General features: G+C 36.9%; 1 protein-coding gene across 1 annotated transcript; it reads left to right on the top strand.

Moving 5' to 3' along the window:
- The first annotated feature begins 48,368 nt into the window (after window positions 1–48,368).
- Window positions 48,369–49,376, top strand: LOC145977834 (uncharacterized). The gene has a single exon (XM_083110152.1). It carries the CDS (start codon window positions 48,369–48,371, stop codon window positions 49,374–49,376), a length of 1,008 nt encoding a protein of 335 aa, XP_082966278.1.
- Window positions 49,377–72,089: the final 22,713 nt, after the last annotated feature.

Below are 72,089 nucleotides of genomic sequence, written 5' to 3'. Positions count from 1 at the left end.
GAAGTAAAGTAGACGAGGGAAAATGATGGGCACCAGGTAAAATTTGTTGTAATTGTTCGCGAACTTTACGTCGTTGGTTTAATGGCACTCACAAATAAATGCCCTCTAATATTGTCAGAACAGAAAGATCATACTACGGATTGTTACATCTGTTTAACAAACATAGTGGGATTTAGTTTTAAATCAAAACATTCTATATTTTATCCTGATGTTCCTTCAACCAAGAAACCTATGAGTCATGATTTTATACCAATTCCTATGCCTCCTAAAGAATGGACAGTGGATGAAACAGAACCAAGCACTGCTTCTCCAGATGACGAAACTGGACCCTCATATTCAAACACCGATCCAAACATACCTCACTTTATTTCCCAATCCGAACTAAATGAATTAGTCAGACACTTCAATCCTTTCTAAAGTTCAATTGTTAAGTTCTCGTCTCCGAGTGTGGAATTGATTACAAGATGGTGTTAAGGTGCCATATCGGAAACGCCAACAATCACTGGCACTTTTTTTTGTGTTAGTAATGAGTTAACGTACTGCAATGATGTAGAAGGCATTCTTCAAGAACTTGGAAGGAGTCACAACACTAACGAGTGGAGACCATTTTTAGATTCATTATTCAAGAAAGAAATTTTGAGAATATGAGTAAATATGTGATTTTCCTTTTTTTTGCATTCAATTTCTTCATTGCACACTCAAAATCGGTCATATATATATATATTTGTAATTTTTTTATATTTCATAGTTATTTAAATCTTATTTCATGAGCAAACAAACAAAAATAATTACAAATTTCGATGTATTATTACAAAGGTAATTAATTTTTTATTGAAAACGACAGATAAAAATCCAGGGAAAACGATAGGTGATACAGCATTTCTACTTTCAGATTTGGATTCAGCGTGGTAGAATTATAAATAATCACCTACTTTCGTTCAAAGGAGCAATAAACTGTTTGAATTTGTTAATCAGTGTTATTAGCATTTAACGCAAATTTCTTGAAAATTCCAGTTTTGATCCTATAGGCGAAATGCAATATTTATGACGCCTTTCTTGCTCTGAAAAGCATAATAATTGAACATTTTAAAGAAAATCATCTATGTGTTGTTCTGTAGAAAAAAAAGTTTCAAACGAGTGCTGACATTGAACGTGAATTTCTCGAAACGTCAAGTTTTGATCCCATAGTCGGAATGTAATAATTAAAATTCTTTTCAGGAGATTTGGTACTCCTCCGCGGAACCAGTTAAGGACGGAACACAGAAAAACCTTTGACGTATCCATAAAAGTTGCTAGTCTGATCAGGGATCTATATGTGCCGGAATTTGTAACTTCCAGACAAATTAGAATTAAACCTAGATCTCATTTGTGCATTCCTGTCAAATTGACAAATTCTCGTAATCAGAATTTAACATATTTGGAACCAGATTTACAGTTTCAAATGGACACAGGCTTAATGGTGCCTCGAGCCATTGTAAATCCGAAGTCATTTTTAATTTGGATGACGAACCCAAATTCTTACAAAATTAAAATTAGGAAAGGGGCACGCTTAGGTACCGCAGAGGCATGGCAAAATCCAGTACCAGCTTCACGTCATATTGCAGATGACGAAGGACCTAACGTTATGGTGACCAAGGAGACTGGCACCGTGACAAAACCAGTGCACGATATTACTAAATTTGACATTAATCCAGCATTAGAACCCGATCAGAAGTTGCAACTTAGACAATTATTAGAGAAGTATGTAGATGTGTTTTCTTGGTCTGAGCAAGACATTGGTTGTGCCACTAATTATACGTATCGTATAAAGTTAAAGGACGATTCGGAATTTCACGTCCCAGCTTACCCTATACCAGTTCACCTGAGTAAGGAAATTAATCAGCAAATTGACAACTTGCTAGAAGCAGGGGTCATCAGTCCTACAACATCACCCTACAATTCACCAGTTTTTCTTGTTAAGAAGAAATCAGGAGCTTATCGCATGGTGCAAGATTTTCGATTGCTTAATGCCAGGTCCGTTTTCGCAGCAGTTTCAATTGGAAACATTTCAGAGATATTGCACAATATGGTAAGAGCTACTACTGTAGTGCTGATTTGAAACAAGGATTTTTTCAAATTCCATTAGCGGAAGAATCGAAAAAATATACTGCCTTTACTATACCAGCCAGGGGACAATTTGCGATGAATTTTACACCTACGGGACATGTGACTTCTCCTACGGCGATGACCCGATGTGTTCAGCTCGCTACAGCGGGTATGAATGACAATAACTTTGCCTTTTATATCGATGACATGTTTGTTTTTGGCAATACATTTAAGGATATGTTGGTGAATTTATAGAAATATTTCAATGTTTACGATCTGCCGGATTGAAATTGGCTGTACCTAAATGTTCATTTGGATACTATGAGATAATTGCCTTGGGCCACAATGTGGGCTAATATCTTATAAGCGATAGAATACTGTCATCCTTAAGAATTATAAGGTTCCCACCACCACGAAGAAGGTTAAAATGATTTTAGGTCTTTGCACCTATATGTCAATATATGTCAATATATGTCAAGAATTTTTCTCATATTGCATCACCATTACAGGGTTTAATTCGTAAGGGCAAGAAATTTACATGGGGTGCTGAACAACAATCAGCATTTGAGAAATTAAAGGAAGCTCTAATTACTGCACCTGTTTTGTTACCCTACGATCCAGCGAAGAACACCAAGGTTTTCACCGATGCTTCATCTCATGCGGCCAGTGGCGTATTAATGCAGCCCAATGCAGAAGGAGAGTACTTGCAATGTGCGTACTGCAGTAGAACATTGACGGACACTGAAAAAAGTTTGAGTGTTATTGAGCAAGAGTTAACAGCAATTTTATATGCTTTCAAATCATTTAGATTCTTTCTTGTTGGGCGCCATTTTGATTTATATACGGACAACAAAGCAATTACGTATATTAGGACATCCCGTAATTTGAGCTCAAAGCTTCTTCGATGGAGCAACCTTTTGGAGGATTTTTCATTCATTCCTATCCATGTTAAAACTACGGTGAACATCGCCGATCCCCTCAGCAGAGAATGTGGAGGAAACGTAGAGGATGGCAACACTGAAGAGGACATTCCCGAACCCAGGACACTTACTTTATTTGATGCAACCACAGATGTCGCTGAACATCAGAGACAGGATTCATTTTTTGGCCCAATTATTAAAGTTTTGGAAGATCCAGACAGGGACGATGGAACATTACCTTTATACATCCAGAGGCAGGTCTGTCATCATGAGTTGGAAGATGGATTATTATATAGACAGCAGAAATTAGGAGCTACTACCAAGAAATTATTATGCATTCCAATGACGTTACGTGATTCTGTGATTGAGACACTCCACGCCTCACCCATAGGAGGTTCTCATCTTGGATTTACCAAATGTTACAACGTTGCATTACCACGAATTTATTTTCCAAATATGAAGTTATTTATACAGAGGAAAATTAGGGAATGTATTACATGCCTTCAGAATAAACGCCGTCCAGGTCTACCAGCAGGAGAACTGTGCACAGAAGCCATTTCAGCGGATTTGCCTGGACTTTTCAGGTCCATATCTTCCCTCATACAATCTTCGTCATCGATACATAATCGCTGCAACAGATTTTGGAACGCGGTATTTAATAGCCAAACCAGTTGCAGATTGCACGGCCAGTACAGCAGCTGAATTTGTGTATGAGGAAATAGTATTACGCTACGGAACCCCACAGGATATTTACACCGATCGCGGATCTGCATTCAAATCTAAGCTTTTCCAGGAACTTTGCAATAAATTGGGAATAACAATCAAGTTTTCGCCAGTCGGCTTACATAACTCCATAGGTCTTTCTTAACGTAACCACGGGGTATTACAGAGTATCATGAAGTGTTATGTTAATTCAAAACACACTGATTGGGTCCAGTATTTACAGCCAAGTGTATTTAGTTATAACACTACAAGGAATCAGAATTTGAGGTATAGCCCATTCTTTTTAGTACATGGATTCCAACCTACTTTGCCCTGGGAACTTGCATTACACACACCAAGCTGTGAAAATGTGGAGAATGATGTACGGTTCCGAGTATTGGAGAAAGCAAGAACCAATGCTACGGATAATTTAGCAAAACGACATGTTGAAGTAAAGAAGTATTATGATCGAAAGAGGAAGCAGATCAAATTTCAACCAGGTGATAAAGTATTAATTTTTGACAGCACCCAGAAAATTGGAACCGCACGGTGCTTTTCAGGTATTTATAAAGGCCCAGCCACAGTTATTCGAGAAGAGATTCCTAATACATACCTGGTGGAATTTCAAAACAAGCGCGGAAAGACATTAGTGGACTCTATTGCCTTCAAGAGACTCAAAAAATATTATGCGCCTGATGACGGTGAAGGCGAGGAAAACTTGGCAGGTCAAGATGAAGATGAAGATCATCAAGAGGACAACGCGGACTCACGCATGGATAATGGTCACTAAAAATGAAAATTCATATAAGTAACAGGTTTAATATATTAATTTCACTTGCATGATATAATAATAATTTATAATAAAATAGCACTAATAATATTAAAGATTAAAAGCAGACTTATTACTTAATAATATGCTGTAGGCACAAAAGTTTTTTTTTTGCAGTATGTAATAATACTAGCTCAGCGAATACATCACTAGAATTTTATAGTTACTCTTCAGACGAAGGTATATGATTATATTAGCAAAGTTTATTTTAAGCACCAGTTATGAGAATATTTATATTATATGAATATGTAGACGTCGACGTCAAGATTTTTTGCGCTCCAGTTACAAGTATTTCCCTTCGGATTTGGATCTAGACCAAAATCCTGGAAATCCATTCTGCCATCGCAGAATGATTATGAGTAAACCACAACGGTGAAAACTGGAAAAACTGGTGAATTGTAGGGTGATGTTGTAGGACTGATGACCCCTGCTTCTAGCAAGTTGTCAATTTGCTGATTAATTTCCTTACTCAGGTGAACTGGTATAGGGTAAGCTGGGACGTGAAATTCCGAATCGTCCTTTAACTTTATACGATACGTATAATTAGTGGCACAACCAATGTCTTGCTCAGACCAAGAAAACACATCTACATACTTCTCTAATAATTGTCTAAGTTGCAACTTCTGATCGGGTTCTAATGCTGGATTAATGTCAAATTTAGTAATATCGTGCACTGGTTTTGTCACGGTGCCAGTCTCCTTGGTCACCATAACGTTAGGTCCTTCGTCATCTGCAATATGACGTGAAGCTGGTACTGGATTTTGCCATGCCTCTGCGGTACCTAAGCGTGCCCCTTTCCTAATTTTAATTTTGTAAGAATTTGGGTTCGTCATCCAAATTAAAAATGACTTCGGATTTACAATGGCTCGAGGCACCATTAAGCCTGTGTCCATTTGAAACTGTAAATCTGGTTCCAAATATGTTAAATTCTGATTACGAGAATTTGTCAATTTGACAGGAATGCACAAATGAGATCTAGGTTTAATTCTAATTTGTCTGGAAGTTACAAATTCCGGCACATATAGATCCCTGATCAGACTAGCAACTTTTATGGATACGTCAAAGGTTTTTCTGTGTTCCGTCCTTAACTGGTTCCGCGGAGGAGTACCAAATCTCCTCAATGTGAGTCGATTTTGATCAAAATCCAAATTTGCCTTATGAGCTCTTAAAAAATCATTTCCTAGGATTGTCCCATGTTCAAAATTTGGAATCATCCGAAAAGGATGGGTAAGATGTTAACAAGACAATCTCTTTAATTTCAATTTGTTCTTTTGCTACTCCCCTTATGGCCGTATGAATTTTAAAACGTTTGGCGGTTGAAGGAATGCCTCGATCACTGGTAACTGATACTTGGCTTCCGGAATCCACAAGAAACCTCTGACGTTGTCCCCCTAACACTGCTTTAATGTAAATTAATTCCTCATAGGGGAAAGTAGAGACTGATATTTGTTTGCCAACGAAATCTGCGCATACGTCTCTTCTATGGGCAGTCACTGTTCGTTTAAAGCCTCAGTGTTCTGAAAACAAGTGGCTGCTGTGTGATTAGGGTAATTACAAATCGAGCAGCGTAGTCTCCCCCGTTGCTCTTCCCTGTTTTCCTGGCTTCGCCCTGCTGAAGACGAGGAACCCCGCGAGTTCTGTCCACGGAAGTTTCCACGTCCTCGCCATTGTTGGGTATTGCCATATCGCCTATTGTGATCTGAGTTGTTACCATTATAATTGCGTCCATTCCTGTACCCCCTATTGTACTGTCGTCTATTATTGTTACCCCGATAGGAGCCTCTATAATTATTACCTGACTGATAGCTATCCCTATAATAAGATTCTCTAAATTGTTTTGGAGTAGATGAGTCGGTGCCAGGGTTCTGTTTTTGATCCTCCATGCTATCCAATCTCAAAGTGAGACTGGCTAATCTCGCTTCCAGACCAGTTTCCTGAGCCTGGACTTGAGGTTTGGTATTGTGAGGATTATTAGATAATTTTAATTGCTCAACCTCCTTTTGCAAGGCTTTGAATTTTTCCTCAATGTCTGAAGTGGGTCGCGATTGCGCAGACTCAGCAGCAGCCAGATTGTTACTCTGCAGTAAAATCTGCTGCTGTTGCGGAAAAGTTGGTGTATTATGCAAAGGAGAGAATAAGCTATCCCTTTGATCTTCGTACCTCAGTTCTTTCAGCTTGCGCTGCCTCATCAAGAACTGAAGGTTTTCAAAGGATTTTAAATCCTTAAGTAACCCATGCACGGACTCATACTCTTTATGGTGGATATCTTTCATGTAATCCACCTGTAATCCTAATATGATCTGTTTGATCTGTTGTTGAACACTCATTTTGGGGTCTGCCTTAAGTAGAAGTAATTGTTTGTCCCGAACATAATTCGTAACTGGCTGAGTTTCCGTGTGTAATCTATATCGAATTTGTTCCTCGATCTGGAGTTGATCCAAGGACCCTGTAAATTCCTCCTTAAATTTTTGCCGTATCTCCTCGTAAGAAACGTCTTGATTGTCTGTACAATCTTTCCAACTCTGGTACCATCGTAACGCTGGTCCGGCCAGAAGGGCTGGAAATAATTCCTGCTTACGGGCACTGTTCCATCCATTTAGTATGGCAAGGCTATCCACTTTATCTAAGAATTTTGATATATCCTCCCCGGCTATCCCCTGAAATGGGATACCCTCTAAAATAGTTGGGGGAACAAACTGCGACTGAGCCATCGTTGCGAATTGTGTTTGGTCTAAATCTCTAATATCCTGATCTTGTTGCTCTAATTGTGGTTCACATTTCTGTTTTTCCAATAATTGTCGCTGAAGGCGTCTAGTTAAGATTGGGCTACGTTTAAACTTGGGGGTGGAACTTGCAGCTGGACCGCTGACATCTAAATTAAAACTTGTAGTCCCTCGTGCTATATCTAATAATTGATCTAATGTTTCGTCGAGTTCATCAGCAAGGTGAAAGCTCGACATCTATCATGGCACAAGTAAATTCTTCTCCCCCCATTAATGCAAAAAGCTTTAAGCCCTATGTATTTTCAAAATTAATTTTGGCAAAACTACACAAGTGAACAAAATTTTTGGGGTGGGGTTGAATTTAAAACTGATTGTTGAAACCTCTACTAGATAACATTCTATTTTCTCATCGCATTTCCGAGGCAATGGATGAGAAGCCCAAATCTCCACCACGTAACGAGCTATTGGGGTGGGTTTAAATTTAAACTGGCTAACAAACTCTTTTCATTCCTGTAAGAAATGAAAAGGCCCACGTATCTCCACCACGTAACGAGCTATTGGGGTGGGTTTAAATTTAAACTAGCTAACAAACTCTTTTCATTCCTGTAAGAAATGAAAAGGCCTATGTATCTCCACCACGTAACGAAAGTTGGGGTGGTGTTAAATTTTAAACCGGTTAACAATTTCTTTTCATTTCTAAAAAAATAAATAAATGAAAAGGCCCGCTAATCTCCACCACGTAACGAACCTTAAAGTTCGTGGGATCTTAAGAGCACCTAGAAGGTTAACCAGTTAATTGATGGGGTGATGTAAACTACTCATCATTCATCCTCTTGATGAGACCACTCGTCATTGACATGACGAGTTATCGCTTGGCATGCGAAAGGTACAAATTGCACAAAGGAATTAAAATACTGAAAAGAAAATGGTCAATCGTTGGGTTTTGCGAACCGTTGAACCTGTATCATGGCTGGGTGTAGGATAATTACCTGTCTATCTGAAGTCTTTAGCTTAATGAAAATAGCGAAGTCCTCTGTAAGCTTCTCTCCTATTTGTCGACCAGAGCGTTGTTCTACTCCTAACCTACTGCCTTGCTGACCACCTTCTCCCTCTCCACTCAATCTCCAAAGTCAGTCACTTCCCAGCTTGTCTCACCTCTATATTCCCTGGCAATCGAGCTCTTCCTCGATGCCGAATCGCCGAATCGTGTGATTATAATAATTGCTACCATGCAAACCGCTGACACCATAACCAGAAGTATTACCTGTTTCCTGAATGCTCAGGAGGTTTGCATGGAACAACACAATGCATTGTAAACATGCCTAAGAGGCTTGAGACAGCTGAGAAAAACAAGTGAATGCCCTGGTCAACATGAAGCGTTCAGAGAGAGTTAATAAAATAAACATACAATCTTAGGGATTGTTACGATAATTAAGACGCTTTTAAGGATCTGAAGAGCATAATATTTCAACATCTTAATAAAAATCATCTCTGGCTTGGTCTGTAGAGAAAATAAGTTTCAAACGAAAATTAGCATTTAACGCTAATTTCTCGAAAAAAATGTTTTGATCCTATAGGCGATATGTAATAAATAAACTGCTCTTCAGACTCTGAAAAGCATAATAATTCAACATTTTAATAAAAATATTCCTTGGCTTGGTTTGTAGAGACAATGAGTTTCAAACGAATATTAGCATATAACGCGATGTTATCGAAAAATCAAGTTTTGATCCTAAAGGCGATTTGTAATAATAAAAACGCTTTTCAGCCTCTGAAAAGCATAATAATTTAACATTTAGAAAAAAATCATCTCTCGCATCTCTGTATGGAAAGTCAGTCTCAATTGATTACACTGATAAACAATAAGACTAAGTGATCTTTGTGTAATCAGATTTGCTGATAACGAATATCGCAACCGTTTTCCTGTATCACCTAAATTTTTTGCGAAACACCAACATTTTATAGTTTTATGGTTTCAAGTCTCCGCACACTGCTCCGCATGTGACTTAACGTTTGGTTCCTAGCAAATGGATAAGTACCTTTTAGCGATCTTGTGTTTTTATGACTGGCTCTTAATATTTCGTGGAGGAAACATCTGGCATTAGAGTAATTTCCTGTTTCTCTGTTAAAATTTGTTCTTTTGTGGGTTAGTCGAGTCTTAACTTATTTTCCGATTACTTCGCAAGTAGAATTCGCGAGTAGCCGTATTTTATGTTTGTGTATGTTCGTGAAATTGTGAATGTAATATTGTGTATAGTGAAGTGTAAGTTGTATTTTAACAAAACGATCAGAGCATTCATAATTATTATTTTAAATAAATATATTATAACAGAGTTAATGAGTTCACCATGTCACGCAATTATGTGAATAACCCGAACTTGTTTTGTTATGTTTGCGGGGAATTTACTCCGAAGTCATTCCTATAGTGAGAAAAGCATATGAGTTTTATTTTGGAAGTAAAGTAGACGAGGGAAAAAGCTGGGCACTTGGTAAAATTTCTTGTAATTGTTCGCGAAATTTACGTGGGTGGCTTAATAGCACTCACAAATAAATGGATTTCGGAAACCCTGTAATATGGACAGAACAGAAAGATCATACTACTGATTGTTACGTCTGTTTAACACACATAGTGGGATTTAGTTCTAAATCAAAACATTCTATATTTTATCCTGATGTTCCTTCAACCAAGAAACCTATGATTCATGATTTTATACCAATTCCTAAGCCTCCTAAAGAATGGACAGTGGATGAAACAGAACCAAGCAGTGCTTCTCCAGATGACGAACATGGACCCTCATATTCAAACACCGATCCAAATTTTCCTGATCCATATATACCTCACTTTATTTCCCAATCCGAAATAAATGATCTAGAAAGAGACCTCAACCTTTCTAAAGTTCAAGCGGAATTATTAGGTTCTCGTCTCCGAGGGTGGAATTTATTACAAGATGGTGTTAAGGTGTCATATCGGAAACGCCAACAATCACTGACACATTTTTTTTCTGTTAGTAATGAGTTAACTTACTGCAATGATGTAGAACTTGGAAGGAGTCACAACCCAAACGAGTGGAGACTATTTTTAGATTCATCTAAGATTAGTTTAAAAGTAGTATTGTTGCATAATGGGAATATATACCCATCTGTACCCCTTGCATATTCCTCCACCTTGATTGAAACGTATGAAAATATGGATACAATATTAAAACTGATAAATCATGAAAAATATGGTTGCCAGATATGCGGAGACCTCAAAATGATTGGTATACTGTTAGGCATGCAGTCTGGGTTTACAAAATTTTGATGCTTTCTTTGCGAATGGGACAACCGGGCAATAGATAAACATTACAACATTGTAGATTGGCCCTTACGAAGAAACTAAATTCCTGGAGAGAAGAGTGTTAGGAATCCTCTATTTGAGAAAGGCAATATTTTGTTACCACCGATGCATATAAAGTTAGGGCTGATGAAAAATTTTGTTAAGGCTTTGGATAAACACGGTGAGGGTTTTGGGTAATTGAGAAAAACAATTCCTAAACTCAGTGATAGTAAGTTAAAAGAAGGCATATTTATTGGGCCGCAAATCCGTGAGATCATTCATGATGACAACTTTGTGGAATTGCTATCAGAAAAAGTGAAATGCGCATGGTTAGCTTTCAGACAAGTATGCTGTAATTGTCTTGGAAATGTGAAAGCTGACAACTACAAGGAACTTGTTAAGAACTTGTTGAAGTGTTATCAGCGCATGGGGTGCAATATGTCCTTGAAAATTTACTTTTTAAATTCGCATTTGGACTTTTTGCCCCCTAACTTGAGCACGGTTAGTGACGAATGCGACGAGAGATTTCACCAGGATATTTCTGTCGTGGAGAAATGATATGCAGGAAAATCGGTACAGAACATGTTAGCAGACTACTGTTGGAACCTCAAGGAAGAGGTCTCTGGTGGCAGTTACAAACGGCATTGTTCAAGAAAGAAATTTTGATAATATGAGTAAAAATGTTTTTTTTTTTTTTCGTTTTTTTGCATGCAATTTCTTCATTGCACAGTCAAAATCGGTCCTATATATATATACTTTTATTTTTTTAATATTTCATAGTAATTCACTTCAATATTTAAATCTTATTTCATGAGCAAACAAGCAAAAATAATTTCAAATTACGATGCATTTTTAGAAACGGCATTAAATTTTTATTGAAAACAAAATATGAAAATCCAGGAAAAACGATAGGTGATACAGCATTTCTACTTTCAGATTTGGATTCAGAGTGGTAGAATTATAAATAATCACCTATTTTCGTTAAAAGGAGCAAAAAAAGTTTGAAATTGTTCATCTGTGTTATTAGCATTGAACGCGAATTTCTCGAAAAATCATTTTTGATCCTATAGTCGAATGTCGGAATTAAAACGCTTTTGAGGCTCTGAGAAGCATAATGATTCAACATTTTAAAGAAAATCATCTATGGTTTGGTCTGTATAGAAAATGAGTCTCAAGTGAGTATTAGCATTGAACGCGAATTTCTCGAAAAATCAAGTTATGATCCTAAAGTCAAATGTCAGAAATAAAACTCTTTTAAGGCTCTGAAGAGCATAATAATTGAACATTTTAAAGAAAATCTTCTATCATTAGGTCTGTAAAGAAAATAAGTTTCAAACGAGTGCTGACATTGAGCGTGAGTTTCTCGAAAAATCAAGTTTTAATGCTATAGTCGAAATTGTGACCATTTTTCAGGCTTCGAAATGCATAATAATTCATCATTTTAATGAACATCATCTCTGGCTAGATTTGTAGAGAAGATGAGCTTTAAACGAGTACTAACATTAAAAGTGAATTTCTCGAAAAATCAATTTTTGATCCTGTAGCTGAAATGTGATAATTAAAACGCTTTTCAGTCTCTGAAGAGCATAATAATTCATAATTTTAATGAAAATCATCTCTGGCTTAGTCTGTAGAATAAATGAGTTTCGAGTGAGTATTAGCATTGAACGTTATTTTCCCTAAAAATCAAGTTTTGATGCTATAGTCGAAATGTCAAAATTAAAACGTTCCTCACACTCTCAAAAATATAATAATACTATATTTTTATGAAAAGCATTTCTTGCTTGGTCTGCATAGAAAATGAGTTTCAAACGAGTAATAGCATTAGTCTTGAATTTCTCGGAAAATCAAGTCTTGATCCTATAATCGAAATGTTATAATTAAAACGTCTTTCGTACACTGAAAAGCATAATAATTCAACATTTTAATGAACGTCATCTCTGGCTTGCTTTGTAGAGAAGATGAGCTTCAAACGAGTACTAACAAGAAAAGTAAATTTCTCGAAAAATCAACTTTAGATGCTATAGTCGAAATGTAATAAATAAAAAAACATTTAAGATTCTGAAAAACATAATAATTCAACATTTATAGACAATCATCTTTGGATTGGACTGTAGAGAAAATAAATTACAAACGAAAATAAACATTTAACTTGAATTTCTCGAAAAATCAAGTTTAGACGCTATATTCGAAATGTGATAAATAAAAAAACATTTAAGACTCTGAAAAACATAATAATTCAATTTTAAAGAAAATCATCTTTGGCTTGGACTGTAGAGAAAATGAGATTCAAACGAAAATTAGCATTTATCGCTAATTTCTCGAAATATCATATTTTCATTATATAGGCGAAATTTAATAATTAAAACGCTTTTCAGGCTCTGAAAAGCATAATAATTCAATATTTTAATGAAAGACATTTCTGGTTTGGTCTCTAGAGAAGAAGAGTTTCAAGCGAATATTAGCATTCAACGCGAATTACTCGAAAATCAAGTAGAGATCCTATAGTAGAAATACAAGAATTAAAACGTCTCTCAGTATCTGAACTGCATAATAATAGAACATTTTATTGAAAATCAACTCTGGCTTCGTCTGTAGAGAAAATGAATTTCAAACGAGTACTAGCTCTAAACGTGAATTTCTCGAAATATCAAGTTGAAATGTGTTAATTAAAACACTTTTCAGACTCTGAAAACCACAATAATTTAACATTTTAATGAAAATCATCTTTCGCTTGGACTGTAGAGAAAATGAGTTTGAAACGAAAATAAGCATTTAACGAGAATTTCTCGAAAAATCTAGTTTTGACCCTGTAGTCGAAATGTTAGAATTAAAATGCTTTTGAGGCTCTCAAAAGCATAATAATTTAACATTTTAATGAAAATCAACTATAGCTTGGTCTGCAGAGAAAGTGAGTTTCAAACGAATATTAGCATTAACCGAGAATTTCTCGAAAAATCAAGTTTTGTTCCTATAGGCGAAAAGAAATAATTAAAACGGTTTTGAGGTTCTGCAAAGAATAATAATTCAACAATTTTGAGAAAATCATCACTGGCTTGGTCTGTAGAGAAATGAGTCACCATTGAGTATTAGCATATAACTCGAATTTCTTGAAAAATCAATTTTTGATCCTATTTGTCGAAATAACAGAATTAAAACGCTTTTCAGGCTCAGAAAAATATAATAATGCAACATTTTTATGAAATGATTTCTTGCTTCGTCTGTACAAAAATGAGTTTCAAGTGGGTATTGGCATAGAACGGGAATTTCTCGAAAAATCAAGTTTTCATCGTATAATCGAAATGTGATAATTAAAACGCCTCTCAAGCTCTGGAAAGCATAATAATACAACTTTTTAATGAAAATCATCTCTGTCTTCGTCTGTAGAGATAATGCATTTCAAACCATTACTAGCATTAAACATGAATATCTTGAAAAATCAAGTTTTGATGCTATAGTCGAAATGTCAAAATTAAAAGCTTTTCAGTCTCTGAAAAGTATAAACATACAAATTTTAATGAAAATCATCTCTTGCTTGATGTGCATATAAAATGAGTCTTGATCCTATAGTCGAAATGTTATAATTAAAACGTCTTTGATGCTCTGAAGAGCATAATAATTCAACATATTAATGGACATCATCTCTGGCTTGCTTTGTAGAGAAGATGAGCTTCAAACGTGTACTAACATGAAAAGTAAATTTCTCGAAAAATCAATTTTTGATGTTTAAAACTATAACGCTTCTTAGGTTCTGAAAGCATAATAATTCAATATTTTAATGAAAGTCATATCTGGTTAGGTCTTTATTGAAAGTCAGTCTCAAGACATTATTAGCATTGAACGCGAATTTTTCGAAAAATCGAGTTTTTTTCCTGTAGTCGAATGTCAGAACTAAAACGCTTTTCAGGTTCAGAAAAAGCATAATAATTCAACATTTATTATGAAAATGATCTGGTCTTGGCTTGGTCTGTAGAGAAAATGATTTTCAAACCAGTACTAACATTAAACGTGTATTTTCTTGAAAAATCGAGTTTTGATCCTATAGTAAAAATGTGATAATTAAAAAGCTTTTCAGGCTTTGAAGAGCATAATAATTCAACATTTTAATGAAAACCACCTTTTGCTTCGTCTGTAGAGAAAATAAGTTTCAAGTGAGTATTAGCATTGAACGTGAATTTCCCCAAATATCAAGTTTTGATGCTATAGTCGAAATGTCAAAATTAAAAAAGCTTTTCATTCTCTGAAAAGCATAATTATTTAATATTTTAATGAAAATCATCTCTTGCTTGGTCTGCATATAAAATGAGTTTCAAACGAGTAATAGCATTAGACGTGATTTTCTCGAAAAATCAAGTCCTGATCCTATAGTCGGAATGTGATAATTAAGATGCTTTTTAGGATCTGTAAATCATAATATTTTTTTTCCTATAGTCGAATGTCAGAACTAAAACGCTTCTCAAGCTCTGAAAAGCATAATAATTTAACATTTTAATAAAAATCATCTCTGGCTTGGTTTGTAGACATTATATGTTTCAAACCAATATTAGCATTTAACGCGAAGATATCGAAAAATCAAGTTTAGATCCTATAGGCGATATGTAGTAATAAAATCGCTTTTCAGGCTCTGAGAAGCGTAATGATTCAACATTTTAAAGAAAATCATCTATGGTTTGGTCTGTATAGAAAATGAGTCTCAAGTGAGTATTAGCATTGAACGCCAATTTCTCGAAAAATCAAGTTTTGATCCTATAGTCGAATGTCAGAAATAAAACTCTTTTCATAATCTGAAAAGCATAATAATTCACCATTTTTAAGAAAATCATGTCTGGCTTGGTCTGTAAAGAAAATGAGTTTCAAACGAAAATTAGCATTCAACGCGAATTTTTCGAAAAATCAAGTTTTAATCTTATAGGCGAAATGTAATAATTGAAACACTCTTCAGGCTCTGAAAAGCATATTAATTCAACATTTAAAAAAAAATCTCTGGCAAGGTCTGTATCTAAAGTCAGTCAATCAATGAAATACTCCTTTCAATAAAACTAAGTGATCTTTATGTATGCAGATGTGCTCATAACGAATATCGGAACCGTTTTCCTGTATCACTTAAATTTTTTGAAGAACACCCACATTTTATTGGTTTATGGTTTCAAGACTACGCACACTGCTCCGCATCCGGCTTAACGTTTGGTTCCTAGCAAATGGATAAGTACCTCTTAGCGACCTTGTGTGTTTATGACTGGCTCTTAATATTTCGTGGAGGAAACATCTGGCTGTTTAGTAATATCCTGTTTCTCTGTTAAAATTTGTTCTTTTGTGGGTTAGTCGAGTCTTAACTTACTTTCCGATTACTTCGCAAGTAGAATTCGCGAGTAGCCGTATTTTATGTTTGTGTATGTTCGTGAAATTGTGAATGAAATATTGTGTATAGTGAAGTGTAAGTTGTATTTTAACAAAACGATCAGAGCATTCATAATTGTTTCTTTAAATAAATATATTATAACTCAGTTAATGAGTTCACCATGTCACGCAAATATGTGAATAACCCGAACTTGTTTTGTTATGTTTGCGGGGAATTTACTCCGAAGTCACAGAGAAATACTATCACTCCTGTAGTGAGAAAAGCATATGAGTTGTATTTTGGAAGTAAAGTAGACGAGGGAAAATGATGGGCACCAGGTAAAATTTGTTGTAATTGTTCGCGAACTTTACGTCGTTGGTTTAATGGCACTCACAAATAAATGCCCTCTAATATTGTCAGAACAGAAAGATCATACTACGGATTGTTACAACTGTTTAACAAACATAGTGGGATTTAGTTTTAAATCAAAACATTCTATATTTTGTCCTGATGTTTCTTCAGTCAAGAAACCTATGAGTCATGATTTTATTCCAATTCCTATGCCTCCTAAAGAATGGACAGTGGATGAAACAGAACCAAGCACTGCTTCTCCAGATGACGAACCTGGACCCTCATATTCAAACACCGATCCAAACATACCTCACTTTATTTCCCAATCCGAATTAAATGAATTAGTCAGACACTTCAATTCTATCTAAATTTCAAGCGGAATTATTAAGTTCTCGTCTCCGAGGGTGGAATTTTTTACAAGATGGTGTTAAGGTGCCGTATCGGAAACGCCAACAATCACTGGCACTTTCTTTGTGTTAGTAATGAGTTAACGAACTGCAATGATGTAAAAGGCATTCTTCAAGAACTTGGAAGTTGTCACAACACTAACGAGTGGAGACCATTTTTAGATTCATTATTCAAGAAAGAAATTTTGAGAATATGATTAAATATGTGTTTTTCCGTTTTTTTGCTTGCAATTTCTTCATTGCACACTCAAAATCGGTCCTATATATATATTTTTAATTTTTTTTATATTTCATAGTTATTCACTTCAATATTTAAATCTTATTTCATGAGCAAACATACAAAAATAATTTCAAATTTCGATGTATTATTACAAAGGTAATTAAATTTTTATTGAAAACGAAAGATAAAAATCCAGGGAAAACGATAGTTGATACAGCATTTCTACTTTCAGATTTGGATTCAGCGGGGTAGAATTATAAATAATCACCTACTTTCGTTCAAAGGAGCAAAAAACTGCTTGAATATGTTCATCAGTGTTTTTAGAATTTAACGCAAATTTTTTGAAAATTCCAGTATTGATCCTATAGGCGAAATGCAATATTTATGACGCCTTTCCTGCTCTGAAAAGCATAATAATTGAACATTTTAAAGAAAATCATCCGTAACGCAACTCCCATGCTGCGTTTGGGATCGAACCTAGAACCTCTAGATTTAATTGGGTGATGTAGCTATTCCTCATTCATCTCTCAGATGGTTATCACTCGCTTGGCCTAAATGTGATAAATGCAAGAGGTTGCCTTTTAAAGGAATGGCGATAGAAATTAGCTTAGATTGGATATGGGTTTTATACTCTCCATGACTGAACCGATATGGATTAGTTAATGAAAGGATGTTACTTGCCTTACAAATATGTGGAGATTGTTCCTAGCTTGTCCTCTCAACTATCACTTGTCTCTTGTCACACACCATCGTCCAATAGTCGTTCCCCACTTTGCTCCTCTCTCACAATCCGTAGTCCTTACTCTCTCTCGTATTCTCGCCAACTGATCACACCTCCTGACAATCCCAACACTCACCTCACGTTTGCCTAATTGCTTATTCTGCATTCCTTTCTCTGCTTCCTGCTATCCTAAGACTTTGTACTTCTTACCCAATACCTTGGGTACGATACGCATCTATGTTTTAAATCTCAATGTAAAATGCGTATAATTATAAAGGTAATCTTAATATTTATATTATTTCCACGTGATACATTTTATTTAAGCTTTATCGATATCAAAGAACTCAATATGTTCATTATTCTCTTCGTTATTATTATTATCTATATTATAATTCTTATTATCGCTCTTATTTAGTTATTATTGATCTGTAGCTCGTTTAATTGAATAATTTACTGGCTGTATGCCTAGTCAGCTCTTATTATAACTGTTCTCTTTATTTAACGTTATTTAAATCTTATAAAACTGATCTCATATTTCTGTTATTTATTTAGTTATTAAAATTATAAATGTAATTAACTTAAATTTAACAATTGAAATATTAAAATGTGTACTTGTTTAAAACCCTATTTTGACTAACCACGCTAAATCATAGAGAATTTTAATTCTAATTTTTCCTTACCGAATGTGTTTAACACATTTTATTCATAAAAAAATACTAAAGTCTATTATTGACTTACACTATTTATCTTTTGTAGTTCACAAAAAATTATTTCCATCAGTTCTCTGCAGGCCTACAGAAATCTGAGGAAAATTCCTTGCGCGCAATTTATATTCATCACATTCCCTTTGTTCACTATCCGTGAATACAATAATATTAATTATTATTATTTTTGCGCGTTACTGTACTTGTTGTTCATTATTATGAAACCTCGATGTCTACGTGTTATAACTAATGATTTTAGTGTGGTAATAACTAGTTTTACACTTCCGTGCAATTATTAAGGGCTAAACTATAATATTTCACATAATTTTAGTGTTTGTTAGTTTAAAAAAATATTTGCAAAATGTAAAATTTATTTAGTGCATCAGAGTACTGAAAAGGAAGTTACGTACAGGGTAAAAGATATGTTCTCACTCATTCACTCCTGACTGTTCCTGTTCTTCAGTCTCATCATCACCATTTACATTCTCATCGCCGCTACCGTGTTCCGAAGCATAGTATTTCTTCAATCTCTGGACCGAAATTGAGTCTACGACTGTCTGTCCCCGTTTTGTCTTATATTCCACTTTGTAAACATTGGGATTTTCTTTTGCTATAATTTTACAAGGTCCTTTAAATACTCCCGAGAAGCATTTAGCGGTGTGTACACGATGACTGCCATCGTATACTAGAACCAATTCTCCTGGCGTAAATTCAATGGACTGATGACGTTTATCGTAGTACTTCTTTCCTTGTCGGTGGCGTTTCTGTAGAGACTCATAAGCTGCTGCTCGTGCTTTTTCGAGAATCTTGAATCTCATCTCGTTGTTTACATTCACACTGGGCGTTAAATGTAGTCCGCTCTCCCAGACTAATCTAGGCGTAAATCCATGAAGAAGAAAAAATGGACTGTTCTTCAAATTCTCCTGGTAATTAACATTGTACGACCACTCGGCCGATTGCAAGTATAAAAGCCAATCTGTGTGTTTTGAGTTCACGAAGTTTTTCATAAGTCCCTGTAAAATAGCATGTGATCGTTCCAATAATCCAATTAAATTATGATTAGCTGCTGGTGCGAATTTAAGATGGATTCCACATTTCTCCGATAGTTCTTTAAATAAACTAGCTGTGAATGAAGTACCGCGATCTGTATCTATATGAGAAGGACATCCAAAGCGTAAAATTACATTTTCAAATAGGAAGTTAGCTGCTGTCTCACTTGAAGTATCTGCTACTGATTGAGCAATTAAAAATCGAGTACCATGATCGATTGCACTTAGTATATATTTATGGCGGAGCAAACCACTTGGTGGATACGGTCCGCTAAAATCTAAAGCGATTCTATCGAATGGTTTCTGTGAGTTGAACGTTAAAAGTTCTCCATATGGCGCTCCTTTTATGCGCTTATTCTGCTGACAAATTACACACTCCTTGACCATTTTCTGAATATGGTTCTTCATGAATGGAAAGTAAATCCTATCCAGTGCATTTTTGTATGTTTTAGTGAATTGTGCTCCTCCAGCTGGTAAACTATGCAATGTCTCAATAACAGTGTTGCGAAGTGACTTCGGTATGCATAATAATTTTTTAGTCGTAGCTCCCAGTTTATGTTGTCTATAAAGAAGTCCATTTTCCATAACATAATAGCAAGCTTGCCTCTGCAGGGAGGGGTTGGGTGGGTTGTTGCCCTCCTCGTCTTCTTTTCCTTCCAAAATATTAATAATATTTCCAAAAAAAGAATCCTCTCGTTGGTGTATAGCAACATCAATTGTCTCATCTAATAATAACAATGTACGTGGCTCTGGAAGCTCCTCGTCTTCTCCCTGTGGATCATGTTCTGTTTCTCTGCTGATAGCATCCGCCATATTTTGTGTAGTTTCACAGTGAATGGGCGTAAAATCGAACTCGGCCATCAACGTGTACCATCTAAACAATTTGTTTGAAAGTTGCGTTGAGGACCGAATGAATGTGATCGCTTGGTTGTCGGTAAATAATTCGAAATGTCTCCCAAGTAAAAAGAATCTGAATGACTTAAATGCATATATGATTGCCAACAATTCTTGCTCGATGGTTGAAAGTCGAGTTTCATGGTCTTTTAAAACTCTACTGCAGTAGGAAATAGGCTGAAAATCACCGTTCGCATTCTGTTGTAAAATCACCGCGCCAATAGCCTTACTGCTTGCATCCGTATATACCCTTACTTCTTTGGATGGATCATATGCCATTAATACAGGAGCTGTAAGTAAAGCCTCTTTCAACCTCTCAAACACAGTTTGCTGTTCTTCCCCCAGAGAAATTTCTTCTTTTTTCCTATCAATTTTTGCAAGGGAAGTGCCATCTCGGAATAAGATTTTAAAAACTTCCTGACATAAGATGTTAATCCGAGAAATGTGCGAACTTGTTTCACAGTTGTCGGTGTCTTATATTTCTTGATAGAATCAATGATTTTGTCATTGATCCGATAGCCAAATTTTGAAATTTTATGTCCTAAAGCAATGATCTCAGTGTAGCCGAAGTGACATTTTTCTATTGCAAGTTTCAATCCCGCGGCCTGTAAACATTGTAACATTTTCTCCAGAGTTACGAGCATTTCTTCAAAGGTATTTCCGAAGCAAAATAAATCGTCCACATAATGGGCAAAGTGATTGGGATCCAAGTTTAAGCAAGCAAGGTGAATGCAACGAGTCATCGCACTTGATGAACTGACGTGGCCCTGTGGCACGACGTTCATTTGATACTGTGATATTCCTGGTATTGTAAATGCTGTATATTTCTTACTGTCCTCGGTGAGAGGAATATTAAAGAATCCGCTCTTCAAGTCCGCCGTACAGTAATATTTCTTGACCCCCATATTGTATAATATTTCATTGATGTTATTCACACCCAGAGCGTCAAATACAGACGATACATTCAATCTGCGATAATCCTGACATAATCTATAACCCCCCTTTGCCTTCTTTACAAGGATAACTGGAGAGTTAAAGGGTGATTTTGTAGGAGCAATAACACCTTGCTTTAATAAAGTCTCAATCTGATCTTTAATTTCATCACGAAGGTGAACTGGAATCGGGTAGGATTTTAAGTGAAATTCTGTGTCATCTTTTAGTTGAATTCTATGTTTATAATTCGTGGCTCTACCTATATCATCCTTTGACCACGCAAAAACATGTGGATATTTCATTAAAACAGCCAAAAGTTGCTCCTTTTGCTGGGGTTCTAAATTCGGATTAACATCAAACCGACTAGGGTCCGCCCGTGTGTCACTGACGTTCCCTAACTCTTCCGTCGCAAAAACCTGTGCCTGTTCACCAATTTCATCCTTATTCTCATCATTATTGTTACTCCTGATTGGCCTATCCCATGTTTCAGCTTTCCCGATAATAGTGCCTTTCTTAATTGTAACATTATAATTTAAAGGATTTGTGATCCAAATGAGATTCGAATCCGGATTAATAATTGCTCTGGCAACCATCAATCCCGTTTTCTCTTGAAACTGTAGGTCCGGTTCCAAGAGTGTCCTATCTTTGTCATATGAATTAGCCAATTTCAATGGAATGCACAAATGTGTCCTGGGTTTCACTTTTATCTTTTTAGCAGCTACAAATTCTGGTTGCAAAACATGCTGTAATAAATGGGAAACTTTGATTGACACGTCAAAAGCTTTCTTATTCTCATTTTTAATTTGGTTTCTAGGAGGTGTGCCAAATCTATGCAATGTAAGCTTATTTTCCTCAAAATCTAACTTAGCCTTATGTCCCTTCAAGAAATCATTTCCTAATATAGTAACTTGATTAAAATCCTTAACGATTCTAAATGGATGAACAAATGTTTGGTTATGTATAGAAAATGGTAGTAACACAATTTCCTTAACCGTCAGTTGACTATTAGTGACCCCTCTAATCGCAGTATTTATATTAAATCGCTTGGCATTGACTGGTATGTTCTTATCTCCCGTAACCGAAATTTGACTTCCACTATCCAGGATGAACTGTCGAATTTCCCCATCTACTTTCACATTGATGTAAATCAAATCTTCAGAAGGAAAAGTAGAGACCGTTAGAGTTTTCCCCGTAGGTCCTACACCTAAGTCCCCGTCATATGCAGGTCTTACTCGCTTAAAATTGCTTCTGTTCTTACGAAAAGTAGAGTAATTTGCATTAACAACCTGATTAGTATGGTTATTTGGATCTTCGCGCCCCTGTTGTTGTTCCAAAAATGTTCGTGGCGATGAAGATGAAAAATGCGAACGCTGAAATCGAGGGTTACTGCCATTGCGCCATCGCCCCCTAGGCGAACGTTGTGACTGTGTGTCGAGATTATCATTGTGGTTATTATGCCAAGTATTTCTATTCTGAGCTCCATGATTACTATTAGGATAATAGGTTCTCCTATTGTTTCTATCTCTATGTTCATATTCTCTAACTGGATATGAGAATGATGACTCAGTAAATGAATGTTTTTTCCGATGTTCTGCAAGTGCATTTACTTTAGCCTCAAGATTCTGAAATTGCTAAACTAAATCTGACTCATGAGACTGGAGTCCCGTGTTCAACTGTAATTGATCAAGGTCTTGTTGCAGTGCATTTAATCGTTCCTCGATCTCCCGATTAGCCTGAGAAAATGTTATGTCAACATGACCATTGACCGTGCGCTGCAACGTGATAGCTTGCTGAGTCGGCATGTAGGCTCGACTCGATTCCGAACACGACAGAGCTTTCATTGTCTCACATTCAGTTTCTAGAATTTTACGTTTTTGCACGAGATATTTGAATTGTTCAACATGTTTCAGGTCTCGTAACATTTCATGCACTGAATCATATTCCCTGTTATAAACTTCTTTCATAAAGTTAGGTTGTAAACCCCCGCTTATTTGCTTAATTTGCTCACAAATGTCCATGGCAGGATCTAATTTTAATAACAATAACTGTTTTTCTCTCACTTATTTTGAAACAGGTTCATTTTCCTGATGAAAGCGTAATCTGATTTGTTCCTCTAATTGAAAAGTGTCCCCCGGCTCCGTAAATTCTTCCACAATTTTAGTTTTTAAAGTTACAAAATCTATATCCTGTGCTACCTGAGTTCGACTACAAGTATTGAACCATTCCAATGCTGAATCAGCCAAAAATGCCGGTAGCAATTGCCTTTTCTTTAAGTCATTCCACTCATTAAGAATAGCTAAACTTTCAAATTTGTCAATGAATTTTAATACATCCTCATGAATGTTACCTTGAAACTGGATAGTTTCGAGAATGTCGGGGTGAATAAATCTAGATTGCGCCATGATTCTATGATTAGCCTATGCGCAGGAAGAATGCTTGATTAGCTTCAAATTAGCACTAAGTTGCTTGTTTTCTTTTCTCATCCCCCCGTGGCTTTGACAGGACATTATCAGCAATTCAATTGTTTACTCTCCCGGAAATTTGATAAGTTTGGTTCAACAATCGCGTAACAGAGTGACGACAGTACCGAACACATCTTTAAAATATTTAACCAACCTTTATGCAACATCCTAATGTTAATTCTCATCTTTTCACAAGCCAATCGCCGAATAACCTAGTTAAAACTCTATTCTTATTTATTTGCGCCTTACCGCGTAGCACATTGCTAGGCCTACCTTTTGCTTTCTTTTCTTGATCTTTGGTAACAATTGATAATTAACACAACGTGAAGCGCTAACAAGTGAAAATTCCGGCGCCATATCGCACGTACGAAATTTGAAAAGCTAGAAGGCTCTATTATTTTCATCATATTTCGGGATGAAATAGATGAAAATCGCAGTATTTCACGTACTGCAGTGTTTTCTCATCGCATTTGCAAAAAATGGATGAGAAGCCCTAAGCAGACTCCACCACGTAACGCAACTCCCATGCTGCGTTTGGGATCGAACCTAGAACCTCTAGATTTAATTGGGTGATGTAGCTATTCCTCATTCATCTCTCAGATGGTTATCACTCGCTTGGCCTAAATGTGATAAATGCAAGAGGTTGCCTTTTAAAGGAATGGCGATAGAAATTAGCTTAGATTGGATATGGGTTTTATACTCTCCATGACTGAACCGATATGGATTAGTTAATGAAAGGATGTTACTTGCCTTACAAATATGTGGAGATTGTTCCTAGCTTGTCCTCTCAACTATCACTTGTCTCTTGTCACACACCATCGTCCAATAGTCGTTCCCCACTTTGCTCCTCTCTCACAATCCGTAGTCCTTACTCTCTCTCGTATTCTCGCCAACTGATCACACCTCCTGACAATCCCAACACTCACCTCACGTTTGCCTAATTGCTTATTCTGCTTATCCTGCTTTCTCTGCTTCCTGCTATCCTAAGACTTTGTACTTCTTACCCAATACCTTGGGTACGATACGCATCTATGTTTTGTTCTGTAGAAAAAAAAAGTTTCAAACGAGTGCTGACATTGAACGTGAATTTCTCGAAAAGTCAAGTTTTGATCCCATAGTCGGAATGTAATAATTAAAAAGCTTTTCAGGCTCTGAAAAGCATAATAATCCAACATTTTAATGAAAATCAACTCTAGCTTGGTCTGTAGAAAAAATATGTTTCAAACGAGTGCTGGCATTGAACGTGAATTTCTCGAAAAATCAAGTTTTTTTCCAAAAGGCGAAAAGAAATAATTAAGACGCTTTTGAGGCTCTGAAAAGCATAATCGTTCAACATCTTAGAGAAAATCATTACTGGCTTGGTCTGTGTAGAAAATGAGTATCAAGTGAGTAATAGCATTGAACTCGAATTTCTCGAAAATTCAAGTTTTGATTATATTGTAAAAATTACAGAATTAAAACGCTTTTCAGGCTCTGAAAAACTTAATTATTAAACTTCTTAATGGAAATCATCTCTGGCTAGGTCTGTGGAGAAAATGACTTTCAAACGAGTACTAGCATTGAAAGCATATTTCTCGAAAAGCCAAGTATTCATCCTATAGTCCAAATGTCATAAGTAAGACGCTTTTCAGGCTCCCAAAAGCATAATAATCCAACATTTTAATGAAAATCAACTCTAGCTTGGTCTGTACATAAAATGAGTTTCAAACGAATATTAACATTTAATGCGAATTTCTCGAAAAATCAAGTTTTGTTCCTAAAGGCGCAAAGAATTAATTAAAACGCTTTTGAGGCTTTGGAAAGCATAATAATTCAACATTTTAGAGAAAATCATCTCTGGCTTGGTCTGTATAGGAAATGAGTCTGAAGTGAGTATTAGCATAAAACTCGAATGTCTCGAAAAATCAAGTTTTGACCCTATTGTCGAAATAACAGAATTAAAACGTTTCTCATTATCTGAAAAATTTAATTATTCAAAACTTTAATGAAAATCTTCTTTGGCTTGGTCTGTAGACAAAATGAATTTCAAACGAAAATAAGCATTTAACGCGAATTTCTCGAAAAATCAAGTTTTGACGCTATATTCGAAATGTAATAAATAAAAAACATTTAAGACTCTGAAAAACATAATAATTCAACATTTATAGAAAATCATCTCTGGTTTTATCTGTAGAGAAAATGTGGTTCAAAGGAGAGCTTGCATTCAACGTGTATTTCTCGAAAAATGAAGTTTTGAACTTGTAGATTAAATGTCAGAATTAAAACGTTTTTCAGGCTCTGAGAATCATAATAATTCAACATTTTAATGAAAATGATCTCTGGCTTGGTCTGTAGAGAAAATGAGTTTCAAACGAAAATTAGCATTTATCGCTAATTTCTCGAAATATCATATTTTGATCCTATAGGTGAAATGTAATAATTAAAACGCTTTTCAGGCTCTGAGAATCATAATAATTCAACATTTTAATGAAAATGATCTCTGGTTGGTCTGTAGAGAAAATGAGTTTCAAACGAAAATTAGCATTTATCGCTAATTTCTCGAAATATCATATTTTGATCCTATAGGTGAAATGTAATAATTAAAACGCTTTTCAGGCTCTGAATAGCATAATAATTCAATTTGGTCTCTAGAGAAGAAGAGTTTCAAGCGAATATTAGCATTCAACGCGAATTACTCGAAAATCAAGTAGAGATCCTATAGTAGAAATACAAGAATTAAAACGTCTCTCAGTATCTGAACTGCATAATAATAGTACATTTTATTGAAAATCAACTCTGGCTTCGCCTGTAGAGAAAATGAATTTCAAACGAGTACTAGCTTTAAACGTGAATTTCTCGAATATCAAGTTGAAATGTGTTAATTAAAACACTTTTCAGACTGAAAAGCACAATAATTTAATATTTTAATGAAAATCATATTTGGCTTGGACTGTAGAGAAAATGAGTTTGAAACGAAAATAAGCATTTAACGTGAATTTCTCGAAAAATCTAGTTTTAACCCTGTAGTCGAAATGTTAGAATTAAAATGCTTTTGAGGTTCTCAAAAGCATAATAATTTAACATTTTAATGAAAATCAACTATAGCTTGGTCTGCAGAGAAAATGAGTTTCAAATGAATATTAGCATTTAACGAGAATTTCTCGAAAAATCAAGTTTTGTTCCTATATGCGAAAAGAAATAATTAAAACGGTTTTGAAGTTCTGAAAAGCATAATAATTCAACAATTTAGAGAAAATCATCACAGGCTTGGTCTGTAGAGAAAATGAGTCTCCAGTGAGTATTAGCATATAACTCGAATTTCTTGAAAAATCAATTTTTGATCCTATTTGTCGAAATAACAGAATTAAAACGCTTTTCAGGCTCAGAAAGGTATAATAATGCAACATTTTTATGAAAATGATTTCTTGCTTCGTCTGTACAAAAATGAGTTTCAAGTGGGTATTGGGATAGAACGGGAATTTCTCGAAAAATCAAGTTTTGATCGTATAATCGAAATGTGATAATTAAAACGCCTCTCAGGCTCTGAAAAGCATAATAATACAGCATTTTAATGAAAATCATCTCTGTCTTCGTCTGTAGAGATAATGCATTTCAAACCATTACTAGCATTAAACATGAATATCTTGAAAAATCAAGTTTTGATGCTATAGTCGAAATGTCAAAATTGAAACGCTTCTCAGTCTCTGAAAAGTATAAAAATACAACATTTTTAAGAAAATCATTTCTGGCTTCGTCTGTAGAGACAATGAGTTTCAAGTGAGTATTAGCATTGAACGTGAATTTCTCGAAAAATCAAGTTTTGATCGTACAATCGAAATGTGATAATTAAAAAGCTTTTCAGGTTCTGAAAAGCATATTAATTCAACATTTTAATGAAAATCATCTCTTGCTTGATCTGCATATAAAATGAGTTTCAAACGAATTATAGCATTAGACGTGGATTTCTCGAAAAATCAAGTCTTTATCCTATAGTCGAAATGTTATAATTAAAAGGTCTTTGATGCTCTGAAAAGCATAATAATTCAACATATTAATGAACATCATCTCTGGCTTGCTTTGTAGAGAAGATGAGCTTCAAACGTGTACTAACATGAAAAGTAAATTTATCAAAAAGTCAAGTTTTGATGCTATAGTAAAGGTAAAGGGCTCCCTTGTGCATAGCACCACGCCATGAAGGCGTATAGGGTGTGTGGGGGTAACGCCCCACACTTTCTTGATCCGGTCGTGACTGGGTGATGTGATCGGCATCACGCCCCTGACCCCCAGGGTTTCCCCCAGGTACCCATGCTATTCGACGCTGGGTGGGCGCCGGGGCCGCTTCCATCGTTAGAAATGTTCCCGGATTTGAACCGGCCAGGGATCGAACCCGGGACCTTGAGCATGGTAGTCAGACGCGTTACCGACTGAGCCACCGCGGCCACTTTGATGCTATAGGATCTGAGAAGCATAATGAAAATCGTCTCTGGTTTGGTTTGTAGTTAAAATGAGTTTGAAACGAGTACTAGCATTAAACGTGAATTTTTCGAGAAATCAAGTTTTGATGCTATAGTCAAATGTTTATAACTATAACGCTTCTTAGGCTCTGAAAGCATAATAATTCAATATTTTAATGAAAGTCATATCTGGTTAGGTCTTTATGGAAAGCCAGTCTCAAGACATTATTAGCATTGAACGCGAATTTTTCGAAAAATCGATTTTTGTTCCTGTAGTCGAATGTCAGAACTAAAACGCTTTTCAGGTTCAGAAAAAGCATAATAATTCAACATTTTTTATGAAAATGATCTCTGGCTTGGTCTATAGAGAAAATGAGTTTGAAACGAATATTAGCTTTTAACGCGAATTTCTCGAAAAATCAAGTTTTGACCCTATATTCGAAATGTAATAATTAAAACGCATTTCAGACTCTGCAAAGCATAATAATTCAACAATTTAATGAAAATCATCTCTGGCTTTGTCTGTAGAGAAAATGAATTTCAAACCAGTACTTGCATTAAACGTGAATTTTCTTGAAAAATCGAGTTTTGATCCTATAGTAGAAATGTGATAATTAAAACGCTTTTCAGGCTTTGAAGAGCATAATAATTCAACATTTTAATGAAAACCACCTTTTGCTTCGTCTGTAGAGAAAATGAGTTTCAAGTGAGTATTAGCATTGAACGTGAATTTCCCCAAATATCAAGTTTTTATGCTACAGTCGAAATGTCAAAATTAAAAAAGCTTTTCATTCTCTGAAAAGCATAATAATTCAACATTTTAATGAAAATCATCTCTTGCTTGGTCTGCATATAACATGAGTTTCAAACGAGTAATAGCATTAGACGTGATTTTCTGGAAAAATCAAGTCTTGATCCTATAGTCGAAATGTTATAATTGTTTTAATCTTTGATGCTCTGAAAAGCATAATAATTCAACATTTTAATGAACATCATCTGTGGCTTGCTTTGTAGAAAATAAGAGCTTCAAACGAGTACTATCATGAAAAGTAAATGTCTCGAAAAATCAAGTTTTGATTCTATAGTCGGAATGTGATAATTAAGATGCTTTTTAGGATCTGAAGAGCATAATATTTTTTTTCCTATAGTCGAATGTCAGAACTAAAACGCTGCTCTGAAAAGCATAATAATTTAACATTTTTTATGAAAATGATCTCTGGCTTGGTCTGTAGAGAAAATGAGTTTGAAACGAATATTAACTTTTAACGAGAATTTCTCGAAAAATCAAGTTTTGACCCTATATTCGAAATGTAATAATTAAAACGCATTTCAGAGTCTGAAAAGCATAATAATTAATCAAAATTTAAAAAAAAAATCATCTCTGGCAAGGTCTGTATGGAAAGTCAGTCTCAATTTATTACACTGATAAACAATTAAATACTCCTTTAAATAAAACTAAGTGATCTTTATGTAATCAGCACGATAACGAATATCGCAACCGTTTTCCTGTAACACTTTCCGTTTACTTCGCAAGTAGCCTTGGCGAGTAGCCGTATTTTATGTTTGTGTATGTTCGTGAAATTGTGAATGTAATATTGTGTATAGTGAAGTGTAACAAAACGATCAGAGCATTCATAATTGTTTTTTAAATAAATATATTATAACTCAGTTAATGAGTTCACGACTTCACGCACTTGTTTTGTTATGTTTGCGGGGAATTTACTCCGAAGTTACAGGGAAATACTATCACTCCTATAGTGAGAAAAGCGTATGAGTTGTATTTTGGAAGTAAAGTAGACGAGGGGAAAAAGCTGGGCACCAGGTAAAATTAGTTGTAATTGTTCGCGAAATGTACGTGGTTGGTTTAATGGCACTCACAAATAAATGCCCTTCGGAAACCCTGTAATATGGACAGAACAGAAAGATCATACTACGGATTGTTACGTCTGTTTAACAAACATAGTGGGATTTAGTTCTAAATCAAAACATTCTATATTTTATCCTGATGTTCCTTCAGCCAAGAAACCTATGAGTCATGATTTTATACCAATTCCTAAGCCCCCTAAAGAATGGACAGTGGATGCAACAGAACCAAGCAGTGCTTCTCCAGATGACGAACATGGACCCTCATATTCAAACACCGATTAAAACATACCTAACTTTATTTCCCAATCCGAAATAAATGATCTAGTCAGACACCTCAATCCTTTTAAAGTTCAAGCGGAATTATTAAGTTCTCGTCTCCGAGGGTGGAATTTATTACAAGATGGTGTTAAGGTGCCATATCGGAAACGCCAACAATCACTGACACATTTTTGTTTTCTGTTAGTAATGAGTTAACTTACTGCATTGATGTAGAAGGCCTTCTTCAAGAACTTGGAAGGAGTCACAACCCAAACGAGTGGAGACTATTTTTAGATTCATCTAAGAATAGTAGTATTGTTGCATAGTGGGAATATGTACCTATCAGTACCCCTTGCCTATTCTTCCACCATGAAGGATACCTGAAAATATGGATACAATATTAAAACTGATAAATCATGAAAATATGGTTGCCATATATGCGGAGACCTCAAAATGATTGGTATACTGTTAGGCATGCAGTCTGGGTTTACAAAAATTTGTTGCTTTCTTTGCGAATTGGACAACCGGGCAATAGATAAACATTACAACATTGTGGATTGGCCCATACGAAAAAACTTAATTCCTGGAGAGAAGAGTGTTAGGAATCACCCTCTATTTGAGAAAGAATATTTTGTTACCACCGATGCATATAAAGTTAGGGCTGATGAAATATTTTGTTAAGGCTTTGGATAAACACGGTTAGGGTTTTGCGTACTTGAGAAAAACATTTCCTAAACTCAGTGATAGTAAGTTAAAAGAAGGCATATTTATTGGGCTGCAAATCCGTAAGATCATTCATGATGACAACTTTGTGGAATTGCTTACAGAAATGAGAGATGCGCATGGTTAGCTTTCAGACAAGTATGCTGTAATTTTCTTGGAAATGTGCAACCTGACAACTACAAGGAACTTGTTAAGAACTTGTTGAAGTGTTATCAGCGCATGGGGTGCAATATGTCCTTGAAAATTCACTTTTTACATTCGCATTTGGACTTTTTCCCTCCTAACTTGGTCACTGTTTGTGATGAATGCGGCGAGAGATTTCACCAGGAGAAACGTAATGCAGGAAAATCGATACAGAACATGTTAGCAGACTACTGTTCGAACCTCAAGGAAGATGTCTCTGGTGGCAGTTACAAACGTCAGAGTTCAAGAAAGAAATTTTGAAAATGTGAGTAAAAATGTTTTTTTTTTCCTTTTTTGGCATGAAATTTCTTCATTGAACAGTCAAAATCGGTCCTGTATATTTTTTTTATATTTCATAGTTATTCACTTCAATATTTAAATCTTATTTCATGAGCAAAAAAACAAAAATTATTTCAAATTTTGATGTGTTATTACAAAGGTAATTAAATTTTTATTAAAAACAAAAAATGAAAATCCAGGAAAAACGGTAGGTGATAGAGCATTTCTACTTTCAGATTTGGATTCAGCGGGGTCGAATTATATATAACCTATTTTCGTTCAAAGGAGAAAAAAAAAGTTTGAATTTGTTCATCAGTGTAATAGGGAACAATGATGTACAAGTATTTGTTGAACTGTGATACGATATTTCTAATTGCTTGGGCAGGTGTGTCAGCATGTGTATAAATTTTCCTTTTCGATCTGTAGATGTTGCACACTTTCATATGTGCAGTATTTGAGGTTTACATAATATACGAAATAATTATTTTGAATTGTATTTGCATATAGTGGTTTCCTTCCATGTATGGGCCTTAGGTTGACAGTGCTGCTTATTGGGCTCTGCAATACTTGACGATGCGAATCATTCCACTATGAGTACGGTACCCTCGAACGTAGCAAAGGAGACTCGAACGAGTTTGAAGGAGCGAACGTGGTCCTATGCAGCACTCTAATATACGACAATTTTGTTTCCGTTTCGGGTATTTTTCTTTCATAAAATCAGTTCTTTTTGTCGAAAATGACTTCCACTTTCGGAACAAAAGTATACATATATTTCCAAACCAATGTTTCATTTACTACTTTGGGAACAAACTAAGATCTTTCAATGTGATATGTACATCTACAAAATAAGATGCCTTTCCAAAATGCCGTAGTTAATATCCTGTTCTCTATCAGATATTCGAGACACTTTTATTCTCAACTCGAAATGCTTCAAAAGGATTTTTTCATAGATGAACGAGACGAATTTCTCCTCTTTATCAGACGTCTTTTGTAAAACGTAGCAATTTACTTAAATGAATCAAACTTGGACGAGTTTCAAACGTTCATCATTAACTTCACAATCCACGATTAATTGGCTGAAGAATCTGGGAACCTCTGGAAGAGAATCGGCGAAATAGATAAAGGCAGAATTCCACTTAAAATTGCGAAGAGAAGGAAACAATGATATAAATTCCTCAAAGCTGAAAATTTTAAATGTATTTACCCTCGTTCAAAAAGATGGAACAATGTGAAACGGACACGTTTCTTCTGTGTCACTATATTTGTAACAGGTATTTCTAACTTTTAACTCGCAGAAACATGATTTCCAGTTTTGTATGGCACATTTTCCTCTAAGCTAGTAACATTTCAAATAAAACATGTATCGTCACCCATTTCAGTTCTCACGGACCAATAATATTTGTTAAAACAACATTTGCAAACAATCTCGTGGACATTATTATTATTAAAGCTCACATACTCAGAGCCCTCTGGAATATGTTCGAAGCAACGGACGGAAGTGGAACTTTGCAATGGAGATCATGGGGAAGGGAATGCCGATGGCAAAATTAATAGTTGAAACATTTTCCACCAGGTGGAAACGTGGCACTGAAATAACAGAAACCACAAGTCGGCATGCAAAACGTATGTCAGTACAGCAGTATGAGCGCCCGGAATGTGAACGACCATTTGGAAACGTAAGACATTGTGATCCAGGGTCGCGTAAATTGTTTCCCGGGGTTCAGTGTACGCCAGATTTCAAACGACACATTTCCACCTAGTGGTTTTTTATTTGAAATATTTATTTCGTCCGCATTCGCTTCCATCGCTTCCCCATGGTCTCCATAACATCTACACCAAGTTTAAGTCCAATCTGATTCTACGAAAGGGCTCCAGAGTGTTATAACAAGGTAGTACGTAAGTGTTAAAGAACCATGTGAAAATATGACAACTAAAGTATTTCCATCTCTTAATTATTTTTCCTACAATTTATGATACATTTTCTCGGATGTGCTCCACATTTACAAGTTTAAAAATGTAATTTCTCCAAGTTCTTTCCGAGACGCTTTGTACATACATTTTGTTGTGCAGTTATTTATAATTGCATCACACTATACAAAACTATGTTTCGTAAAGAAACACAAAATAAACAGAATAAAGAGATAAAATATTTCTGGAAAGGAGAGCTGAAACTCACTACCTAACAATATAAAATATAGCATAATTTCATAGGGATAGAAAATATTACACCAACAGAGTAAAGGAGCTCGTCCTAGGTGTGTATATATAGTAGAGAATGTAAAGTTTTGTGACATACTCCACGGAAAAGTGTAATATAAATTATTTATATTTTAAAAGTCTAAAGCATAAGCTTTGGGCTCTTGCTACAGAACACGCTTAGGTTTGAGTCTCCTGGGTGAAGCGTAACATCTTTTCTCCTGAGATTTCGGCCTGCGTATGGCACCAGTGATCACCCACCATCGTGAGGAAAGTATGGAGCTACGAATGAGTAGCGTAATCTGATCATGAAAATTATCGTGATGGAGGCCGGAAGTTAGTATGCATAGGCCCTGTCCCTCAATGGCTGTTCCGCCAAGGGTTATGATATTTTGAAAATCGTTAAACTGTACTCAAGTATCCTTATCCCCTTTTGTGGATGGCGATAAATCTTAGAAAATGTGTACGTCTAGCAGAAATTAAATTTCATAAGAATCGAACATTAATGTACACTAGAATGATTGTTGTTTATTGATTGATTTGATTTATTTTATTTATTGATTGCTTGAATTGGTATTTTGAGTCCACTTTATGCACAGTAAGGCTAATCGAGACTGCACGTACAGTTTCAAGTAGGATTCGAACCACAATATGCCTCCACCGGGTATCGAACCCGGGACCCCTTGATTACAAGGCGACGATGCTACCATTACACTCTTGTTCATTTTACTTCACTTTTCTGGCAGTTCCGGCTAATCACGTAGGATGTGTGATGATATGATTAAATTGATAAAGGGACACTCGCAATGAATTCGCAGGGAGGGATTCGAACCTGGGACCCTTGGCAACGTAGCGCGATGTCATACCAAACTCCTCTACTTCGATCTGTTTCATAAGGATGGATTCCGCGTCTTTAATGGATGTATATTCGTACGAGAAAGTTTTTTTGCAAGAAATGAATACAAAATTTCGTGAAAATGTATGGTATGGTGTAACCTGCGTTTATTCTTAATATATGATCTTCTTTCGTGGACCAATTAGTCTGGCTGCCAGCGAGAAGAAGGAGGAAACCCCTGGAATGGGGCTCTGGGGCTAACCCAGACTCAAATCAACGCGTATCTGCTTTTAAGGACGATACTTACCACGATGCTGACCACATCGCCTTCAGTATGGGGGAGATAGAGAATGCGTGTAACACAATCTCCCCACCCCCTAGAATTCCACAGTGCAGTGTACAGAAAATATCTTTACCTTTCACACCAATTTCTTTAAAAGGTGATATTTTGGTACGTCTGTTTATTCTTAAAACGATAAATATTTATCGTTAAATGACTGCGAGATATTATCTTATCCTTGCATGTATAATTCCTGATCTCAAAGGGTTCACTTAACATCAGTGGTTTCTCTGATTTGATCTATCTAAAGCGGGGTTGCACGTGAACTATTGACTGGACACCTTGCTCGATTCTTGCCAGGGGCTATCAACAGGGGATGTTTACTCTTCCAGCAGTTCTTTGCTCGTCCATTCTCCTGTTTTCTAGAATCGCCATCCAGAACCGTCAATGTTTGCTGATGTTACGCCTGTTTACGTCCATGAGAGGTCACTCCTTTTCAGAAGGAATCTTTTTTACACACAAGACGTCACTTGTAATTTGTCAGCAATTTTTTTAAGGATCTCAAACATTTTATCATTCTGAACCGTGTCAGGTAACATAACCTTGTAGACTTATTGAGTTATTTCTTGTGCTTAGATAATTTAATTAAAAATTAAATATTGTTTTACGTCTTAACGCTATTCCATTGTTTGTTTTTTTGTATAATATCAACTTTTAGGCACTAGACTAAATAATCTGTATTGGTGATGATATTTAAGTGTAGTGAAAGGGGACATATTAGTTGTCTCTTTTTAATTTCCATCCTTTCCCTCTTTAGAGGGTTTGAAACTCAGATGGTGAAGATTCCATCTAACACTGCTAGAAGAACTAGAAGCACAAAGGTCACTGTCCTTCTATTCATCTTCTACTATTCTGTTGTAACAACGGATATCATAACGAAAATACTAGGGAGAGTCAATTGAAAACTTTGAAAGTCCGATAAAAATTACAGAACAGACAATAAGCAGCTCAATTGTACATGAGGTATCGACTGTTATTTACAAAACTACCTCAAGGCTGCAATACTGATCACGTGATCTTCACAACACCATTTTTGTCATTTTAAAGATGGCGCCTCCTGAATAGACATGCACCATGTCCTCTAGAAGCTTAAAACTCATAGACATTCTACGGCAAATGAAAATTTAATGTCTCTATGAATGCTTACCACGCCAGAAAGTTTAAATAGAGGAAGAAGTTCGAGAATTGCCACAAGAAGATGGGTGGAAAGACCTTTGCGGTGGCTCATAAGTGACTACGCATAGATTCCAAATACTCTTCTTCCTGAGGTATACAGGCACTAACTCAGACTTGAAAATATATGTGGATCAGCAATGGGTCTGTGCTGAAATGCAGCAAACTTGTGAAACCCTACATGCAGAAATCTACTAGTTATAGAAACAATTGATATGGACGATCAAGAAACATTCTAGTCACCTTATCGACTAGGACGTCTGTCTTCTGGCACTCTCGGTTACGGAGTGAATTTGATACTCACAATGCTGACCGATAGATAATTCTTATTTGCAATACGAATACGATTATACTGATTTTTGCAGACCGGTTAAGACAACAGACTAAATAATGGGAATTAAAATTATCAGACAGATATAAAAGAAGGTAGATATTCCCTACGTATTTCATTGTTGTATACGTAAATGTACACAACATATGTTTACAAATAAAGGTTGCAATTATATAGAAAAAGTATGAAATAATTTATTCAGATATATTCACTCTATATCCTTTGCTGGTGCTACATTATTAAATGATAATTTCCAAAGGACAAAGCAAAAAGTTTACATCCTGGAAAGATTTCCTTAGAAACCAACAGTACGGAAAATGTTTCAGAAATGCATTTGAAGACCTTGAAGGTGGTGTTATGTAAGCGGAAGAGAATTTGAGATGGAGAGATAAGAATTACTACCTCGAGACGTTTCCTAAAGCTGTTAATTCAGACAATGACATGACAGTTGTTATATGAGAAAATATGAGACCGCATCTCTCTTTACGACCGCAATATATTGCGCGTAGCAACATTCGTGCGGGGAAGTAATAAGGAACAGAGAAGAGAGCAAAAACGACTGGCGCTGTTGACCACGAGACGAAAGGAGCAGAATTTAATAGCTCTGTAACAGCTTAGAGATACAAGAAATGAAGTCGTGCACCTTCGCGCGATTATTCAGGAATTTTCCTGTGTCTATCAGGAATGTAATGGCCAATATAACAGACCTTCGCATTCAAGATAACACTAAACTTAGCTTCATGGCCAAAAGGAACATATATGGATTGTTTGAAGTATGCCGTATAAAAATAAGTGGCAATTAGTGTTGGTATAATGAATTTAGTTGTGGAAATGCAGAAGGTATCTCTGTTAAATTGTTATAAAGTTGCGATATTGAACTCAATTATAAAATTGCAAGGCGTTATTTCTCTTTATTAGATTACAATAATTCAGAAAATTTTCTCGTATATCCACGATAGCTATGTAAATATAAACAATGTTTGAAGTTGAAATTCCTTGCTGGAGTCGGCCTCCGGGGCGTAGAGGTTAGAGCAGCGCGTTATGGCGGAAGGGGTGCCAGGTTCGAATCCCGGCATGGCATGGGTGTTGTTTGTGAATGTCTTGTCATCACTTTTAACATATTGTAACTCATCCTTATCGTCCCTATTATACCTAAAAGTGGCAGAAAAGCGACGCCAAACAAATATATAATCAAACACTAAATGGTGGACGCTTGGTTCAGTTTGGGAACTGAAATGATCTTTTAAGTCCACTTTATGCACTTATAGGATAATCGGGACTTAACCTACAGTTTAAAGTGGAATCCGAACCAATGTGCAATATGCCTCCACCAGCTCTCACACCCCTTTGATTAAAAGGCGACGACGTCACAATTACGCCATCGGGGACGCCAGGGTGTTTACCTTGATCAACACTGTAACAATGCAATAGGTAGGGATGCTCATGCAAATTAACCGGTTGGAAGCATAGTTTATGATTTTTTCGCGTGAGAGGATAGTATCCCCCGTTTTCCCGCAACATCGAGCATTGATTATGACATAAAATTAAAAACTAGTGATATTTTACATAAAGATAATAATCACATGATAATTTAATACTGTCGTGGCCTCCATTATTCAACACCAGCAGCCAGGTATAGAAAATATGTTAAACGCTTACACATCGAACTTGTGAACATTCATAACCATCTTCCTACATTACTACAAGGTATCAATTGACTCATATTTGACAAGAAATGAACACCTAAATCACTAACTGTGTATATCAGCATGTTTATTGTCAAATCAGATCATTATTTACAAGAGAGCGTTTACACAAAATGAAACAAGATCGAAATTTTAATGTGCAACCACCATGCGCTTGGTGGGTGCCTACCAGATCACTCATACCAACAGTTGAAGGGCTCAGTGCAAGAAGAAGCTAACCCTCAAAAAGTTGTTTTCGAGATATTAGTATTTGAAAGTTCGAAAAAATCCATAAATCTGAATATTGTTTTCTGATTTCCAAAGCATGTCTGAAGTTCCCAATTTACATGGACACATGCAAATGTGGTACAATTGTTGCAAAGATGATTAAATTAGTTTTTTTTTTTCAGTTCATTATTTCCCATTGTTGGTTAGATACTTATTGCATCACAATCTTCGGTGTGAGTTCTGTGGAATAACAACAAACAGGAATGCATGACCATTATATTGTGAACAAAAAATATACATAAGAATGAAAAATCAAAGTTAATTTTGTAGGGAGAAAAAAATTACATATAAGTTTAATTCATATGCAGTGTCAGCCGAAATATTCTCAGCACTGACACCAAATAGTGGCATATGAATGCAGGTCGCAAAAACTATTCTGAATTCAAATGATCCAGGCCCTCCTAATGTATCAGTCATCAAGTCCATCCAGAATTTCTGCAGCTACTTCCGTCGGAACAAGGCTGAGATAAAATTATGGTATATTGGAGGGATCCATTCCAACAGGAACATTTTGTCTGAATATTTCCGGACATCTAGCGGAATCTGTTCCTTGTACGTGCATGGCAAATCACTTAGGGGTACCTCTGGCAGTGGATGGCCTCGTTTCTTTAGGGTGCACCTAGACCATAATGGCGCTTCTTTGTGGTATGAATAATTCACATGCAGAATATGGGGAGTAGCGGATTCCATCATAAACACCGCAGCCTCTTTAAACGTGAGGGGCTCCTTACCATCTGTGGTGGTTTTCTTGGTAATTGATGCCACATGAGATCCTTGAAGTCAGTTCGCTGCATGCGTGTTACATGAAATTTCTTCTTTCTGTTTTCACTGCTGATCACATCTGCCATTCATCTGTTGTGTACACGATGGGATGATGCCTACTTGCGTACAGCTCTATGCTGCCAAAATCACGATCACAGGGCAGTTGTGTGTGTCCCACGACTGGGAAATGATGAAAAACTTTCTTAAATCGTCCACAGCGAACCAGGGCGTCGTATAAGGCAATCAAGATCCCATTTTTATCTTGCCCTTTGCAATTGTCACTAATAATATGAAGTTCTTCACTTTGCACATGATTTCTCATTATGTAGTTCAATAGGCAACTTGAAATCTCTGAGGAACCTTGCTTCGCTGTATTTTCACTCCACAGAAACATGAAGGCAATGTCCGAGCCACAATCACGAAGTGCGAAATTACAAGGTGTAGTGCTCTATTGGTTTCTAACTGTTAGACTTCATTTTCGTCATGTACAGATTTAGCATGATCCAAGTTTATCTTGTTCGAGTCGCAAAATGAATAGGTGTCTAACTTAGGTAACTTGAACCCTATACAAAATTTTTCACAAAACAGCCTTCGGAATCTGTCAGAATTAATGGGAATTTCCTGCTGAGATGCACACAACGGAACATACTTTTTCTCGTACAGTGAATTATTTATTGTGAGATCGCAGTCCAGGTAATGCTTGTTTGAATTTTGGCTCCGGCTGTAGTGAAAAGCCTTCTTGCACACACTATCTACACCAGTGAAAAGCCTTCTTGCACACACTATCTACACCATTAATTTTCAAATTGTAGGAAAACGTGAATGACCTCCTGGAAGATTGTCCCTTTGTGTAGGAACGTTTCATATTTTGAATTCTAATATTTTGCATGAGGTATGTGTTCTGTGTTGTATAATCAGCCAAGTCCCAGAATGTGTGAAAAATGAACTCTCCATCCCCCTTAATTTTGTTCCAGCATTTCATTAGACAAGTACATGGCTCACCTATCTTCCTGACTGGAACAACATCCTTTGTGTGCCCGGATGTGTACTGCTCTTCTTTATTTCTTCTTCCCTTACGTTTCACTCTCTCCCAGTTATCTTGGTCGCGTCGTCTCTTTCTGGCTGGAGGATGTTTCACAGGAGATCGCTCTGTCGTCCTTGTGATGTGAAGGTCATTCTGAAAGGATCAGAGTAACAAATTTATTTGAAAATGTAAACTAGCACGAAGCAATAACAGTCCAATCCACTCGACAAACAGAAATTTCCGAAACACATCATTTTTCCAAATGACAAAACAAATCTTTACATTATTTCTACAATACCTTGCCTTTTGATTGATTGATTGATTTGTTGTTTTAAGTCTACTTTATGCACAGTAATGCTCATCGTGACTGAACCTATAGTTTAAATTGGAATCCGAACCACTATGTGCCTCCATCGGGAATTGCACCCGGGACCCCTTGATTACAAGGCGACGACGCTACCACTGCGCCATCTGGGAGGCCACCCTTCCTATTCTATACGATTTGTCGCAATGTCCTTGAGGTAACGTTGTCAGAATGTGTCATTATTAGGGAACCATGTACGTGTGTCATGTCGCTTTCTTCGTGATTAATCATTTCAGCAATATGGTGCTAACCTACATTCATTATGTTAGTAGCTGCTGTCATCAGAATAAGTTCATGATTTTACTGTACCAACTTGCAAGAGGCCTGACGAATGCATAGTGACATGATTTCCACATTAACATGCACATCACGACGCACACTTACCACCCGTTTTCACCGTGCCCAAGTCAGACAAAAAGGTTACCAACATTTTCAAAAAATACCAAAAATAAAAACTTATTTCTTGCCTCAGAGTCGGTGCTTTCGCTGCTCCACACTCCACACACATAGTCTGGGTGATCAGAGCTATTGTCAACGCACAGAGTGCAATTTTCCTCATTAGAATCACAAATATGTGAGGAGGTGCTCTGCAGATCTTCCTCATTATCCGACATTTCCCTGTGGCTTGACACCTTGTTGCACAGAACTTTCCGTTCGTACGTTCCTTTCGAAGAAGGGTACTACGTGATTGCGCGCGAATGTGACATAGCACCACCTCTTGGTAAATGCAAGAGACGTACATGCCGCACGTACTGCACGATGTATCTCAATTTTGACGGAAGTGAGGATTAGCTCCTTATTGCACCGAACCCTTCAATTCATTAGTCACAGATTTTTAATTAACTGATTAATGCGACTAATGGTCATTCTATAATCATATATTTTTTTGGATATTTAATATCATGTTCCAAATTATTATTTTTAAATTGTGTCTGAGACATAATTAAACCACTATATTGAGGTCTCCCCGATTGCACTGTGGTAGCGTTGTCGCCTTGTAATCAAGGCGTCCCAGGTTCGATACCCGGTGGAGGTACATAGTGGTTCGGATCCCACTTTAAACTGTAGGTCCAGTTCCAATTAGCCTTACTTTGCATAAAGGGAACTTAAAACAATAAACCAATAAATTAATCAATTTGACATATCTAAAGGCAAAGTTATGAGTCTATAGTTAATTGACGTCATTATGTGATCCCGATAGACAGTAAGATAACATAGATAACCTAACCATGTGTTCTACTCGGTATGGCGTCTGACTGCTACGCGGGAGACTCGGGTTCCATTCGCGGGGTGGATGATCTAAGTTCCGAAAATTCCTATCTTGTCCCCGTGCGATGCAGCTCTGGGTCTCACCCAGCCTAAATTATATGGATAACTGTTTGCAATCCTGGGGCGATAAAGGTGATCGGAACGTCGTGCTGATCACTTCACCTTTACATTGCCAGAGATAATAAATGTGTAGAACCCTGCCTCTATACCCTTATGTGCCTTCATGGCACGGTGCAATGCACAGGGGATACCTTTACCCTTTTTCATTCATACGTTCCCAATCCCAGAATCTTCAGGGTGTTTTTGGTTATACACACACACACACACACACACACACACACACACACACACACACACACACAACACGTCAGCGTGATAGTGAGAGAGACGGAAATATTTGTGACAAAGGTTATTAAAAATTTACAACTTTTCATCAATGAAATTAGAGAAAGCATTCATAATCGACAAAATACAATTAAGATGCTATCAACAATATGTCCTCTGAAGATATTCATTAATATTACAATAATATGACCCATATTGCTATTTCCAAATTACGATAAAATAACATGTGAGAGATTTTACCTTGCCAGCGAGAAGAACAACGCATTTGTAATTTAGGTCACAAAAAAGGTAACACGTAGAAATTCCGATTCACTTCTAAAGTTTTTGAAATTTTATCGCTACGTTTGTGTAACAAACCTTTGTAGAAGTGAAGTATATTGAAAGTAAGTCAACCATACGTTTTTTTCCTTTTGTGAAACCGAGGAAGGAGAGACAAGCACGTGGAGCACGTATTTAAAATATATTAAGTAAAGTAGTTGTTTTAGGTTGTACCGGGTGTTCAAAAATTATTGGTCAATTTTTTTCAATGTTTTATTTCGCTTTTTGTCACTTTAGGCTAATTGCGAAGATGGAAATGAGTGATGATATGATGAAATTGATGAATGGACACTCACAAATATCCATGATCAGGACGGGATGCGAACACGGGACCCGTAGCATTGCTTTTCGCCAGTGCCGGCTCAGATGGATTGATAGATGGATGCATACATAGAGAGACATTCAAGGATGCTTACATAGAGAATGAACACCGTATGTAGGGACTCCTGCGTGATAAATTGAGGGCGGGGTTTGTAAGCGCTATGATAAATGCTGCGCTCGTAGTTTGACTTACATACAGGAGAGGACTGCGTCAGAGTCTTGCGTGATAAACTGCGAGAGTGGGTTAGCTCTAAGGTATATAGTGTGCTCGCAGAGCCAAATCCGGATAAGTGCATTCTTATGTAATGGAACAAAAGGCAACCTGAAGCATTTGTTTAATGGATCTGTAGCTGAACGATGTAAGGCGAGTGTGTAAAGAAATGGTATCTCGGTGAGGAGTCATTGAGAGAGTCCAATAGGTCGTAGGTGTATGCTACGTATAAGCTTAAAGGGTTTTGGTGGTTTGGGAATCGGTTGGTTGATAGAAGTGTCGGTATACGTAAAGCCACTAAACACATAATTGTTTCAGTCAGTGTGAACGAATTAAGGAGGAGAGAGGATAGCAGGACCCCCCCCCCCACAAAGCATTTATATCCATGGCAAAATAAACTTATTCTTATCCCGGTCAGGGATGTTTTTATCACCTTTAGTTTATTTTACTTACTTGTAACATATACAAATTTGCAAGACCCCCAAATAATCTAACCTCCGAAGTGAAATTACAAATACACCCCTGACTGGAATCCCCCAGCCCCTAAAGCAAAAAAAATAATTTGCGCAGTGGTTACAGTTTCCTTTAACAATACTACCATATGGACATTTCGTTACGGGTAAATTTTATCAATCTACACCTGGCTTTCTAATCTAGCAGAAGGCATTGTTAGAATTCTAATTGTGTAAACAATGCACGCAAGTTGGTTACGAAGGCAATACCGGCATTTCGGTAAAACATAGATGTGCATCTATTATTTACAACTTGGTAGTTTCGTGTATCCTTATCTAGTCCATTGTTGTCACAGTATGTCCGTTACACGTGCTATATTTTATTATGGATCTTCTGAATTCCATCTTTGAGCACACGATAGATGGCCATAAATTACAAGCAGAAACACACGCACACAGAGATATGCATCTATTTATTGACGGATATTATCAATAATTTACTATATTTTGGTAATGAAACTCCTGGAAATAAGATAACGAAAACTCATAAACGAACACAGGTATGTTATAATCTATACTATGGTTAGCTATTTGCCTCAAAAACCTTATTTTGTGTTACAACAGTATGTGAAAGCTTACATTGCTAACTGTATCAAAGAAGAACTTACTATTTACCTTAAAAACAAGGTAGGTGGTGGAATTTCTGATTCAGTTTTAAGGAACTTGAGGGTTCAACGCAATTTTACTCTAACAAACTTTTGTAGAATGAAAAATGTTAAGTTAAATCAACTTTTCAAACGACCATTTTCCTGATATTTGGTAGGGTGGTAGAAGAGACGAAGTACCTTACATGTGTAAAATTTTAGTCCTCAATGATACACGGTGTTTGTACAGCAAGGTTGTCACGTTTTTATTAAATGTCAAATTTATGCTTAAAAGGTCAAAGAAAAAATATATAATTTTCTTCTAATTATGATATAAGTTTCATCTTGGGCTTGTTTGAATCTAAGAGAACATAGTTTTCGTAAAAGATAATCTTGCATGGAAATATTATAAAGTTTATTTGAAGGTCACATCACATGAGCTTTGATCTTCAATACCTAAAAAATGCGATATTTAATTTTGGTGGCAATACGACATATTATCAAGTTAAGTGTAATCTGTGCTTGGTGTAAGTTTCATTTTGGGATCCCTTTGTGAACAGGAATATAACAATCTGACCGTAGTACATGCTACATTGAGTGATACACCTTGTAGCGTAGTAAAGTAATGTCGTCTGGGGAACTAAATTCAACAGAAACGAAATTGCCTCTGTAGTAAAAACAATGTGACGAATCCAATTTTGAAGAGTTTGAACTCTGACCTGTTCGTTCGCCGCCATCTTGAGAAAACGGAGCTAATATTCACCTCGAAAATTAAAAAAACAACAATAATTTCTTGAAAACTGTTAATTGTACGTACACTAAACATGAAGGTAACCAAAATGGAAGAGCAGATAATTTGATAACTTATGGTTTCTCTTTGACAGAGCTAGCATAAATCTTAATTGAATTAGAAAGCTTCAACTATTACTTTATTTTTTAGAATTAGCTTAAAATATGATTTCTGATTTTGAGCGGGCTACATAAGGTCAGCAGTGGGTCCGATATTACGCCCGACCCAGAGATTGGGCACTCTAGGTATACAGCATATGTTCTAATTCCACATTATCATTTCTGCCTACATATTCCTTGGGTACGAACTGAAAGCAAACAATTTCGGCGTCGGTACCACCGAAACGGACAAGATTCGGAATTAGAAGGCGCTACCTACTCGTACTTACAGCATCCTGCACCTTAAACAGCCTCCCCAAAGTGTAAAAACCGAAAAAAATGTTTTATGTGATCGAAGATGCCTGATAACCTTACATAACAAGTAAATTTGTCCCATAAAGCATAAATTAGCTATATTACTGTAGATTTTCTACGTAATTTTTATTTTTCAAATTTCCAGAGTTGTTGATATTTACGAAAAATGATAAGAATAACATTTGAAGGTTCTGTTTAGATTATTCAAGCAAAAAAATAAAATCGGTTGAGAAATAGCCGAGAGACAAGTTAAAAATATGAATTCCCCCATTTTGAATTCAATATTGCGGCTAAGCGATCAGAAAGCGAATCATATGTTCAGTTTTTTCTGTATCCCAGTCTAACCTATTAAAATTCTGTAAAGTAAAACTGAGGGTACATTTCAGTGCACACGAAACACATGACTTACATGAGTGTTGCATGACGTGCACGTATGTTTGACCTTTATTGCCCTTTTTTTACTGACTTTTGACACGAACGCATGGGCGTGCGCAGACCCGCTGATTCTGGGGGGTAAAAAGTAAAGTAAAGTGCTCCCCTGTGCATAGCACCACGCCATGAAGGCGTATAGGGGGTGTGGGGGTAACGCCCCACACTTTCTTCATCCGGTCGTGAGTATTATGGGGCGTAAAAGTCTAGATGAAAAGTCAATCTGAGAAAGGAAAGCCTCATTCCATCTCACTGTTCTTTGTGTTGGTGGAGCAGGTACTAACAGGGGCGTATGTAGTGTTTGTCCGAACCCACCGAAAGTCACTCTATTAGAAGAATTCCAGCTTCCGTGGAACAAAAGTTCTCTGTTCCTCCCCCTATTATTTTCCTTCTCTGTCGATCAGACTAATTTCCATATAAACATAATTTCGTACAGCAAAATCAAAATAAATTCACATAATTTATTTATTTCCAATGCGTGGCCAACTTACACCACATAGGTGTAACAACTACACTAACGAATAAAATGTGTGGGTCTTATTAATAAGTAATTTTCTGAAAACCGAAGTGAGATATTCCAAATACATGGAAACTATACCGGCCGTATTTGCTTGGAACTTTCATCGGCTTGAAAATACTTAATTTTTAAAGAGAATAATATCGTTCAATAACTGTAATACGAATTATTTACACTAAATTTCTAAGAGAAAGTATTAGCAGGGGCAACTGCCTCTCTTGCCCCCCAATCTGACAGACGTTTCCCATTATTGTTTCATTTCCCAGGTGTACATTCTCATATGCACTTGCCATTGTGAAAAGATTGATTAACCTTATTGAACAGTTACATTTGGTTGTTGGTTGATTTAGTGTTTTAAGTCCACTTTGTGCACAGTAAGGCTAATCGGGACTGGACCTACGGTTTAGAGTGGAATCCGAACCACTATATGCCTCCACCGGGTATCGAACCCGGGACCCCTATCGGGGAGGGCTACTGAACAGTTACACGTAGAGAGAAAACTAACAGACAAATTAATCAAGAAGACCCACGATGCAACCCTGAAACCCTTCTTCATACTGGTAGACTTTGTCATAACCCGTTCACAGGGGAGTGTTCTGTTCACTTCACTCTTCGCATTGTGAATCGTCACAGATGCTTCATACAACAGGCAGAATCAATGATGATTTCGAAGTTCGCACTAATGATCATAGCCAGCAAGTTGATTGTTTAAATGATTGAATAGGCCTTTTAAGTTCGTTTTATGCACAGTAAGGCTAATCGGGACTGGACCTACAGCTTAAAGTGGGATCCGAACCACTAAGTACCTCCACCGAGTATCGAACCACTAAGTACCTCCACCGAGTATCGAACCCGGGACACCTTGCTTACAAGGCGACGACTCTACCACTGCGCTATCGGAGAGGCTTGGCCCGCTAATCTTCACCCTATTTTACACAATAACATGTCTCACTCTTATTCTTATAATTTCAGACAATCGAGATAATAAAGCAGAAAATGTTGCGTTCGCTAATTTTCTGAACTCCTCATATACGAGGTGTGGCAAAAAATTAATGAGGCTGATTTTCTTTTAACCAAGAATATTAATACTTTTACAAATCAAGATTATCTCCCTCAAAATAGTTCCCTGGGGCAGCTGCACAGCGATGGAGGAGTAGTTTCCATTGTTCGCCCTGAGCAGTGAATGTTCTCCATAAGCCCTTGGTGACTTTTTATAAGTCATAGTAGCGGATTCGCCAAGTTTTACACAATATTTTATGGCAAAACTTGTAACAAGTAAACGGCAAGGATTAACCTAACTGCCATGTGAAGGGGAAGGCAGCCGCGTCGCCGATTGGTGCGCAGTGTTGCCCGTCTCATTACTTTTCTTCCACACCTAGTACAAACAATTGTACGTGACTGAAACAGTTTTTTTTCTTATTTCAGGCTGAGTGATCAAAAATGTTAGCGGTTTGGGCAATATTACAGTTGATTCAACACTGTGTCACAGGACATTTCACGCCAGAAACGGCAGACGATGGATATGCAGCATTTCGAACATTATCTTGCGTAGCTGATTTTGCACGGAGCCAAAATTCGCATACAAAGGAAGTAAGAGTTCTACTGCATCGTGGCAACGAATCGGAATTTCAACTTGATGCGTCGAGTGAAATATCGCTCGTTCCTATGACGATTGTATCAAATGATCGGAGGGGAGTGCTTGTGATTCCCTATGCAGGTAGATGTGAAGTAATTTTAGTGTATAGGCAAATCCCTGAACTCGAGTCATGGATTTTCGAAGTTGCTGATTACATATCACGTTGCAATCGGAGGGCTCTTGTTTTTATAGAAAGCAAATTGCAAATTGATGACACAGCTACAATATCTACGATACTGTGGGAGAAACAAATTCTGAATGTAGGTTTCCTAGATGTTACAAACAAATCATGTGACTGTAATGTAATTACTTATAATTACTTCAATCCGCCAAATTCACTATCAGCACGGTGCTTGGCATCTAAGTCGAAAACGAATGCTGGTGATTGGAAATACATTTTTAAAAACAAGTTTCGTAATATGCATAAGTATCCATTACAAACTTCTGGTTTCGACATCATGCCTTCCTTTCAAATGACTAAAATCAACAATCAAGTGAAATATTCAGGGGTAGGTGGAAAGACGTTCGAATGTCTTATGCAAAGTTTAAATTTCAGCTCATTTTGCGTTGCTTACTATAAAAGGCATAACTTTGGCGAGATCTTTCCCAACGGGACATGGACAGGGGTGATGGGTGACATTGTGTTTGGAAAAACTGAATTATCCCTTGTACCATTCATGGTTAATGCAGTGCGGGCAAGGAGTGTTGACATGACTGATATTTACCTAATCACACAACTCTCTTTCATGGTAAAGAAGAGCCCCATTATTCCACAGTGGATGTCTCTGTTTCTTCCGTTCCAACTAAATACCTGGCTTTTACTGATAGTTATCTTAGCCGTTACTCTATTCTCTGTGGTGATCATTCAAAAATGTGTTTTAAAAATTACTAACTCCAACAATGCCTTGAAAATCCTAGGATCTTTAATGCGTATTACGTTAAATATATCAGTGAACGTACCTTCGAACAATGCATTGAGAATTATATTCTTCTCGTGGATGTATGTTAGTCTAATGTACAATTCTCTGTACCAAAGTTGTTTGGTTAGCGTTTTGACAGTCCCGCGGCACTACAAAGATATAGATACAATCGAAGAGTTGCTTCAAAATGTTGACCACATCAAATGTGGTGGTGCGATAACAAATGCTCTGCAAGCATCTTCAGATCCTGTAGTGCATGCAATGTCCAAAAAGATTAGATTGTCTAGTAATCTTTTCGAAAGAATAACATCAGTAGTGGAAGAAGAAAAATGTGCAGCAGCGACACACATTGATAATCTCAAGTTTGTTGGCATGAATCTATATTACTGTCCAGGTTGTAAGCTGCCATTCCACATTGTGAAAGAAAATTTGCAAAACTCTTATTTAGCTTTTGGTGTCCGGAAGAAATCAGCTTATCTTCCTGCATTTAATAAGATCATTCAACGGATGATACATGGTGGACTTATTAAGAAATGGAATGATGATATATTCAGTGATCTACTCATTCGAAAGAAATGCAATACAACGTGTATAAGGGATAACATAACTATATCCTTGAAGCATTTACAGGCAATGTTTTACATAATAGCATTTGGATGGATAGCAGGAATAATCACACTTTTGATAGAAACTATCATGAAACATAGTGAAAGGTAGACAAACTTCAATGCAAGTACTACAATTTCATTGCAAACTTTTTGTACGATTTAATCGTTTCTCACTTGATTTCAAGCATTTCTATTCTGTTCGCTAGTGAGAAATATGCAAATAGAAAAGTTTTCTTTGTTATATCTTTATTTATTGACTAAACTAAGGCAAACTCACTTACTGCACTGCACATGATCTGTGAACTTGTTTGTAAAATATTTAAAACAGTTCAGAGTTTCTCGGGCTATTATATGTAAAACCAGACTTGTCAGGTTTATTCATGTCTTTGTGTGGACTTTATAAGCAGACTGACATTCAAAGCTATAATGGAAAACGTAAGAATCATCATAATTTTATTGTGGATTACTATTCATTTTCTTGCATATTTAGAAGAATTTTTAAATTCAGTTCATTTTAGTGAGCAATATAATGAAAACACGTATCTATATTGTAGATTGATTTACATATTCCGTCCTTGAATTTTCTTTTCTTTATATAATTTCCCTGTTTTTTATATTTATTTGTATATTGTAGTTTTAGATGTAAAAAATTAGTGTGAAGTTCATTCATTACATATTGTAATATTTGAAGTTGAATATCTATAATTTATAATATCTGTATGTTTCAATATCTATACGTTATGTTGTATAGGTTTACTGAAGCTTGAATTTGGGTTAAATTTCCCTTGGTTCTACAAAATATGAATATATGTTTACTTTGTTGTAATTTCAAGAATGTTTTGTGCAATCAAACATCATGAAAAATTAAAACTGTAGGAAAGAAATATAGAGAATTGAAATTTTGTCATTTGCCTGTTATGTTTGAAATAATTATAAACCTACGCATTGGGCAAAAAAAAGTCTCATGAAAACTTTTAGTTTACCAGATTTGGCTACTATTTGTTTTAGCAACCTACGAATTAACTAAAAGGAAGGTTTAAACTGTTTATGACAAAATAAAATATTTCTCAAGTGTATTATTTACTTGTACACATCTACATTAAATAGAAAAACGCATGTCGTTAATTTTGTTGCTGTAGAAGTTTCGAAAACAAATATGTAGAATAGTTTGTTCTACATTTCTTTAGTTTGTTAAATGAGTGACAGTGGGGAATGTCTATATATAATATAAGATCTGGAAACATTTTTTTTTATTTTTTGACATTGTAAGATGTGCTAAGTTCAATATGAATTAAATTAGGAAAACATATTGTTTGAAAAATTGTACCGTCTTTTTTTGCAAAATATATTGTTACCTTTGTGTGCAAAAAATGATATTATTAGAGTTTGCAAAAAATCTACTTTGAACAAACTATTAGATCTTTGAAAGAGGACTCTCAAAACTAAAGAGCATTCTCAGACCATTGTCTGCTACTTCCGTGAGTTGAATAACAATAACAATAACAATAACTTGCCAAACTACGTTGCTTGGATCGGGGTAGTAATTTCATTAGATAATTGCGACGTTTCCTGATAGGACGATAAGATAGAAGCTGAAACAATTTTTGATGGAAATTAGAGTCGTTAATGAAAGGAATAACGTGTCAGGGATACATGAAAAAGCATCGTTTGCTCTATCAGAGGCAAAATCCCAACATTAAAAGTATTGTTTCTTTGAGAAAGTGCAAGAAAGAGTCCTAAATATGACGATGACTTTATTCCCTAAATGGACAGGAAAAATGTTCAAGACCAGGAAATACTTGGGTATTTATTTATTTATCACCTATAACAGAGCTCCTTCTCCAATTACAATAGATGTACAGTCGGAGAAAGAATTACCTGGGCCACGGGACCTAGAATTTCGTAACGTCTTAAAGCCTGTTGTTTATGCAACCCAAATAACAAAATATTCGCTTAAGTTTGTCTGGTGGATCTGCGTTCTCGGGAAGGATTGAGTATTGATAGCATCAGTCACATGACTCATGCCCCAGCCACAACAAACAGCTCGGTGCTACGAGGCCTCCAGAAGAAAATTTCAGGAACTGGTTTCTTGACAAGAGCTACTCGTAAGGAAATATTCTATCGAGTGATTAATTAGAGTCATTGTCAAGAAGGTTCACTGAAATGATGGTTCTCATCACAGACTACATGCCACGCGTTAATTGTTTAAGTCTAGTTTATACACTGGACCTACAGATTAAAGTGGTATCCGAACAAATGTTCCTCTATCTGGTATTGAATTCGGAAGCCTTTGATTACATGTCGAAGACGTTACCACTACGCCATCGGAGAGGCAATGTAACGCCTTGAGAAAGAGACGAGTGAAACCATATTTGGCGTAAATTTTAAAAATAAGACAATATTTTGTGGTCACAGTTTCGAACCGTGGGAGAAGCATAAATTTTTTGTTCCATTGTCCATTTCACGAGTTTATAATTCTTCCTCACCGACACGATTAACACGAGTGGTAGAAGAAAACCGAAGTAAAATAGCTAACTGAAATAGAAATAAAAGGAAAAAGCGAAACAAATTATATCCATAATATTCTGAAGTCACTTCAGTCGTATTTACGGAATGCTACCTTTAAGGATTAGTTTATATTGACACGTGCAACTAGAGATTTTCCCACTAGTGCTTTCTTAATGTTACTTCTTGGATGTTTCTCAGTACGAAGTTTGCTATATGTAAAAAAATTAGTTAGCAACGCGTACTTGTAGTTAAAATGTTCACCACCCATGCGCCCCCGCGAGTATAAAACCAGCGCAGCGAGGCCCGGAGTTCAGTTGGACGCCGAGGGACTGGTGGCTCCGAGCGCCGGCTTTAGACATGCTGTCTATCTAAATTTGGGGAAGGACCTTTCGGCACAGCAGCAATGCATAGAGAACATCACTGAATCCAGTACCAGACAGCAGGCAGCGAGAACACCGAGATTACGGGATGGGAGGCAGCAGTCGGCGGAAATCGGCGGCAGTCAAGCATCGTGGAACTTCGGCGGCCCATTGTCTAACATTTTGGCGGGAAGGGGTGGGCGTGCGTGGATCCTAAGTAAGTGCATGGACCACTAAGCGCACAGCCCAATTCAAAATTACACGTACCCCGGACGTACGTTCTCGTTCGCCTGCCGGACGAGAGAGCTCCGAAGCTCCAATCTCCCTCGGGGAAAGTGCGGGTCGTCGGCTTCCCGGTTGCATCAAGCTTGGTACCCGAAAAATCTCCGACTCTCTGACACTGAGGTATTTCCTTTTCAGGATTGCCAAAGTTAAGAGAAACTCAGCGAAAGAACGATTTGTCCCTCGAAATTGTCTGAAAGTGCCGGATGTCCTTCTTAGGGCAGAAAGCACTCGTCGCTCAACGGCAAAAAACGGCCCTTCTTAGGACCAAAAAGCCGAAATCTCCGAAATTCCTTAGGGAAAAAGAAAAAAACGGGGCCAAGTGCAACTGACGATATAGATTTCACCCCCTCCTTCTCAGGGGGGATATCTCGAAAACCGGCGGCCGAAAGCTCAACCGGGAGGAGAAAGGAGTGCGTGGACCTGGGCAAAGAAGTGGATGCTGAGGAAAGGGATAGCGGATAGCAAAGGCAGATCAAAACCGACCGGGTTGGTGGCCCTCCAAGGGCCTTTCCACCCAAAAGTCTGTCGGGGAGTAGTGACCCCCGGCAGCACCCGACTGCTGTGCGCTTTCGGGCGTAGGGGACCATGTGTTCTGTCGCGTCATCGGTTTTGTTTTGTGGCCGGTGATAATTACCCCGACTCGGAAATGGACCTAAGGGGTATAGGCAGGCACATGGGCACAAACGGTGGTTCCCCCGTAGCAGCAGTCACCCACACTGCAATGACGTTATGCTCTGGGTGTGATTATTTCAGATACCCCGCAAGGGGACAGATTTCAGAAAGGCCTCGGCCGTTCGGAATGGCCCGACGAGAAGTCACTGCCAATGAAAAGCCAATGGTGTCTTAAATCCCGATCTGAAGCAAAAGTAACAATGCCCCGAGAAACAGACGAGTTCTCTCTTAACGGACAGACATCCCAAGCAACGACTCACGCAGACGTCTCTGTCAGTTAACTTCCGAAGCGGCTTGTTTTCGGCCTTAATTCAAAATTCATTTTCGATATTTGTTTCAAACAAGGTTGTAAGTCGGAATGAGTAGGTCCAACTAACACACAGATTTGCAGAGCCCCTTCGGGTTTACCTTCCTGCCCTTCCCCAGTAAGGATAGGAACCCATAGGGTGTGTGTTTTTTGCCCCCCCTTTCAACTTGGGTTTTGTCTGCTATGCAGAATTTTTCCTCGGGAGCTTCCCTTCTATTTCTCTTTTTTGTCTCTTGTAGTTTTTTCTGTCTGTCTAATTTTCGCCGTCTGGTAAAAATTATCTTTCCATAGGGTTGAAACCAGATTTAGCTAAATATTCGATGTCCCACGTAGGTAGATTTGCATACTAGTGCATGCCTGCATGGAATGGAGGTTTCCCCGAGGGAGAAATCCGGCGTGACTGGATCTATTCCGAAGGGAAGATTGTACCTAGGCAAAAGACCAAACATGAGGCTATAATGTGCTTGGAGAGTGCATTAGTGTTTCAGGCGAGGTCTGCGCCTTTCGGTACGGTTGCCGGTTGACCAAGGTCGGGCACCACTCATCCCCGCGAGCTCCTTTGGGGGCGGGGGTTTTTCTTTCTTTCTTTTTTTTCCGGAGTTCAGTTGGCTTTCAGGTCGGTTCACGATAAGATCTCTCTTACCAACCGACCTGGAAGAAGGATCACTCCGCTCTTGCGAGAGGCCATGCACCCGAGAGAAGCCGCACTCCGCTTTCCAGCGAGAGAGGTTGAACTCTGTCTTTGGCAAGAGAACCCACTCCACTTTCGAGTGAGAGATACCCCACTCCGCTTATTGGCGAGAGAGAACAACTCCACTTTAGAGTGAGAGGACCCGCTCCGCTTGCTGCGAGAGGTTTCCTTCCCCTATCAACCAGCGACACCCCGCCAGAGTAGTGTGGCGTTGGGTTTCCAGACAACCTACTCTCTCTTTCAGGGGAACCCGTGACGACTGCGGCGACCAGGCCCTAAATAAAATTAGGTCCCCATACTCCCCATTGGCACCTCACTGCGAGGAATGAATTGGATGTTCCATAATCCCCCCTTTTCTTTCTCTTCGAGTCTAAAGGTGGTACAGGTAAAAGCACGTAAGGGATACAAGTAAAGACTTGTGTGCTAACAGACATCTTTGTGTTCTGATTATAATAAACTTTATATATATAAACCTGGTTTAATCTTTCTTTACACCCAGCTAGACCTGAGATATTTCTGAGTCTTTGTACTACGACTGAATCAGTTAGCACATATGGGTAAACTTTTGCCGACCACCCAACTGCAGTTTTTAGCGTGTTGAACGCAGCCAGTACCAGTACTCCTGCACAGTGGTGGGTGGACGTTGCACGTCATATTATTCGGCACGAAGTAACATTAGAGACATTCAATCTTGCATTTTTGCCTTTCAACTAATTCTTCGAATTCAGGTTAATCACAACAATAAGATAAATTATGAAGCAAATTATAGTGAATGTGGGCTATTGACAGTTATTACGAATTACCTGACACAAACATCATTAAACAGACTCGGTGGGCGAGCTCATTAAGTGGTCGACATTCGATCTCGTCACTAAAGTTCCCAGGCTTGAGTACCGTCCTTGTCACGGGAGTTTGAGTATTTCGTCATTAATTTCATTTAATGGTCACTCGTACAAGACTGAGACACTGTCAGGTCTTGTTTCTTTCTTGACATCTCCCTAATTGAGTTGTTGTTCTGTTTGTTATTGGCTTTGTATTGGCAATTATTGTCATTATTCTTCCCCTGTAGGTAAACCATTACGACGATTTATGATGAAGTACAACAGATAAAAGGGCAAGAACAATAGAGTCATGCCTGTCCTGGACTTCAACCCAGAACCTTAAGTAACGAGATTTGAAATTCTGGAGAAGGCATCCGTGTTTCGCTTGGCTTTCTCTCTCCTCTAATTCTGTTATTTTATTATACACGTATAATTAAAATGGATCTGAGAAAATATGTTGCGATCCATAATTGTGTTGGTTAGATGCAACATATGTGAATTCCAACATGGAATAAATTATTATTTTTTGTTTCGTATGTGGTTGAACATGAAAGTTTCTTACACTGTGACAATTTATGATTTTAGTTTTTCTTTTCTGCACAGATAAGCTAATCGGGACTGGACCTTCAGTTTTAAATGGGATACGAACCACTACGTGCCTCCACCGTGTATCGAACCCGGGATCCCTTGATTATAAGGTGACGACGTTATCACTACGTCCCGTGACAAAATGTTATTCACTCGATCTCTACAATAACTTATTTCAATATTTACATTTTCGTTTTCTTCTTTCTTTTTGTTAACTACTCTTATACGACTCATTTTGCGTCTTCGAATTTCTTCTTGTTTCATGCAAATAAAAATAATAAATGCAGACCCCTCCCCCCCCCCGGTGCAAATAGATAGAAATCTCACTCTCGAGAACTAATTCCTAATTAATGTAATCATTAGGAAACTATTCGAACATTAACTGATATAACTGCAGATGAAACAATACTTACAGACGCTAACAAAATATCTATTCTTGTATAATCTCACAGGCAACAGGTATCTGGTGAGTCATTCACTCTTGCTAACTACGAGCGAAGATCACTGAACCAAAGGGTGGCGAACAGGCGTCTGCTCTACGGAACTAGGGTTAGCAGACGAGGCCCGTGTTCCTGTTATCAATGACGTACGAAATAAGGAGGAACACAGCTTTCATATCAAACTAGACGTGTGTTTTGGTCCCGACATTGCATGTAGAACACTTTCTCGTCGTGGCCTTGAAGGCCTACGTAAAGGCTTCTCTGCAAGAAGCATAGCTTACCATTGAGGGTAAGAAAAGTGTGTGTGTATCGAGGTCCTTCCACTTTCGTATTCTTCTTCATTTCAGAACGCGTGCTGTATCGTCGACTTAATCAAATCTATCCGTTGTAGGTTTTATATTCTGTTTCTGTTCGGTAATTTCACATTGTCTTCCTGCTTATGTTATTCGCGACGAAGGTTCTGGATTCGATAATCTGGACAACAAATGGATTGTGTTGGTTGGTTGATTTGGTGTCTTAAGACCAGTTTTTGCAAAGTAAGTCTAATCGGGAATGCATCTACAGTTTAAAGTGGGATCCGAACTACTATGTGCCTACACATTACTTTGCTACTAGATATTTGCATGCTAAGATGTAGGAAGTGCTACATTTTCAGTGTGTGGAATTGAGAGTTATTTCAGATACGAAGAATCGGAGAATAGAGTAGTGGGAAAGAATCACCTCACATGTTTGAATTATAACCCCCCCCCCCCCAGACACACAGGATATCGGCCGTGGTTTTTATAACGAAATATGACATGATGAATTGTGTCAAGAAAAACTGGAGCCTATTTACATCCCTACGGAACTTGGAAGAAAGTCCACGTAGAGATTAGAAAGTTCTGTTCCGACCAAATCTGACGTATAGTAAATTAAAATGCAAAGTGCTACCTTGTGCTTTGCACCAAGCCATGAAGGCGTGTAGGGGGTGTGGAGTTAGGGCCCCACACTTTCTTGTTACGGCCGAAGGTGGGGATAATGTGATCAGCATTTAACCCCCTCCCTTGAGTTTCCTACAGGTACCCACTTTATACGACGCTGGGTGGACGCCTGAGACACTTGAACAGGTGGACAAAATTCCAATTCTCCCCAGTCGAGGATCGAACTCAGATCTCTCGCATGGTAATCAAACGCCCTATCGACCGAACTACTGCGGCACATATAGTATAGTAGCCTTTGTAATTAAGGCAATAATTATTTTAGCGTTTCGTTCAACCCTTTTGGGCGAATCATTTTCGGAGATATAACGTGTAGCTCTTGTCTGTTCTGCGACCTGGCTTGAGAAAAGGCGATTGTCTGACGAACAACATTCCACCTGACAAGTCACGTGACTTTCCTACATTTCCTGTGTCTGTTGGCTATTGCATGAAAGACGAGTTGCTCTTGAGACAGACAGAATCACCCGATCAGCTAAAGGTGCAATGTGTGTTGCCTACCATTCCGGCATTATTTACTGCCATTAATGTCTTATGGGGAAGAACTTTTTTCCACCACTATACATAGAGTCAAGAAAACAGTTCAAAAATTACAGTAACAACAATACGGAACAATAGAAGATGAAAGAAAGAAATTATAACTACTCTAATCATTGCGTTAAGAATTCCAGCACAAATTTTATATCGAGTATAAATCTAATAAATTATATTTACAGAAGTATAACAAGATACATATCTAGCTGCAGACATTAATAAATATACACATATAAACACATGTACATTCATACGGACATAATTATGTACACAGAAACATATATAATTCTTAGGTATATCTTGCATACAAATTGCAAGATAATGGAACCAAACTGATTAAGGTTTGCTACTCAACTATGAAATTCAAATAGCAACGATTCACATAAATTCACCTGGAGATCATCAGATTGATAATTATAAAGAGCTGGATAAAAATAATTTGCAACACTACTGTCACGTGAGAGTCGTGAGTCTGTGAGCCACCGAGTTGAGTAGCTGATAACGGAACATTAGACGAGTAAGTATTGCGAGTGGAAACAGCTGTGTGTTATTTAGTCAATTACCGCAGTGCAGTGAAGTAGAGGGGGAGAGTGCATGCGTCCTAACAATATTTTCACGAAACTGGAACAACGTGCGTGGTGCAAAATTGAAGTGGCACGAGGTCGGAGTGCACAAGACTGTTTCAGGAATTGCGTGAGGCACGTGGTGGTGCAGCGTTGTCGTTTCATACAGTGGCCAGATGGATGAGTGTATAGTGTTTCGTGAAGTGAGGAATTCTATTCATGACGATCCTAAACTGTCAGAGACGTCAGCATGCAAGACCTCTTGTTAGATAAAATGTAGGAAGACCGCCGAGGAGATGGATAGATTCCGTTGCTGAATAAGAATGAGCCGGAATATAGGAATGTTCCTGACAGGGAATGGTTGTTTATGACTTTGAAAGAGGCCAATGTTCTCCGTTGAGTGTAGCGTCACTATAGAAGAAGTGTACGACATATACGTACATTAAATACAGTAATATTCTTTAAAATATTCTTTCTTTGAAAATGCATCTTTATAATTACATTGTACATTTTGGAAAAAAAATACTATTTAAAAGTAATTAGTGACCTCGAAATATATTGTGCATATTATTCACAGTTGTCAAACTACTTTTTCTCCTAACCTGTTAATAAAGCGTTTTGTTAAAGTTGATTTCAGCCCATTTCGTTATAGGATTGATCGGTTTTGAGCATATTTTAAATACTGTATAGTGAATAATCTCTAAGTTAAAAATTAATTTTATTCTCTTTCAACTTTGAGGTAATCCGACAAACCGCAAACTCTCAATTATAATGCTATACTAACTACCACAGTGTGAGTGACAATAATTTACATTCGTTATACCTGCACATAAATATCTGTGAATGCTCCATTTCTGTTTATCCTTCCCAATACTATATATGAATAGCTTATAGCAATCTCAGTGCACATATTCGTGTCAACATTGCGTTAAAAATATTCCCAATTCCCTCGCTACATCAAACTTTTCTCCAATGTGAACATGTTCATTTCCTACCTTGAGTGCCAATTTTGTCACATATCAAAAGATATTCAATGTAATCAATATTCGCGAAGTACTGTTTTTCGATCCTTTGACCACTAGCGTTATATGTCCAACAATGGCCATTATTTGCACATTGTGAAATCATGATGACATAATCGAAAAGTCGATTAACAATGGATTCAGCACCTTTATTACTTTCAAACTCGGAACTTCACAGAGCACCCTCAGACCAACGAACCTTCCATATTTTCTGACCTATCGTCTATCACTCCACACAAATTTCTTTTCAAGTTGATTCCAAGCACACCCAATCGTCTATCAGCCAATATAAACATTTGAACGTCCAGTATCACACTTCCACTATCTCTGTAAATTCGCGCATCTCACAACGATGCATCACGCTTCCTCTGACGTGTCACTTAGAAATTCCAAACCCATCCTTCAAATGGGTAGTGTGTCAATGCAGGAAAAGGACAGGAAAGTGTGATAAGCCTTACATGCCTTACGTTGAAGTAACCATCCCGGTATTTTCGTATGATAGCTATGGATAACATATGAAGTACCAGCATAATATTCAAATAAGTATAAAGCAAATAAAATTTAAACAGAAAATTGAAATAAATTAAATTCTCGAATAAGATTTATCGTAAGTTAAAACATCCTTGTAGAATCTTTACTGATACGAGAACACTCTACAATTGTCATTACGCAGAAAATGTTAAGAGAATTCGTCTCATATCTCACTCAGCCAAAGTCCCCCACTACCCCATAAAAATCAATAACATCCCTAACAGTTCAACTTAAATTAGGAATCTCTATCAACTTAATGATAAGTGATAAGGATCTACAAATCTTGGACTCCTCGCAAAATATTACCAAACACGCCCCACCCTTACCTTTACACAAAACACACACACACACATTTATAATGTATGTGAGTGTGTGTGTGTAATATTTGATCTCATGTTGACAAAGTCACATATAAGGGCCTAGAAAGTGGTCAAAAGTCTCTTAACACCTAAAATAAAAAGTAAATGAGTTTTGCAGAGTACAATTGGTCATCATAGAAACAAGATAAGCTTAGAGGGAGCCACATTGGTGTGTTATATGCACAGGGAACATTTACATTTAGCTGTATATATTACTATGTCAATAGTTGAGAGCGATCTAAAGGATTACTTTTTTCAGGCTACCCCCGCACTGTGGCGTTTTGCGGCTTGTATATCCGGCACTGGTTGCACGTATTTGTTTACGAAACATCTTTTTTCATGTAAATCGTGAGGATGAATAAATAAATAAATAGACACAAAATGGCACCCATGTAATGGTCAAAACTCAAAAGTAGTATCTTTGGCGACGAGATGATGAATCGAGCTCTAAAGTTACAATAGTTCCCATTAGTTCAGAGCGGCCGTTCAGACACATTTTATGAACACATTGAAGATTTCTCTGCATCGTTTTCTATTTGAGAAAAAGCGCTCACTATAGCAACAGCGCTACTTGTATTGTTGTGTGTTAGGAATTTGTTTTTTTTTTCGATACAACGTTATTCGTGTGGCTGGTTCATTTGTTTTAATGATTCCATTAGAACGCCAATTTTCTTCTTGCAATACATACATTTAGAAAAATGGTAAGATGGAAATATTGAAAATTTACGAGCATTTTTTAAAAGAAAAGATCAGGATCGATATATATATAAATATGTAATATATAATTTAACTCGTGTATGCCGTTCTCTTATCACAGCGTTTAAGTAAAATCCATTTGTAAAGAGATTGTGAATTTGTAATAGAGACGAATTCACTGAGGCTTAAGGTGTTATTTCCAGTGATGAAATGATGACAATGAAATATTTGTCTTCCATCGTTCAAGATAATGTCAATATTAACCTATGTAAAAAGGTGAATGAAGATGAAAGCAAAGCTAACAGTAGACCTCTATTTTTTTCCATGGGTTTCAAATTTGGTTCTTTGTGTTGTACTGTTATTTTGTAGAGTTCAGAACAACATAACAGTATTACACAAAGAACCAAAATTGGAAACTCAAGAAAATCAAATATGTCGTGTATGAGCACAGGCTAGAATGCACGCGATTTACAAATACCTCTACTTGAAACATATACACAGACCACTATATACAATACCACTATATACAATACTGACATAACTGTTAAATATTTTAACTTTCAGTTTTCAACTTCGTTTCGTCCGTTCAACAACAAACACAATCATTACGATTTTCGACACTTAACAATGGAATGATTAAGGTTTCTTCTACTTTGATTTTCTACCACTAGAAAATGAATAATATCCAATTAACGTCGCATGCTAATAATGAACAATAGTCACTAGCGTTCAAAGAATTAGAAGACCAGAAATGCTTTTTACTTTTCATTCTTTGTGGCATCACATGACTTCAAAAATGTACAGCCAATCTATGTGGCGGAATGGTTAACACAGCTCTCTACTACGCAAGCGATATGTATCTATATGGCCACAGATTTGTAACGAAACACATTAATCTATAAATGATATGTTGGAGAACATTCGACACATACTGCTAAGCTACGGCTTTCATCAAATTTCGTTTCAGATGTTATGAAAGTATTCCTCCATCACGTCTTTTTAATGTGTTTTGTTGCAACAAAGCTGTGGTCATATAAGAAAAATACATAATATCTACGGAAATCTTTATATTTGTATTTCAATTACGTTCTAACGCAACTGAATTTAACTCTTATACTTCCCATTATCAAGTTCTTACAATTTTAAACTTACCCTGTCCCTGGACCATTCAATTTATAGTCAGGCAAGTGTGTGTCCCATGGCTATCACCATATTACTTATTTTTTAAATATTAAATTCAGTGTTCAAATATAGGCATATTACAATTTGAAATATATATTTCCTGGAGCTTGTGTTAACGAAGTAAAGGCATGACAAAATGTGTGAAATATTGTACATTTTTTAAAATTAATTGATTGATTTGCTTTATTCTACTTCGCTTTTCCGCCACCTTTGGCTAATCGGAAAGATGAGGATGAGTGATGATATGATGAAACTGATGAAGGAGCACTCACAGAAGACAACCATTTTCAGACCAGGATTCGAACACGGATTCCTTGCGTAGTAGAGCGATGTGTTAATTATTCCACCACATAGATTAGCTGTACATTTTTGAAGTCATGTGAAGCCACACAGAATGAAAAGTAAAAAGCATTTCTGGTCTTCTAATTCTCTGAACGCTACTGACAATTGTCCTTTATTAGAACGCGATATTAATTGGATATTATTCATTTTCTAGTGGCAGAGAACTAAAGTAAAGGGAATCAACAATCATTCTTTTGTTTAGTGTCAAATATCGTTATTCTTTTGTTTATTGAACCGATGAATGGAGGATGAAAGCTGCAAGTTAAAGTATTTGACAGTAAAGTCAATATTGTATATAGTGGTCAGTGTATATTTCAAGTAAAGGTATTTGTAAATCACGTGCTTTTATCCTGTGCTCACACACGACATCTTTGATTTCCTTCAGTTTCCAATTCCGATTCTTTGTATAATACTGTTTTTTTGTTGCAGACTCAAGAAGAAAACAGCACTACACAAAAAACCAAATTTGAAACTGATGAGAACTAAAGAACAAACCTCCCTATCAATGGCCCATAACAATGCAAGTCATCAAAGTATAGACTTCAAGCAAACATGGTATATCCTCCTCATAAATAGAAATAGTAGGGCAAATTGAGCAAAGAGTAGTTTAGAGCCCCGGAGTGCACCGTGAAGTTGTTGTTAAATCGCAGGTCTTTCGACCCCAGAACCGCCCAAATAAACAAATATCTTGATCTAAAAGCTAGAGAAGATGTGCTCTATTGAAACATAATGTTACAATCAACAAAAGCATTAGACAATATATAATATCCAAGTAATATTACATGCTTACAAGCTTGACATCATGTCAAGATCAAGACCCTATTTACTGAGAGACCAGTCAGACTTTAATTTTTGACAAGATGCTTCAGAATATAGCTATCATGCCAAGTAAAGACCTGCCATGTAAAATCAGCAGGGTGGATAAAAATCATGATTTTTTAATATAAAAATAATTTTTGTTGATTTCTATAATTTAAATCGGATTTTTTTAATTTAAATCGATTATTTAAAAAAAAATGCTTAAAATTTCCTGCATGGTTTTTGGCAACATGCACATAGATATACGTTTATTAATTCAACAAACATTTCCATAGTAGTTAGAAGATCAGAAACAGAAAAATGTACGTTTATGTATATGTTTTATTTGCTTTAATCAAACTGTTCAAATATTTTACAGGGCCATTTAGTAGAATAAGCCTATATCTCTTCGAGATCCAATTTCTATTTCCGTTTGCCGGGAAACGTGCATACTCTCTAACTGATTTGTAAGTTGTTCTACTTGAGAATTTATTTCCTCAACACTCTTGCTTCTTTGAGACACAACTAATGAAATCTGACTAATATTTTCTTGGATCTCAGCCCGGAACTGTATTATGTCAGTCTCGGCCTCGGCCAACATCTGTTCTATTGTCAGCTGTTTTTCAATAATCCTATTGCACTCTCCAGTGAATCTCGACTTAATATCCTCCACATCTGTGCGAACATTTTCCATGGTTTTATTTACATCGGCTGCCAGGCTACGCCGGAACTCATCAAAGTCTATTTCTCTAGCCTGCCGGATTTCTTCAGAGAATCGCACCCTAGTTTCCTCGTTCTCAGACTTCAGTTGTTGAATCTCACAGGCTATCTTGCCTATTTCAGCTCTTAATACTTTCATAGATTCATTGTGCTGCTTACCGATATCATCTTTTAGCAACGCACATTGTCTGAGGATATCTACCTTTAATATTTCAGATTGTCTACAGATATCAGCCTTCAAGTGGTTAATGGAATTAGCTTGCTGTTTAATATCAGCCTGTAACGCTTCAGACTGTTTGCAGATATCAGCTTTCAGTGCTTCAGACTGTTTACACATATCAGCCTGCAATGTTTCAGACTGTTTGCAGATATCAGCTTTCAGTGCTTCAGGCTGTTTGCTAATATCATTGCTAATATCAGCCTTCAAGTTATTAATGGAATCAGCTTGCTGTTTAATATCAGCCTGTAATGTTTCAGACTGTTTGCTAAAATCATTGCTAATATAAGCCTGTAATTTTTCCATACTTTCGACTTGTTGCTTGCTAATTCCTTGAATCATGGCTTTTAATGCTTTGAACATATTTAATTGATCAGATGAACTATCCGTAGACAATGATTCACAATCTTTACAAACCAAATCGGTAGATTCGTGGCTTTCAGTTCCAATATCTAGGCCACAACATTCATAATGTAGAAGCTTTGTACATTTCTTGCACACAAATGTGGTTCTTTCTTTATCAATTTCCCCACAACAATCGGGAACATTAAGCTCTGAACAAGATTTTTATTTGCCCTACGCAAATGTTTTCTTTCCATTTCGAACAAAGTATCTCTGTGCTTTTCTACAAATATAAAAGTTTAGTGCTCTTGCACAATGAATCTCAATGTTAAACAATTGTCTTACCCTTGCACACTACAATATCGAGGCAACAAGTTGAGCTGCCACTTGATATGTTGAAGCCTGTATTATTATACTATTAAACGTATTATTATATTTATTAATAATAACATAATAATAATCAGCGGTGATTATCGGTGAAGTACACAGACTCCTCTCGGGTACAGGGATAGTGTTAGGCAAAGACAATATTCACAGCACAGAGAAATATAACCACATTGCTGCAGCAGATAAACTAAAAGGTTTTATTATTTATATATAGCAATTATAATGCGAATATACTTGAGACGAAGGTGAGAATTTCACTTTGTCGATGAATTGACTCAACTAAAAACGCATAAACTCAATGTGTGTCTATCGGCATGCCTATGATCACATAGACGTAGCTTGCGCCCCGAACTACCACACCAAGAGATATGCAATAATAATTGAGCCAATGTTTGCTCTTTAGCCTTTTATTTCCAAATTAATCCTTAGGCTAGCTTTATTATCTAACGTAGAATGGTTGCAGTATTGTGCATATCATAAACGCATGGCTATCAGCGTACCTATGATCACATAGGCCTAGCTTGCACCCCGAACTACCATACCAGGATGTATGCACAAGACCGAGGAGTTCTTTTTAAATTTAAAAGCTTCGTCGATCCGTGGCGAAAGTGTGTTCTTTCTTACGCGATATCCTCGCTTTTATACTATTTCGAGAACACAGATTCAAGTACAGATGAATCACTCACTATTTACAAAAAGATGCTACCAACAAAACTGACATCTATGCATGTTTAGAAATACAAATTCGTATAATGCACTCTCTCAAACATAAAGATACATTAAATTACCCATAATGTAGCATAAAATACAATAAACAATAAACAAAAGATATGCATTACAAACAAAGTGCATTATTACGAGGGTCACTATTTATATTTTGAGCATTGGCAACACTGATTGAAGTTAGGCGCGATTTGACGTTTGCACGGAATCGTCTGGCATTATTGACCATAACGTACTTCAAATGTTTTGTCAATAGCTTGATTTGTGTTGTTTATGTTGCCTTGGAGATTGCGCGACAACAATAAAATGGAATTAACTTGTGAACATTTTCATGCGATGATTTTTTACGATTTTCGACGTGGATTTTCAAGACAAGAGTGCATCGATCAAATTACTTCCACATTTGGCGATGAAGCCCCATCCTTTGCCACTGTGAAACGCTGGTATAACGAATTTAATCGTGGCTGCCATTCGCTCACCGACGAGATTCGCGAAGGTCGTCCAAAATCAGTTGTTGTTCAAGAAGACATTGATGCTGTGCAAAACCTAATACTGCAAGATCATCATGTGACATACTGTGAGATTGAGGCAACCATAGGCATTAGTTCCACCAGCATATATAAAATATTACATGATCATTTAGCTGTGAGAAAGGTATGTTTTCGTTGGATCCCACACAATTTGACAAAAACTCAATAAGACGCTCGCGTCAATTGGTGCAAACAAATGCTCAATAAATACAATCGTGGTGCTTCAAAAGCCGTATATAAGATTGTAACAGGTGACGAATCATGGATATATGCATATGAGCCGGAACGTAAACAGCAGTCGACTGTATGGGTGTTTCAAGATGAACCCAATCCAACAAAAGTTGTTCGCGCTCGAAGCACATCGAAACAAATGGTCGCCTGTTTTTTCGGGAAAACTGGTCATGTGGCAACTGTGCCTTTAGAGGAACGTAGAACAGTCAACTCTGAATGGTACGCAACAATTTGTTTGCCAGAGGTCTTCGGTCAAATACGGAAAACAAACAAACGCCGTCGGATCATTCTTCATCAAGACAATGCCAGCTGTCACACATCTCGTCTAACAACCGACTTTATGAACAGTCAAAAAATCGAATTGATGGGTCATCCGCCGTACAGTCCTGATTTGGCACCCAATGACTTCTTCTTGTACCCGAATGTCAAGAATAAATTGCGTGGACAACGATTTTCGTCGGCGGAAGACGCCGTTGATGCATTCAAAAACCATATTATGGAGGTGTTTCAAGAAGATTGGAAAAACTGCTTTGACAAATGGTTCGAACGAATGCAAAAGTGTATTGACCATAAAGGAGAATACTTCGAAAAACAATAAAGCAGTTTTCAATGCCAAATTCCTGTTTTTTCATTGTTAGGCTCAAAATATAAATAGTGACCCTCATACATATAATAACAAGGAAATTACGCTTTCTTTCACGAAAATAAATATATTTGTGACATATTTTCTACTGGTGACGTCACATAAAATATGGATCATAAATACTCAGTTATTCCTAACTCTATTCTCCAACTAGGCGGATACCATTCATTCTCTAAGGTCCATTTTCCAGGAGGGACTCAATTCCCCGTCCCTTCTACTTGGTCGATTAATTTGCTCATATCATATTCATCTCTCCAAGCAATACTCGGCTCCTCCCATGTTTTTCCCTTCCACTTAGTGGATTTGTTTCATATTTTAACCTTCCAATCTCTATAGAGGACTTAGATCCTCATATATCCCCATAAGTGATTGTGTCCTTGGCGCATAATGGTATAAGTTAGAAGGCTCAGTCTTACATGGAGAATGGAATGGTGTATTCATTTCCGTTCACTTCCATTATGCTTCAATAACATAGTACTTCCTATCTCTTCATTTCAATCTGAAGAACTCCATCCCTCCTCTCACTTTCCATTATATATGTGTGACATAGTTCCTCCATTATTCCATCCACTACTTGGTGGTTTCCATTCCTCCTCCACTTACTTTCTATTCTCCATGAAAGACTCCGTCCTTTGCATCTATGCAAACATGACCTAACTCAAGACAATTCTTCCACTTGGTGGATTCCGATTTACCTCCCAGATTCAACTTTCCACAAAGGACTCACCTCTTCCTTTAGTGGATTACTTTCCTCCTCTCATTTTCAATTCTACAGTTCTTTCTATTTCCTTTCTTCCGCTTGTTGATTTTCTTTCCTCATCTCACCTTCAATTTTACATGTAAAACTAAGTTCTTCCTATATTCCCTCTTCCACTTGATGGGTTTCTTTTCTCCTATCACTTTCTGTTTCGAGGATTAGTTCTTCCAGCCTCTCCTCTTCAACTTGATAAATTCTTGTCCCCTTACCTTTCATTCTCTATGGAGAAATTAGTTTCTTCTATCTCATCTCTTCTACTTGGTGCATTACTTTATTCAATTCTTCTTTCATTCGTCATGGATGACATAGTTATTTCAATCTGGCCTCACAGCTTTCATTCTCCATGAAGGATTCGACTCTTTTCATCTTCCATGCTCTGCTTGGTGTATTCTCCTCCTCTCCACTTTCCTTGTCCATGGATGAATCAGTTTTTCTGTTTCGTTTCCTCTCATATCTTTTCTATCGCCTTGATGGGTTTATCTTCTTCTATCTCTCACTCTTGGTGTACTTTGAGGTGCTATCTACCCATTATTTCTTGGTGGATTTCACAAAAGTGGAATTTCCCAATTTCATCCATTGGGAATGGGAGTTACAAAAAGAAGAGAAAACATCAGATGCAAGAGGGGAGATATGAAGAAGTTAATCCTTCATTGAGAATGGAAAGAAATGGAAGAAAAGGAATGAGCCAAGTTTAAGAGTGATAATTTGGTGATAGAAGAAAGAAAATCTCCAAGTAAAAGAGTGGAGACAGGAAGAATTGTGTCCTCCATGAAGAGTGGCAGGAAGAGTGAATGGATTGAGAGGAGGAGTGAGAGGAAGAAATGGAGGAAATACACAAAGTGCAAGAGAGGAGTCCTTAGTCCTTAGTCCTTCAAGGAGCAGAAAGGAAGAAAGTAGGAGGAAGAGATTCCTTTATAGAGAGGGAAGGGCGAGATAGGGAAAATCTAGTCATGCAAAGAGAAAGGGAGAGATGAACTGAAGTAAATCCACCAATCGTAGTGGAACAGGAGATAAGGAACGGTCTTATACCAGGAGTGTGAATGAGATAGGAAGAATAAAAAAGTGACAATGATAGGAATAAACAAATAATCCAAGAAGAATGGAAGAAGATAGGAGGATAGGGATCCACCAAGGGGAAATAGAGGAGACAGGAATTACTGAGTTCTCCAAGGAGAAGGAAGAGAGATGAGATGAGGGAATGGATTACAAATGGAGGATGATGATGAAGAAGACCAAGTTTTTTCTATCTTCCATTTTCCATATAGTGGATTGCAATCACTCTGTGTTTCCTGTCCCTTTTCATCCACTTAATGGATTACTTTCCTCCTACTTTCCTTTGTTGAATAGAGGAAGGAGGACCCAGTGCTTCCAATTTTTCATCTTCCATTTGTGACTTCCTTTCCATCATTCACCTTCCGTTCTCCATAGAGGACTCATTTCTTTCTACATCACCGTTTCAACTTGGTGAATTTCTTTCCTGAAAGAGAAGGGAAGGAGATAGCAAGAGATGGGTGTTCCAAGAATAAAGGTTGGCGATATGAAGTAGATTTTTGTAGGAAGGAAGAAACGGATAGGGAGAGATGGTATTCTACAACTAGGAGGCAAAGAAGGGGGTAAGGAGAAACATATTCTCAAAGGAGAAGGAAGGGAAATATATAGAGGATGCATGTTTTCTAAAAAAGGCAAATGAGAAATGTAAACTATTAGAGGGAAAGAAAGGATGCAAATTCTTCAATGGCAAAGAAAGATGTTAAGAGGAGGCAATCATCCAAGTAGAAGACAGAAAATTAAAATCAAACTGGTTCTTCATTGAGGGTGGATAAAATAGTAGGTGGCAATCCTACTGAGAAATAAGGGAGAGAGAGAGAGAGGAGGAAAACAAATTCACAATTCACAATGATAAGAGGTGAAGGTAAAAGGAGACAAAAAAACAGAAACAGATAGCAACAAGCAAGTCCTCGAATGATATTGGAGGAACATAGGAAGAAGTGAATCCAGGCGAGTCTTCCAAGTAGAATGAGAGTGTAAAGCAAGGAATATTTCCTACTAGTAGAACGGAAGGATATAAAAGGAGGCAAGTTTGCCAAGGTAAAAGGAGGGAGATATGAGGAGGCAAGTCTTCAAAGGACAAAGAGAGGTCATAGGAGAAGAGAGGGGTATGGTAAGTAGCAAATTTCTTCAAAAAGATAAGAAGAGACAGCAGAAGTATAGTTCAAGGAGAATGGATAAAAGTAAAAGGGATGAAAATAACATGTATTTGCCTGAGAATGAAAGCTGATATAAAATATCGTGTCCTCCAAGAAATTCACTAAGGAGAAGGAGATAGATAAAGGAAATTGAGAAGTAGATAGAGATGAACAAGCAATAGGACGAGATCGCTTTCTTGCCACTTTTGGCAAATCGAAATGAAGACGATGAGTAGTAATTTGATAAAATAAATGATGGTACATTCACTTGGAACTTCGGTGACAACATGGAAAGTCGATTACTAAATACACTCGCCCTCTGAACAGGCTTATTACATAAGGGAGTGTAATAAGAAGCATGTTGTCAAAAGAAAAGAGAAAGAGATTAACTAATTCCAAGGTGATAGAAGGAAACAAGAAGAAGCAAGTTCTCTAACCAGAAGGAAGGAAGACAGAAGGAAATCACTTACCAAGGAGGGGACTGGAGAGAGAGAAAATGGTCTTCAAAGAGGAGTGACGAAAATTAAAGGAAGATAATCCACCAAGGGGAAGAGAGAGAGAGAAAGAGAAGGAACTGAGTACAGTAAGGAGAAGAGACAGATGCCAGAAAAAGTGACTACATTTAGGTGAAGGAAGGGAGGAAATAGAAAATAAGAAAATAAAATCACTCACTTACCTTAACAAGTTGTTCTTCCACTCCTGGTCCTGTTGAAGTATGGCATCTGATAAAGCTATTGTGTCTCTTTAAGCTCACTGATCGTCTGTGTTGTGGAAATAAATTTTCTCTCACTCCAAGATCTGATGCACAGGAATTTCTCCTCCTCCTCTTTATGAGGCCAATGGATTATCTAGAATAAAATTTGATTGAATGTTTTTATAGGATGGACACATTAGGACATAAAAATCTATATGCGATTGATTGTCCATCAACACATAAAGCAATATGGGGATAGGCCCCTTAACTTAAACATAAATAATATAAATATGTTTTGCAAAACTTTCTTACTTAATTTATAAATATATATACACATTACCTCAGTATCTAAATATGTACTCGATATCTCAATATCTATTCATTACTTAAAAAGAACTAACAGCACACTATTTCAGGTGACTAAAGTGTACTAACCAAATTTAAAGGCAGAGGTTGTAATGATGCACTCAGCAGACAAGGGAACAGACACAGGACAACACAACTGCACAAAGGATTATCTTGGGCATGAGTCTAAGCGTCAGAGGCTTGTTGGCCTGCAAGAAGTAGTTACTGGGGTGTACTACATGGAAGTGAGGTGAACTTTTGGGTGCCTTGCCAAAAGGTCGACCCCTGTAAAATTTGAATTAATAAAGAAGCATAACAGAAAATATAATAGCCAATCAAGTTGTATGCATTATTTAAATATAAGTGGTTACAATTAATATATTGTCTTAGTAAATATAAAAAAAGAAAATTTTTACCTGTGTATTGTATCATGCCATTAAAGATACATTAAATATAGTGTCAGATAAGAAAATTGGAATCTCTATGAGATTGATGTGTGTCCATCAACTTATTTCAACCATTTATCTCATTAAGTAAGTGTAAGAAAGATTCAGTTTGAGGGGAAATAATTCATTAAATTGATTAGTTATCAGCAATATCAGAATGTACAATTCAATAATTTCTTATTGGATGCTGAAAACCACAAACTATAAAACCATAGAAACAGGACTAGTGTAAAATCTTTGTAAATTATCGTAATAAGTAGTTTTTTATCCTGTTGTATGCAAGTATTGCTTGAATTGTAAAGTTCTCTCTTAATTTGCAGTTGTTATGATCAAATAACTGCTTTTCTCGGTGTAATGTTTCAACTCATTCCTTTGTGATATACTTTAGGAAAGTATGCTAGAATATCAAGTTTTGTTTATGGTTTTGTTGCAGGCCTCTAGAAACAACAAAATACACTATATTTTCTACAGCTGAGCTGTTCCTGTCACAGCACTATGTGCCACTGGTTGTTAATAGCAATCAGAAACAAACAGTGAGAGTGTGCCTAAATGCTAAGTGCTACCTTCTGATGAGTAAGTGACTAGTTTTATTGTACATTTTTCACACACATTTGGGATCCAACGCGAGCAAGAGAAGAGCAAAGACACCCCAATATTTTAGTTGTAGAATACTTTTTTCCAAAAGGAAAAGAAAATGTGGCATTCAGTGAATGGAAGAGAGAAGCATGAGAAGTGTGTAAATAATAAGTTGTGAAACAAGAAGACATTTTGCTTTTGAAATACATTTTATGGCATCTTGATTACTGTCTCCACAGTGCCCTTCAAGATATGTGGGTTAGATAAGGGAAGAAAGTGTGCACAATTTACAAATATTTTCATAAAGTCAAAAACTCCCATGAGTTGTCGCCTCGAAATTATGATCAATGTCA

Source organism: Lepisma saccharinum, chromosome 23 (genome assembly GCF_977018435.1).
Source record: "Lepisma saccharinum chromosome 23, izLepSacc3.1, whole genome shotgun sequence".
In the NCBI taxonomy this organism is placed as follows: Eukaryota; Metazoa; Arthropoda; class Insecta; order Zygentoma; family Lepismatidae; genus Lepisma; species Lepisma saccharinum.
This window is presented reverse-complemented; position numbering and strand designations above follow the sequence as displayed.

Coding starts and splice junctions, on each gene's coding strand:
- LOC145977834 (XM_083110152.1), top strand. CDS start 48,369: ATGGGTGACATTGTGTTTGGAAAAACTGAATTATCCCTTGTACCATTC.